Here is a 66332-nt window from a genome sequence, read left to right on the forward strand (position 1 = left end):
GTGTACACATGAATCTGAAACCAGGACACCTCACAGAAAGCAATGATGGATTGGGAGGTGTCCTTTATTTTATTCTTTTCTTGCAGCAGTACCCAAAGATTACTTGCCGGCCCCAACAAAGAGTGTTGGGGTCCTCCCTCTGGAGTTGGGACTCCCTGGTTTCAAATCCTGGGTCACTTAGAGTTATCCAAGCTTTTAATGTCTTACTAGTTTAAAAAATTGGCAAAATGGGAATAAAGCATATCTCAAAGGGTATAATAAGGATTAAATGACATCATGTATGAAATATGCTTTTTACCATACCTGGACCAAAGGAAGGACCCAATAAATATTAGCTATTATTTTTATAGCAATTTATGTTTATTCTTAGTGGTTCGACACTTTACAGATTCTCTGGCTAATTAAATATTCTGATTTATATATATAAAACATGAGAAATTACCAATTTTCATATAATCAAATGACTGTGTTTTCTAGGAGACTCAGCTCTTTGAGGGTAGGATCGTGTATTAGTCATCTTTGAATCCTCAGTGTTTAGCATAATACAGCTAATAATCTTTTTCATAGTCCTATGGAATATACAACATATTGAACATAATAAAATACACTGAAAATTAAAAGCCTAAGCATTGTTCTTGTAGTTTTAGAAGGTTAGGACATCAGTCTATAAGCAAGTTACAACATGAAATGCACGTGGCTTTTGTGTACCTTTCTTGGGAAACTCATTCAACAAATGCTTAAGTGCCTCTTCTACCGAAGGTATTGAATTACGTTCTGCGTCCCTCATCAAGGAACAGGATAGACACAGTCCTTATGCCCATGGAGTTTATGACCAACAGGAGAGACAACTGTGCATGACTTCTTACCAAATTACGAGAAGCAGCACAGGGCACTGACAGCAGAGACATGGGGCACACAACCTAGCGTAGGGGCCTCTGAGGGGTGATGTGCGGGCTGATAGGTTTGACTGCGTCTGGGGAAGGGAAATAGCAAATTGAGATCTGCAGCTGGAGAAATCAACAGGGATCAGATCGCAAAGAAATTAGAATTTTATTCTAAATGCGGGAAATGATCCCTGCAAAAAGCTAGGACTTCTGGATTTGGGTTAAATAATCTGAGAACATTGAACAAAATGGGTGGAATATATAAGGAGCAAAACTGGCCACTCATCGATCATTGTTGAAACTGAATGACGGGCACATGATACTCTCCATTTTTGTGAATATTTAAATTCTTCCGCAATTCAAGAGAAAAAAAAGAAAGAAAATCCCTCCAGCTACAATGAACAGAAAGGGAGGAGAACAAGATGTGGAGCAAGAGGAGCAAGAACAGATGTGAAGAGAACTGACTTTGCTGTAGAAAAGGTGAAAGAGAAGACAGTTGTGAACTAAAGTGGTAGTGGTACGAATTGGAGGGAGTGGAAGGATTCTAGGGATAATTGTGAACTTGAAGGGAGAGAATGTGGCGATTGATCAGATCTGAGGAAGAGGAGGAGGGAGACATTACAAGTGGGTCCTTGTTGTCTGGCTTGGACAGTTAGGTGGAGAAGCTCTCCTGAGGATGAGTGACAGACCTGCCAAGGGGGGATTCTGGTATAGTCTTACTACTTCGTCCCACGAACTCTACCATCTCCAGGTTTAATGTAATTCAGCAAACATTTGTTGAATTCTGCCCGTGTGCTAGGGATCACATTGGGAGATATGGAGTGGGCTAAAGAGAAAGAGGCAGTTATAAAAACAATACGGTACCATTAACTGAATGTCTGTGACGGAACTCACATTTTACATCCATTTATCCATAATTCTCACAGCTTCCCTGTAAAGTAGATAATGTTAGGCCTCTTTTACAGATGAAGAAATTGAGGTTCAGAGAGGTTATGTAACTTACCCAAAGTCACACAGCAGGTGTCCAAAATGGAAGTCAAGTCAACTTTTTGACTCAAAAGCCTGTGGTCTTTGCACTACATCATACTACCTCATGGGAGTTTCTGAAAAGGCAGGTGAAGGCGTTCCAAGGAAAATTCTATCCATTTCTCAAGTTGTTTTTCTTAGATTTGCACTGAGGCTAAAAACCACTGTTTCACGATCCAAAGAGATTTGAATGCTAATATGCTGCCTGAAAATTAAATGAATGAAAATTCTGAGACAGGTCAAGCCAGTTTATCACCTCCATCCTAAAGAGTCACAATTATTGCTTAATCAAGTTAAACTGTCTTTTCGCAAATGATACCCTCAGTTCTTTGAATCAAATTATTGGAATAAAGTTCTAGAGTTTTTTGTGTTTCTTCTCTGGAGGATAGACCATTATTGTCTCAAGAGGAGCATCAGTCAAGATATCCAGTACTTTCTCTTCTCTGCTGTGACCCCAGCGACTACAGAAAATGATGGTTTTGTCAAATATTTGTATGCCCGGGTGTATTTATTTTTTACATCTAGGCAATTATTTAGACAGTAAAATATATCCAAACGTTAATATATCATTTCAATGATGTAAAGTGAAATGTGAGGCCTTTTTCCCCCTTAACTTTTTTTTTTTATGGACGATTTTAAACATGCAAAAAAAAATCAGATAGTATCACCCAGCTTCAGTACTTCTTAACTCAGTCTTGCTTCATCTATCCCCACCCACTTCCTCCCACATGTTTTGTTCAGAAGTGAATCCCAGACTTTGTATCATTTCATCCATAAATATTTCAGTATGTGTATCTAAGAGATAAGGACTCTTTGGGAACTGAGTATTTTGTCAAGCATTTCTCTAGACTGGTTGGTGGGGACATATGCCAACGGCTTGCATGCTTCCCAGATAGCTGGTCCTGGCAGTGAACTCACCTCACCTTCCAGTCCAACCAATCAGGTGCCTGGCATCACATTCCTGCACAGAGAGGGAAATGCTTCATGAAACAGAGTCTATCAGTGACAACTGATGGAACCAGAGACTGGAAGGCGCCAAGGGGGTAGAGCTGTGACTGCCGGAGCCCAGCTGAAGGGTGGCTAGGATAAGAGGAACGGCATCAGGAGAGTGATGACAGGGGCAGACGCTATGGTAAAGGGGTTATGGCAGAATAGCAAGGAAGGGATGGATATTGAGCATGGGTGGATGCTGAGCATGGGTGAGGGGGACAGGGGGCAGGCTAGGGTCACAAAAGGACCACTGTGACCACTAGAAGCATTTGTGAGCTACGTAGGGACCCACTGAACAAGGAGGGGGTTTGGGGGCTGGGCTCCGTGTAATTTTGGTGATTGAGTCTGCAGCAGACCGCTTTGTTCCTCTCCATCTGCACTCTTATTATGATTTTAGCCCTGGAATGAGGAAGAGGGGTAAGGGGGTTCAAAACCAAGCATGAAGCCTTTTGTACTCAGGCTAAATTGTCATGTCAGAAGTCTAGTGTGGCTCCGAGCTTTTGGTCATTGAGGTGGTTGGTGTAGTTTTGAGAGCTAGGGTTTTTTTTAATCGGGAGGCCTGTCTGTGATCTCCCATCACTTGGGGAAGAAGGTGACTTCAAGACACCAAATCCTTCAACAACGGAGCATGTCATAGGCCAGCTTGTTTTCCACCTGGACCTCAGGGGTGGATTATGTGTTCTCAAAGGTGATTATGTGGTTTTTTTTCCCCCTAAAAGACAAGAAAGTTACTATTTCAGCGCCGCAGACCTGCTTTTTGAATCACCTGGTTCTGCAAAGCAGCAATAAAGAGTGTGGCTTCAGGCAGCACAATTTCAATCCCAGCTGCCTCCAGCATTTGCTGGCAGCAACCCTGGAGGAATCATTTTGACTTGCAAGAAACCTGTTTACTTGAGATTTGAGCTGCTATCCAAAACAGCAGTCAGTGGGCTAATGCAGGCCAACTAAACTAGGAATCCTGCAGCCAGGAGGCTCTTCAAGCATTTATCCTGTCCTCTTGGAGAAGTCTCAGAGCTGATGCTCTCAGGCCCTGTGGGTCATCCATTATTTCTTCATTAATCAGGCACTTGCCATGTGCTCAGTACTGTGCTAGATGCTTTGGGATAGACATATAATGCAAAAGAATTGGCATGAGACTTGAGACACCCAGGTTCTATCCCTCTGGCTTCCCTTTAGTCTTCCCTGCTGGTCTTTAGCTAGCAGCAGGATCTTTGTAAAGCCATTTAACCTGTCTACGCAAATGTTTCCTCATCTATAAAACTAGAGGGGCACACTCGGGACCTTTAAAATCCCCTGTAGTTCTAAAATTCAAGATTCTAAGGAATAGAAAACTTATAACTAGGTATTTTAATTGAATATCCACTAAGTGCAAGATATAGTGAAAATATAAAGATTTCCTCAATTGTTCGGTTAAAACATTAGGGAATATTGTTTTTTAGATTATAACATAAAAGGAACTTCCAAATTATATGACTTGACTAACAAAATGTTCTACCCAGAAGATACGCGACATAGGAGTTAGGTGCTGTGTCATTCTAGGACCCCTGCTGTGACAAAATGGTCCACAGCCATCTTGCCCATGTCTTGGAAGTCATATCTCATGGATGAATCAGCCTTAGATCTCTGATTCATTTATAAAAAGCAATAACCAACTCACATTGAGTTAAGCAAGAGGGTGAAATACTTTGGCACATGACATGGAAATGTCAAGGGATTGGCAGGGTTTGGCATAGTTTGATCCAGGAATTAAATGATGTCCTGGTTCTTGGCTTGTCTCCATCTCTCTTTTCCACTCTTCTCCATATTGGCTTCATTCTCAGACTCCATATGGTGGCAAGATGACTGCCAGGAGCTCCAGGCCACCAGGCTATCTGGACTGATAGCTGCCACACAGGTCCTGGAATTCACTCTGATTAAACTAAGTTGGAAATGACTTAAAATAAGGAGTGACATTTGAGCTGGAACTTAACGTGTGAGAGCTTGTGAATTGTTAATGGGATGGAGAAAATAGCCCAGGCAAAGGCAGAAAGATATACGAGAGCTTGGTGTGTTTAGGGAAATCTAAGACTCCAGCTCTTTAGAAGCCGGGGGGGCTTTGGGGGAAGTGAATACTGATGTACCCAATTTTTGTCTAGAGTTTTAGACAACATCTTAACTCAATCTTCATGATTTTGGCAAAAGACTTTCCTTCTAATCTACCTACCTCATTTGAACTCTTTCTTTTTAAGTTTATTTATTTTGAGAGAGAGAGAGAGAGAGGAGAAGAGGCAGAGAGAGAAGGAGAGAGAGAATCCCAAGCAAGCTCCACGTTGTCAGGACAGAGCTCAACGCGGGGCTCGAACTCACTAACTTTGAGATCATGACCTGAGCTGAAATCAAGACTCAGATGCTCAATTGACTGAGCCACCCAGGTACCTCTGAAATCCTTTTATAAGTTTAAAATGTCACCAAATAAGCCACAAAAGTTTGATTGACAAAGACTCCCACCCCTAGAATTGCCAAGTTATATTAAGTTCTAAGTAGCCATTGTGTTCAGATTTCCAGACCAAACCCTTGGAGCTTTCAGAAAGGATGAGTGTCACTGGGACTTTCAGTCCTGTTGGAAGAGGGTGATCACAGGACCTGGGAGTGATGTTTGCCTTGAAGCTTAGCGAGGTTGGCTTTGACTTGGGCTCTCCCGAAAGTAGGCCCTGAGACAAGGATTTGAGTGCATGTAGTTTATTGGGCAGTGATCTCAGCAAACATCAACTGGGGAATAAAAAAGTGAAATAATGAGGTGTTATGGGTTGAACTGTTTTCCCTCAAAATTTATGTTGAATTCCTAACCCCCAGCACCTCAAAATGTGACTTTATTTGGGAATAGGATATTACATATATAATTAGTTAAGTTAGGATGAGGTCATACAGACCCCTGGATTATGGGACGGGCCCTAATCCAATATTAAAAGGGGAAATTTGAACACAAACACACAGAGAGGTAGAAAACCACATGAATATGAAGGCAGAGATCAGAGCGATACTTCTGTAACCCAAGAAACATCAAAGATTGCAAACAATTAGAAACTAGTTTAAAAGAATGTAACAGATTTTTTCTCTGTTTGGATGAAACTAAGATGTCCAGCACCTTGATCTGGATTTCCAGCCTCCAGAACTGTGAGACAATAAATTTCTGTTGTCGAATCTCCCCAGTTCTGTAAAACTTTGTTCTGGCAGTCCGAGCAAACTAATACGCAAGAAAAGGCACCAATAAATGATGTGCTATCAGGCAAGTTACCATTGTGCTCTAATGGGTCTTCATCTCAAATGGACAACTTTGCAGGCAATGCGGAATGTGCACCTTAAAATTGTCCTGCCAGACTCAGCAATAAAAAGGCAACCCAATTTAAAAATGGACAAGGATAGGTATCTCTCCAAAGAAGATATGCAAATGACCAGTGAGTATGAGAAAAGATGTTTAACATTGTCTTTGTTTGAGCTGCTAAAACACAATACCATAGACTGGGTGGCTTATGCAACATTTATTTTTCACAGTTCTAGAGGCTGGAAGTCCCACATGGGTGCCAACATGATCAAGTTCTTGGAGAAGGCCCTCTTCCTGGCTTGCAGATGCCTTCTCATTGTATCCTCCTGTGGAGGAGAGAAGGCTAGCTCTCTGCCTCTTCTCATGAGGACACTAATCCCATCATGAAACTCCATCCTCATGACCTAATTACCTCCCAACATCCTACCTTCAAATACCATCATATAGGGCTTCAACATATGAATTTTGGGGAACACAAACATCCAGTCTATAGCAGCATCATAAATAATTAGGGAATAATGGTTAATAATTAAAAAGATGGATAATAACAAGTGTTAATGAGGATATAGAGAAGTGGGAACCCTTATTCTTACTGGTGAGATTTTGGTGCAGCTGCTTCAGCAAACGGTTTTCCAGTTCCTCAAAAAGTTAAACATGGAGTTATGATATGACCCAGCAATTCCACTCCAAGGTATGTACCCAAGAGAATTGAAAATACATGTCCGTCCACACCAAGACTTGTACAATGAATGCTCATAGCAGCATTATTCATAATAGCTCAAAGTGGAGACAGTGCAAATGAATCACTTGATGAATGGATAAACAAAATGTGGTATATCCATAAAATGGAATATTATTCAGCAATAAAAAAGAATGAAATACTGATACATGCTACAACATGAATAGATCTTGAAAACGTGTTAAGTGAAAGAAGCCAGTCACAAAAAGCCACATATGATATGATTCCACTTACATGAAATTCCTAGAAAGACAAATCAATAGAGACAAAAAGTGTTTTAGTGATTGCCAGGGCCTGGAGGGATGGTGGAGTGGGGAGTGACTACTAAGGGGTATAAGGGTGTCTTTTCAGTGTGATGAAAATGTTCTGGAACTAGAACATTGAATAGTGATGGTCGCACAGCTGTGTGAATATATAAAAACCACTAAATTGCACACTTTAAAGTGTGAGTTTTATGGTATGTAAATTTTTCCTCAATTAGAGAGAGAGTGGATCTTTAACAAAACTATCCTGCCTGCGGGATGAGGGAACTGGAATCCTTATCAACCAGTCCCCAACAGTCATTGGTTGAAGGCTGCTTCCGGGATGTATTAATTCTCTGGAACTTAGGGCCAGATTTATATGTGGAGTCCAGGATTCAGAGAGAGGTTTGCAAATGTTAGGACTTGGAAATTGGGGATAGATATTTTCAGGAACTCTCCATTTCAAAAATATGGAAAATTCCTCACAGCCTCATGGACAAATGATACTTGCCTCCCAGGGTTATACAGTATTGACTCCTTACTGCTCTGTGCTCATACAAGTCAGAGTAGTCCCTCAACTTGGAAGCTGAAGCATTACATAACGAGGGTTTTCCATGAACTGCTTATGACTTGACTTGTTTTGAGATGATCCACAGTTATTTTAGCTGTAAACAATGGAAATTGACCATGGCCAGGAAGGCTGTCATAAAAAAGATGGACAGTAACAAGTGTGAGGGAGGATGTGGTAAATTGGAACCCTCATTTATTGCTATGAGAACAAAATGAATTTAGAGGCAAAGTCCAAGTGGCTCACTCCCTTTATCTATCTATCTATCTATCTATCTATCTATCTATCTATCTATCTATTTTTAAGTAGGCTCCATACCTAACGTGGGGCTTGAACTTACAACCCTGAGATCAAGAGTTGTGTGCTCTACTGACTGAGCCAGCAAGGTGCTCCCCAATACAATACAAATGGTAGTATTATTAAATGCAGCCACAATCTGCAATCATATTTGTGTCTCCAACAACCAATTTCTGAAGCTGCCAGGCAATTATATTTGCCAGGCACAACTGGTCCACGGTGAGCAGGTAAATGATTTACACCCCAGAGACAATCTCCTCAAAGCTTTTGCCCTTCCTTTACTTGGTACAAACCTCCAGCTTGGGTTTTCTGGGTTCTGTTCTATCTGCCTCTCATTTCTAAAGCCTTTCCTTCATCCTTTTTCTCACCACATGGCCCTATGTGTCACCAAACCCTTTTTTTCATCATCTTTGTCAAGGGCCTTTAAATGCTAAGCTGATCTGGAACAGCAGCTCTCACATTTTTTTGGTCTCGGGATTCCTTAAATAATCTTAAAAATGATTGAGGATGCTAAAAAAGCTTCTGTTTCTGTAGATTATTCACTGCATTGAAAAATTCAAAAGCAGAAATTGAAAAAAAAATGTATTCATTGATTTTAAAACAACAGTGAAAGAGATTACATGTTAATTTAAATCCCATAAATATGTTTTTCAAAAAAACATTTGTGGGAAGAGCGGTACTATTTTTAACAAATCTCTTGAATGTCTGGCTTAATAGAAGAAAGTTAGATTCTCATATCTGCCTGTGCATTTCTCCTCTTGCCATATCACACCAGAAAACTCCATGGTACACTTTGAGAAAATGAGCATGGGAAGGCAGGACTATATTAGCATTATTATGAAAATAATTAGAACCTGCAGACCTCCTGGAAGGGACAAGCAGCAGTCCCCAGACCGTGTGTTGACAACTGTTGCTAGTTTTGGTACTCTTCAATCTTTGCGTGGATCCGTACTCCCATTGGGCGCCATTTTCCTCCAGCGTGAATAGCTTCCTTTTAACATTTCTTGCAATGTAGGTCCGTTGGTAGTAAATTCTTTCAACTTGCATGTTTGAAAAAAGTCTTCGTTTTGTTTTGGCTTTTGAAAGATATTCTCACTGGAGTGGTAGAATTCTAGATTGGCAATGTTTTATTTCAGTATTTTAATGGTGTTGCTCCACTGTCTTTTCACTTAAGCTATTTCTTTTTTTTTAATTGGGATGTAATTATAATTAACATATAACATTAAAACAGTTTGAGGTGTGGAGTATAATGATTCAATATTTGTATGTATTGTGAAAGAATCACCACAATATGTCTAGCTAACATCCATCACCATGCATAGTAACTTTTCCTTGTGATAACTTTTAAGATCTACTCGCTTAGCAACTTTACAATATATACGATATAGGTTTATTAACTATAGTCATCATACTGTACATCACATCCCTACGCTTATTTGTTTAATAACTGGAAGTTTGTACCTTTTGACCACCTTCACCTATTTCAACCACACTCCACCATCTGTCTCCTGAAAACCACCAAATCTATTCTCTGTGTCTGAGTTCAGGTTTTTATTTCATTTTTTTAGATTCTACATGTGAGATCATATAGTATTTGTCTTTCTCTGTCTGACTTATTTCATTTATCATAATGCCCTCAAAGTTCACCCATGTTTTCACAAACAGCAGGGTTTCCTTATTTTTTTTATGGCTGAATAAATTTCCATTGTATTTCTATATACCATATCTTCTTTATACATCTACCCATTGATGGACACTTAGATTGCTTCCACGTCATGGCTATTGTAAATAATTCTGCAATGAAAGTGGGGGTGCAGATAGCTTTTCAAGTGAGTATGTTTATTTCCTTCAGGTAAATACCCAGAAGTGGGATTGCTGGATCATATGGTAGTTGTATTTTTAATTTCTTGAGGAAATGCCATACTGTTTTCCATAGTGGTAGTACCAATTTATATTTCCACCAACAGTGAACAAGGTTCACATTTCTGCACATCCTAGCCAACACTTGTTATTACTTGTTGTTTTGACCTTCTGACAGGTAAGGACTGATACCTTATTGCAGTTTTGATTTGCATTTATGTGATGATAGGTGATATTGAGCATATTTTCATGTACCTTCTGGCCATCCATTTGTCTTCTCTGGAAAAATGTCTGTTCAGATCCTCTGCCCATTTTTTAATAAGATTGTTTTTTTGCTATTGAGTTGTATGAGCTTTTTACAGGTTTTGGATATTAACCCTTTATCAGACATATAATTTGCAAATATTTTCTCCCATTGAAGATGTTGCCTTTTCATCTTGTTGATAATTTCTCTTGCTGTGCAGCAGCTTTTTAGTTTGACATAGTCCCTCTTATTTTTTATTTTTATTTTTTTAACATTTATTTATTTTTGAGAAAGAGAGCAAGCACAAGGGGAGGAGGGGCAGAGAGAGAGGGTGACAGAGGATTTGAAGCAGGCTCTGCACTGACAGCAGACAGCCTGATGTGGGGCTCAAACTCACAAGCAGTGAGATCATGACTTGAGCCGAAGTAGGACGCTTAACCAACTGAGCCACCCATGTGCCCCTGTTTTTGCTTTTGTTGCCTTCACTTGTGTTGCTTCTGATGAGAAATCCACTGTCACCTCTATTTTGTTTTTCTGTATATAATGTGTTTTTTCCATTTCTGCACTTAAGATTCTCCCTTTATCCCTGGTTTTGAGCACTTTGATTATGCTGTGCCCTAGTAGAGTTTGTTTGTTTTCCCTCATGTGTCTTGTGCTTGGGGTTTGTTGGGATTTTTTTGACCTGCAGGTTTAAAGTTTTCATCAAATTTGAAGAAATTTGGTCATTATTTCTTCTGGCGTTCTTTCAGTTGCCTTCTCACATATTTCAGGGATTCCAATTACTCACATATTCAGCTACTTAAAGTTGTCCCACAGCTCACTAATGCTTGGCTCATTTTTTATAATTTATTTAAAAATAATTATAGTCTTACAGGAAGTTGCAAAAGCATACACAGAGTCCCTTGTACTCTTCTCTCAGTTTCTCGCAATGGTACAGCTGTAGTGTAGGAGCAAATCAAGAAAAATAACGTAGGTACACGTCTGTTAACTAGGCTATATAGCTTATTTAGGTTGCATCATTTTTAATATACATTTGTAATTGTGTGTATAGTTCTGTGCAATTTTATCATACATGTAAATTCATGTAATACCACCACAATCAAGATATGATTGTTTTATCACCACAAAAGGTCTCCCTTGTGCTACCCTTTTATATTCAACCACTATCCCTGTCTATCGGTAACCACTAGTCCATTCTCCATTTCTATAGTTTTGCATTTTGAGAATATTATATAAATGGAATCACAAAGTGTGTAACGTTTTTAAATCTATGAGTGAAACCATCTGAACCTGGAAATTTCTTTATGGGAAGGTTCTTAAATACAAATTTAGTATGTGCATGTATGTATGCATTTATTTATTTATTTTTAAAGTTTATTTATTTATTTTGAGACAGAGAGAGAGAGAGAGAGAGAGAGAGAGAGAGAGAGCGAGCAGGGGAAGGACAGAAAGAGAGAGGGTGAGAGAATCCCAAGCTAACAGCGCAGAACCTGATATGGGGCCTGATCTCATGAACTGTGAGATCATGACTTGAGCAGAGATCAACAGCCTGAAGCTTAACCCAATGAGCCACTCAGCACCCCACAAATTTAATTTTTAAAATGGGATATAAGAATATTCAGGTTATCTACTTCCTTTTGAGTGGGCTTTGATCATTTGTATTTTTCAAGGAATTTTATTTTATCTAATTTATCAAATCTACTGTCATAAAATTGTTCACAATATTCCTTTACGATCTCTTTAATATCTGTAGGCATCTGATATTTGTCATTTCTGTCTTCTTTCTTTTTTTCTTGATGAGTTTTGCTAGAAGTGTACCCATTTTAAACACTCTTAAATAACCAGCTTTTGTTTCCTTGATTTCACTCTACTGTTTTCATTGATATTCCTTTTTTTGCTTTATAATTCCCTTCTACTTGCTTTGGGCTTAATTTTTTTTTCTAGTTTTTTAAGGTAGAAGCTTAGACCCTTGATTTGATAATTATCTCTTTCTCTCTTTTTTTATGGATCAATTATTTAATTAGATTCCTTGTAAGTGATTTAGAATAACAATTTGTGAGGATAAACTCCATTTGTGAGAGAAAACACAGAGCAGAGGTAGCCCTGAAGTGAGGAACGGTTTGATTTTTGGCAGAATTTGCAAGTCCACAGCTTTCTAATCAAGCTTGCACTGCTCTGTAATCTCATATTTGTCTTTCTCTTTGTCAAAGACCTCACCTTCCTGATGAATGGCTTTACTCAGCTTCTTCTTTGTGAAGAAAGTATCAGTGAGATGTTTTGGGATTTTCACACTGCTGATATCAATTTTGGTGGAGGTGGCAATGACATATTTCTGGTGTGTTCTACACAGAGGAACTCGATTGAGGGCCAGAGGTCCAGTCACAAGTAGCAAGCCACTGGGCAGCTTGGGTGGCTCTGTCAGTTAAGTGTCCTACTTTGGCTCACATCATGATCTCACAGTTCATGAGTTCAAGCCCCACGTCAGGCTCTGTGCTAACAGCTCAGAGCCTGGAGCCCGCTTCAGATTCTGTGTTTTCCTCTCTCTCTGCCCCTCCCCTGCTTGCAGTCTCTCTCTCTCTCTCTCAAAAATAAATAAACATAAAATAAACAAAAACAAGCAGCAAGCCCCTGCTCAGTTGCTTCAGGAAAACTACCCTCTTGCCTCTCTGGCGCCCAGTGAAGATGATCAAAATGGCCCCAGGAGTGAGGCTAGCTCGGAGTTTTCTCACATACTGACTGAAAGGTTTTTTTTTTTGTTTTTTTTTTTGTTTTTTTTTTTTTTACCATGGTTCAACAGCTTTTGAGGTGCATCTTCAATAGGATAATCCCTAGGCATTTTGCAAAGTTTAACCACTTGGATACCACTTGTCACCACCAACTGGTTTTGTGACAGTAGTAAGAAACTTCTTTTTCTTTTCAACCTTGGATTTGGTTGCTGAATACTTCCTTTTATATAGCTTTCTGGAATACACAGCCATTCAAATATCTGCTAGTTCCCCTGTCTGACAGGGTTTTAGTCACAGTGGGGCTTCTCCTTCTTTGCGTTTTAGGCTTGAGATTACCCTTCTTAACCTTGTCACTAGCATCAGCCTTCTTGTCTTCAGATTTCTTCTCCTTAGTGTCTGGCTTCTCAGCTTTTTCACCTGTCATCTTGCAAAATGGGAAAGAGAAAAACCTTTCTATTTTTCTAATGTAAACATTTAAGTGCTATAAATTTCTCTCTAAGCACTGCTTTGGTTATATGCCCAAAATTCTGATATGTTTTGTCTTTATTTAAATTTTTTTCAAAATATTTTCTAATCATCCATTTGACCTCCTTTTAGACTCATGGGTTATTTAGAAGTATGCTGCTTAATTTCCAAACATTTGGATTTACCATATCTTTTCCATTTTAGATTTTATTTTAGATTTCTATTTTAGATTTTAGATTTCTATTTTAACTCTGTTGTAGACAGAAAGGTTAGTATGATTTCAATTCTTTTAAAAAAATGTTTATGGCCTAGAATATGATCTAACTTGGTGAATGTTACATTGGCACTTGAATTTGTATTCTGATTGGGCAGAGTGTTCTATAAGTGGAAATTAAGTCAAAGAGGCTAATGGTATAATTCTCTTCTATATGCTTTCTGATTTTTCTGTCTACTTGTCCTGAGACAATAGTGTTGAAGTCTTTAACTCTATCTGTAGGATAGTCTATTTGTCCTATCAATTCTAACAATTTTTGCTTCATGTATTTTGAAGCTTTGTTCTTAGATGCATACATATTTAGGATTGTTATATTTTCTTGATGAATAATTCCTTTATCATCATGTAATGACCCTGTTTATTATTGTCCACTTTATTTGATATTAATAAATCTACTGAAGCTTTCTTTTGATTTGCGTTTGTGTTCTTTTTCCTTTTAAGTTATCTAAGCATTAATTTTTATCTAAGCTGATCTCCTCTGCCTTTTAGTTTTATTTAAACCATTTATATTCAGTGTTGGCCTTAAATATACCATCTCTCTAGTTTCCTTCTGTTTGTCTGTTCTTAATTCATTTTCCCAACCTGGGTGAGGGGCCAGACCCATGACCCAAGCTCAGCCAGAAGGATGCTCCCACCAAGAACCTTGACTCTTGAAAGAGTGACACAAAGAGAGCAGTCAGATCATTCAAGCAGAAGTGTGGTGGCAGGATTCAATGGCATTGAAGACCTGAGTAGCCTGTTCTGGTGGTTGGGTTTCTAGGCTGCCAGATATTTCCCGGTTCCTTCCTATTTTCTAAGCATACTTTTCCAGTCTTCCTTCAATCTTGGGAGCCATTCACATCCTTCCCCAAAAATCCCATTTCCGTGTCCTCTAGCCAGAGTTGGTTTAATTCATTGTCACCAAGAGCTCTGAGAGATACAGAGATCTCAGCAGCAATGATTTCAGAAGAATGTTGGGTACAGAAACCAGCTTGCAATGGGTTAAACTGAAGTGGAGAATAAGAATTCTTAAAAAGGACAAGGAGTGAAAGGAGGAATAAAGATATTTGAGAGAGAAGTAAAGTGTAAAGAAATTGGTTGTTGGAAAAGGCAGAGGTCTGAGCACATTTGTAGGCTGAAGGGTAGAAACCAGTGGAAGAAGCCACTGGAATAAATTTCTTCTTTACCTTGACATTTAAGTTTTCCTGCAGGGGTGCCTGGCTGGCTTAGTTAGTCAAGCATGAGACTCTTGATCTCGGGGGTTATAAGTTCAAGCCCTATGTTGGGTGTAGAGATTGCTTAATTAAAATTATTTTCCTGTAGTATGATTCCCATCTTGTTTTCTAGACTCACTTCCCAATATTCCTTATAATTAAGGCAATCAGGACACTTAATATTTTCTATAAATGCCCCATAGTATGTCTTTGTTTTTTTTTTTTTTAAGATTCTTTAAAAAAATTTTTTTAATGTTTATTTATTTTTGAAAGACAAAGACAGAGCACGAGCAGGGGAGGGGCAGAGAGAGAGGGAGACACAAAATCCCAAGCAGGCTCCAGGCTCTGAGCTGTAAGCACAGAGCCTGATGTGGGGTTGGAAATCATGAGCCTGATGTGGGGTTGGAAATCATGAGCCTGAGCCAAAGTCAGATGCTTAACCGGCTCAGCCACCACAGCGTCCCTGTCTTTTTTTATTTGCTTACTTGGTTTGTTGGCTTGTTTTTACTCAGGATATAGCCTTGGCCTGGAATATTTACACAGATTATTATAGCCTGGATGGCTCAGTTTGTTGAGCGTCCAACTCTTGATTTCAGCTCAGGTCATGATTCCAGGGTTGTAGGATCAAGTGCCACCCCCCACCCCCACCAGTGTCGGGCTCCACACCGAGCATGGAGCCTGCTTAAAATTCTCTCTCTCTCTTTCTCTCTCTCTCTCTGCCCTTCTCCCCCAATCTTGCACTCTCTCCCTAAAATAAAAATAAACAAACAAAAAACCCAAATACACAGATCATTCTACTGATCCTATTAGTCCTCAAAAGCTCAGACACCATCCTAAAGGCTTCTTCAGATCCCTTGAATGAGTGTGATTTCCTCTGACATTAAAATTCCCAAAGCACCTTGTATGTCTTTTATCATTTCTAATCAGATTATGCCCTTGAAAGATAGTCATTGTGTACTTGTCTTATTATTCCTTCTTTTCAGTGTGAGCTTCATGGCTGGGATTGTTGTCCTGCTGTACTCATCTAGCACAAGGATTTGTACATAGCAGATGCTCAGCAAATACTAGTTGAATTCACAGTGGAAGGAACAGAAAAATTCTTAATAGGGATTGAGTTACAATGGTTGGGAAGTTCTCGGGAATTTAGTATTCTAGCCAGGAATCCACTCTCAGTGGATAATGGCAGCTCTGTTCATCCAAAGTTAAACTGGGAGGTGAGGAAATGGAGTTGCACTTGGAGTCCCAGTCTGAGAGAAACCTCACACTCTAGTTCTCCTCCCATCCAGGATGTGATTATCCATCTGTGCAGAGAAAATGAAGGTACTGCTGCTATATACAATATGGATCTCACAATGTTGAAAAGTTCACAGAAAACTACGTATGATAATTTTATATACACGAAGTTAAAAGGAGGCGAAACTAGGGGTGCCTGGGTGGCTCAGTAGGTTGAGTGTCCAACCTCAGCTCAGGTGATGATCTCATGTTTTGTGCTGCTGTCAGTGTAGAGCCTGCTTCAGATCCTCTGTCCCCCCCCCCCTTCTCTGCCCCCCTCCTGTTTGCGCTCTCTTAAAAATAAAACATTAAAAAAAAAAAGGCAAAACTAACCACATGGTGTCACAAGTGAGCGTGCTGGGGAAGGGAGGAGTCAGGTTCTTGGTAGGCATTAGGAGTTGTGGGTGCTTCTAGGTGCTGGTGTTCTACTACTTGGTCTGACTGATGTCACATGGTTATGTTCCCTTTGTGATGCTTCACTGAACCATGCACTTACGATGTGTATGGCTTTCTCTAGGTATGTTACACTTTTTATTGTAAAAGTTTGTTTTAGGGGTGCCTATGTGGCTCAGTCAGCTAAGCCTCTGACTGTCAATTTCGGCTCAGACCATGATCTCATGCGTGTGGTGAGTTCTAGCCCTGCGTTGAGCCCTGTGCTGATAATGCAGAGGCTGCTTGGGATTCTCTCTCTCTCCTTTCTCTGCACCTCTCTCACTTGTGTGCTTTCTTTCTCAAAAAAAAAAAAAATAAAAATAATAATAATAATAATAAAGGTTTCTTTTAAAATATTTCTTGTGCTTTTATATACATTTCTAAATTATCCAGTTAGACTGTTCTAGCAGCAGAACATTAAAAGGCAACAGGAAGTTGATCACATACAACAATTAAAGCAAACCACCTTCTCTAAATGCACACTTCTTGGTTGCCTTCATCTGCAGGGGGTTCTTAATGTTCCTCTGGGAGGTATGAAGTTTTAGAGCACAAATCTATTTGGGGAAAAAACTCCCATAATTGCATGTTGTATTAAGAAAAAAAAAAAAGCATCCAACAGGAAGGAAATGGAATTGTTTTCAGCAGCCTAGAACAATGTCTTGGGTTGCTTCCTCTTTGTAACATGGCAGGTGAGGGTAGAGTAAACAAAATGAGCATCCTTGTGGATTTTATTTTAGGTAGGGTTAACTTTAGCATAATAAGTGCAAGATACTTAGAGAGAAATGGAATACTTACTTGATATTGTCCAAATGTTAAGTCTTGGTGCTGGAAGCCTCTATCACAAAGAGGCCCAAAGTATTTTGTTCCTTTTTTCCTACCCAGACAGTAGGGGTTATTTCTCACTTGGATTTGTAAAGTCTTGGAGGCCAATATTCTCCATTTGGGAAAGCATCTGTTGATGGTAAAAAAAAAAAAAAAAAAAAAAAAAAGACAGGGAATGAGTGATGGCAGCTGTAAAATTCTTGCTGGCTGGATAAATGCTATCTCATTGGTCTTCTCTTTTTGCCTCCCCAAGCTCACCTTCCTGCTCTCTCTCTCAAAGTCCCACAGCATTTATGTTTTTGTCTCTTTGGCACATAGGGTTTGACTTTGTAGCTGCCTTATCCCCCCCCCCCAACCCCCAGGCTGGAAACTTTCCAGTGGCAGAAATTGTAGCTCATTGGGTAGAAATGGATCTCCTGCACCATATCTGTTCTTGCATGGCAGAGGCTGGTTGCTTGCCCCTTCTTCAGACTGGGAGCTGAAGGTTCTTCATGTTGTATTTCCATTGTTTGGTACACAGTAGGGGTTCAAGAAGTGCTGGTTAAATGAAGAAAAGAAGGGATGGTGGATCAGTTCTCCCAATTTCTAGATTCTTCAGAAGCTCTGCCTCCCGAGTGCTGCAGAAAACTGTGATGGCTCCCTGAAGAAGGGGTCTACATGGCATTCCTTCTTTCCCTACTGATCACCACACTCTTCTCAACCTATAGAGGGCAGAATAAAGAATGTGGGGTGGCAATGGGGCTGAAAATTTGAGCTTATTTCCCAGGGGTTGGTTCCCCTGCTATAGGGAAATTATCTGTTTATAATTGTGGCTTGGCATTGATAGAACCTTTAAAACAAACATTGCATGCTCACTTAGTAAGTCACTTTGGAAGTACTAGACATCTTCAGAGTCCTTGCACATACATTTTAAAGAAATAAAATCTGCAACCAGTCCTGTGGAAAGAGACAAAATTGTGGGTAGGATGGAAGGCGAGGTAGAAGAAAGTGCATAGGAATTTGCGCAGTGGAGAACTCTGGTGTTAAAGTTCAGGGAGAGGGGTGCCTGGGTGGTTCAGTTGGTTAAGCGTGTGACTACAGCTTAGGTCATGGTCTCACGGCTGGTGAGTTTGAGCCCCGTATTCGGCTATTTGCTGTCAGTGCGGATCCTGCTTTGAATCTTCTGTCCCCCCCACCCCCATCTACCCCTCCCCTGCTCATTCTCTCTCTCTCTCTCTCTCTCTCTCTCAATAATAAATAAACATTAAAGTTCAGTGAGAGAAGAAGTTACTAAGAATAAAAGTTTCAACTTTGTAAACCTTGCAGCCTCTATGCAGCTAAGAACTAGGGACAGAGATGCAGCCTGCTTACTTTGTGCGCCAAAGCTCTTTACAGTCGTGAAGTCTGACAGATACTGATTAGATTCTAAAAATGCAAACTCCTTTCTACATACTCACTGCTTTCCCTCAGTTTTAGACAAATTTGCTTGTTAGTGATTTTACTTTTTCTTTGCAGTGGAAAACACCATCACTGTAAGAGGTGAAGGTGTCTATTTGAAGATGTGGGAGGGGCGCCTGGGTGGCTCAGTCGGTTGGGCGTCTGACTTCGGCTCAGGTCATGATCTCGCAGTTCGTGAGTTCGAGCCCCGCGTCGGGGTCTGTGCTGACCGCTCAGAGCCTGGAGCCTGTTTCAGATTCTGTGTCTCCCTCTCTCTGACCCTCCCCCGTTCATGCTCTGTCTCTGTCTCAAAAATAAATAAATGTTAAAAAATTAAAAAAAGAATGAAGATGTGGGAAAGTTAATCATGAACTCTTCTGATTCCCTCTTACGTCGATCATCAAACACACTGCAGTGTGGAAATCTGTGTCTGTGACATGCATTTGGCATACACTTAATCTAAGGTTAACATAACATATGTTCACATTTCAAAGTCTGGATCTGATGAACAGGAATACAATTTAAAATCATAAATTGATCAATGAGTTGTTTCTGGAAAAAAATGTTCTTTTTCCAGATCATTGATTTTTGATATTTGAAGTGCAAGGTACATACAGTACAATCTCATTTGCTTAATACCTTTTCCCACCTCTGTGAACCTGCAGACACATGTGACATATGTAAAGGTTTAGAAGGATGTATATGAGTTTTAGCAGTGATCGTCCATGGAGGGTAGGTTTGGGGGTTTTCTGTTTCCGTATTTTTGCTCTTAAGTATTTCCTGAGTTTTCTGTAATAAGAAAAAACTTAAAAAAAATTTTTTTTAATTTATTTTTGAGAGAGAGAGAGAGAGAGAGAGAGTGCATGCGTGCAAGCAGGACAGAAGCAGAGAGAGAGGGAGACACAGAATCTGAAGCAGGCTCCAGGCTCTGAACTGTCAGCACAGAGACTGACACAGGGCTCAAACTCATGAACCGTGAGATCATGACCTGAGCCAAAGTCAGACACTCAACCGACTGAGCCACTCAGGCACCCCAAGAAAAAAAATTGTTATTTTGAAACAAGAGGGGAGTTGTGGGTAGAACATACAAATCTGAGAATAGTTAGAAACATTCAGAGAAAATGATGGTCACTCCAATAACTACATCGTTCTCTTTCCCTCTGGACATGCCCCTCATCAGCCCATTTCCAGTGGTCAGGGTCATCCACCATGCAAATTTGATGGTGGCACCTCCCTGCTTTGAGTCAATTCCCTCTAAACGGATGTCAGTGTCTCTTTTCGTCCTTATCATCCTATGTAAGTCAGTCACCTTTCAATTCCAAGTGACAGAAACCTCATTCAAAGTAGCTTAAGCAAAAATGAGGAATTTCTTTGTTCATGTAACCAGAGTCTGAGGTTGGCTTTAGGCAGCACTAGACTAGGAGTTCAAAGATGGCATTCATGCTTTATCTTTCCTAGTCCTGCTTTTCTCATGTTAGTTTTGTTTCTAGACAGGTTCTGTCCATGTGGAGGCAATATGCCATTGGTAACTCCAGGCCCCCATGGTCCTTCAAACTCGGATACTGAGGAAGGGAGAGGATTGGGGTTGGCTTGGGTTGGGTCATGTGCTCTTTCTTAGGGCAACTCCAGAAGAGAATGAGGAGTACAACAGAGGGAAATGGGTGTTTCCCAAAGGAAAGGATTCTAGGCAAACCATGACACCTTTATCTCTTCCCTCTCCAGACTCATCTGTCTCTCCCTCTCTCCTTCTCTCTCTCTCTTGGTTCTTCAAGGACCTTTACTGATGGTTCCTTCCAGAGGAAGGACATACACATACCCACGTGGCTGTGGTCAGGCATTGCTCCCAGCTCTTCTACCTCAGTGGAATGAACTCCAGGCACAACCCTGACTGCCCGTGGTCAGCAGGAGGCAGGAGGCTCTAGCACGGTTACTTCTCCAGGGATGCAGAATTGAGCAGCTTCTCCATCAGTTCAGCGTGAGACAGTAGCGTGCAGCACTCAGGCCCAGTGAGTCCAGGGCGCCCCCTCAGTCTCCAAGACCCGCAGCAACCCCAGCTAGGCCTCCTACTTGTTGCCCGCCATCTTGCCACAAGTGACGTAGCACATAGGTATAATCATGGCGGCAGCACGGCAGCAGACTGGTCCCACAGACTGCCTGACCAACGGTCACCACACTACAATTCTCTAGACTCATCTCTTTTCTAGCTGCACCCGAAGTATTTTTGGTTCCAGGAATATGCCAGACATACTTCCTCGTCTTTTATTTTATGCATCTCATTGCACTGGCTGCAAATAGCCTTCCTCAATTTTTTACCTACTGCCAACTCATCCTTCAAGCTTTTCCTGATCCTCACTATCTGGGCTGGGTACTCAACTATGTGATCCCATAAGCATGTAATTGATACTCTTGACATCATACTACAGTCTGCTGCAAGTTCTTGTTTGCATAAATACTGTCCTTCCCTCACTAAACTAGCTCCTTGTGTTCAGTGATTGCTTAATGAATGGCCCACAAGTGTTTATTGAATGATTGAAAGATAACCTCAGTATGGATAAGATCATACCCTGCTTCCTCCATTTGTAAAGTTCTTACAAAAAATCTTGAACTTTTGTTTAGGAGTTAAGGCATAATCTATTATTTTTTTTAGAAGATTTTTTTAAAGTAATCTCTACACCCAATGTGGAGCTCAAACCCACAGCCCAAGAGCAAGAGTTGTTTACTACCCCGGACTTCAAGCTGTATTACAAAGCTGTAATCATCAAGACAGTATGGTACTGGCATAAGAACAGACACACAGATCAATGGAACAGAACAGAGAACCCAGAGATGGACCCACAAACGTATGGCCAGCTAATCTTTGACAAAGCAGGAAAGAATATCCAATGGAATAAAGACAGTCTCTTCAGCAAGTGGTGCTGGGAAAACTGGACAGTGACATGCAGAAGAATGAACCTCGATCACTTTCTTACACCATACACAAAAATAAACTCAAAATGGATGAAAGACCTAAATGTAAGACAGGAAGCCCTCAAAATCCTTGAGGGGAAAGCAGGCAACAACCTCTTTGATCTTGGCTGCAGCAACTTCTTACTCAACACGTCTCCAGAGGTAAGGGAAACAAAAGCAAAAATGAACTACTGGGACCTCATCAAAATAAAAAGCTTCTGCACAGCGAAGGAAACAATCAGCAAAACTAAAAGGCAACTGACAGAATGGGAGAAGGTATTTGCAAACAAAGTAACAGATTAGTATCCAAAATCTATAAAGAATTTAGGGTTAGGGTTAGGATTAGGGCTAGTATCCAAAATCTATAAAGAACTTATCAAACCCAATACCCAAAAAACAAATAATCCAGTGAAGAAATGGGCAAAAGACAATAACAGACATTTTTCCAAAGAAGACATCCAGATGGCCAACCAATACATGAAAAAATGCTCAATATCACTCATCATCAGGGAAATACAAATCAAAACCACACTGAGATAACACCTCACACCTGTCAGAATGGCTAGCATTAACAACTCATGCAATAACAGACGTTGGTGAGGATGTGGAGAAAAAGGATCTCTTTTGCATTGTTGGTGGGAATGCAAACTGGTGCAGCCACTCTAGAAAACAGTATGGAAGTTCCTCAAAAAATTAAAAACAGAACTACCCTATGACCCAGCAATTGTAGCACTAGGTATTTATCCAAGGGATACAGGTATGCTGTTTCGAAGGGACAGAGGCACCCCAGTGTTTATAGCAGCACTATCAACAATAGCCGAAGTATGGAAAGATCCCAAATGCCCATCGATGGATGAATGGAAAAAGATGTGGTGTATATATATATACAATAGAGTATTACTAGGCAATCAAAAAGAATGAAATCTTGCCATTCGCAACTATGTGAATGGAACCAGAGGGTATTATGCTAAGCGAAATTAGAGAAAGACAAATATCATATGACTTCACTCAGACGAGGACTTTAAGATACAAAACAGATGAACATAAGGGAAGGGAAGCAAAAATAATAAAAAACAGGGAGGGGGACAAAAACATAAGAGACTCTTAAATATGGAGAAGAAACAGGGTTACTGGAGGGGTTGTGGGAGGGGGGATAGGCTAAATGGGTAAGGGGCATAAAGGAATTTACTCCTGAAATCATTGCTGCACTATATGCTAACTAACTTGGATGTAAATTAGAAAAATAAGTTAAATAAAAAATTTTAAAAAAAGACAACAGAAAGAAAAAAAAAGAGTTGTACACTACCAGCTGAGCCTGCCAGATGCCCCAAGATATAATGTATTATAAATAAAACCTCACACAACACATGTAATTTGCTATATATGTGTTAATGAAGTAGACATATAATATGAAAATAAAATATCAAATCATGCTAAATTAAGTATCATTGGCCTTTGAATACCATGTTATAGTTCTATTTGAAATATTGCCACCAATATCTGGTTAGCTAGGTCAGGGTTTCTTAACCCAGAGTCTGCAGACCTCTAGAGATTTGAGGGTAGAATTCAGATGATACGTGAACTTGGATGCGAATAAAAATTATTTCCTCTAAACTTTAAGCGGAATTTAGTATTTCTTTTTATTATAAATGCAACAATCCAGAGCTGTATCAGGCAGTAGCTGTGAGTTTGTCAACAATAGAAATCAGGTATTTTCATACCACAACTGTTGTAGAGATATCATACTGTTTATGCTACTTTGATATCACAGCAGTTGTTAAACTTCCTGCTAGATGTGGTTATTAAGTGAACACATATATTACTGTATTATACATTTACATTATTTTGATAACTTGTACTTCAATATAATTTTTTTACTTTAAAAAAATTATTATTTATTTTTTAATTTTTTTTTTTTTTTTTTTTTTTTTTTTTTTAGAGAGAGTACATGTGAGCAGGGGAAAGGGTAGAGAGAGAGAGAATCCCAAGCAAGCTCCATGCTCAGCTTGGAGCCTGACAACACGACTCTGGGATCATGACCCAAGCTGAAATCAAGTGTCAGAAGCTCAACCAACTGAGCCACCCAGGTGCGCCTAATTGGTTTTCTTTGTAATCCCATGCATTTCATTTTCTGCGCTTAAAAACATTATTCTGAAAAAGAATCCATGGCACAAAAATGTTGAATTGATGGTAGCATTCATTTGAAATACGACCAAAGTGTGGTGATCTAATTCCAGAGAAACTTAGCCCTCCTGCCTTTTGTACCACCAGGCAAAGGATAGAGATTATAGGCCTTTAGGACAATCCTAAAAACTATAAATCTAAGAAAGGATGTCCTTTCTCAGCCTGAAAATTTATTTGAATGGAAAAGCCATGTGAGTTATTTAAGTTTCAGAGGATCTCTGGGGTAGGTTGGAAAAGTGGAGTAAATGCATTTGGATCTACTCATAAACTCACAGCTAAACGCTGCAGACTTTGGCTTAAGACTTGTCCAAGAAGACAAATTCATTTCTTTGTGTAGTATCTGCATAGATATCTACTAGAATAGGATTTTAGTTACTAAAACTGTTAGGACATGTTCTGCAAGGTTGTGAGATCCTTTCTAATAACTGGCGACAAGGACCTCTCAGAGGTTGTAAACTCATTGGAATATTTGTCCTCTAGGAATTTCTCTTTGGTTGATTTGTCTTGGTTCCAATGGGAAGCAGATGGTCCTTAAATTAAGATACTTTGAGGGGCGCCTGGGTGGCGCAGTCGGTTAAGCGTCCGACTTCAGCCAGGTCACGATCTCGCGGTCCGTGAGTTCGAGCCCCGCGTCAGGCTCTGGGCTGATGGCTCAGAGCCTGGAGCCTGTTTCCGATTCTGTGTCTCCCTCTCTCTCTGCCCCTCCCCCGTTCATGCTCTGTCTCTCTCTGTCCCAAAAATAAATAAAAACGTTGAAAAAAAATTTAAAAAAAAAAGATACTTTGAGGAGATACTGCACAAAGGTTTGGGAGCAGGGAACCACAACAGGAAGCACAGTAACTTGAGCAACTCCAGATTAGTGGCAGCAGAGCTGATATTACCTCTTGGGCAGAAGGAAAAGCACAGGGAGTGGCAAATCCAAGGAAATTAGTGAAGGGAAGCTTGGAAAAGATGGTGACAGAGCCAAAAGAATAGGTATTCTGACCATCAGTCTATCTCTGACCAGGGCACTCCTCGGCCAAACCCACCCAGAGGCCAGGAGGCAAAGGAGCTCATTGCTGTGGTCCATTCATCAGCTTCACGGGGAAGAGGGTGGAGTAGAGATGGAGGGGATAGAGATATCCAGCACATAGGACAAATCCCTACCATATAGCACATATCACAGTATTTGATGGTCTAAGGGGGGAGGGCTGTAATATTTAACTAATCTGTAATTTTTTTTAAGTTTATTTTGAGACACACACAAAGAGAGGAGAGCGAGCGAGAGAGAGCGAGCAGGGGTAGACAGAGGGAGAATCCCAAACAGGCTCCATGCTGTCAGCACAGAGCCTGAATTGGGGCTTGATCTCACGAACTGTGAGACCATCGAAATCAAGAGTCGGATGCTTAACCACTGAGCCAGCCAGGTGCCCCTATGCTTGTAATTTTTAATTCATGGCTGTGCCTAATAAAATTCTGGCACACAGTAAGTACTCAATGTTACTGAATGATTAAACAGAGAATTGCCATGCCACTGAAACAGAGTAAAAGCAAACTATCGACTACCAATAATTAGGAACTATTTACTTTCAGACAGTGGACATTTAAAATGTTATGGAGGGGTGCCTGGCTGACTAAGTCAGTGGAGCAGAGTTGATCTCAGGGTTGTGAGTTGGAGCCCCATGCTGGGTGTAGAGATTACTTAAAAATATTTTCTAAAATGTTATGGAAATATGGGAGCATGATGATCTATTCTGTAGCTCAGGCAGATGGATGTCATAGCTTTGTAACATAGTAAGTACAATTGAGCATCCTCATTCATGGATTCCGTGTTTGCCTACTCTTTAAAACTTCCCTGGTGCTCTCGGGGTCACCTCTAGAGTGAAAATTTTGACTTGCTCAATGCATATGTTCCTACTTGGGGTTGAGCAAGGTGTTTCACCTCCCATACTGTAGATGAATATCCTTTGCTCCAGTTAGTGCCATTTTTTTTTTTGCATTTTTGTGCTTTCATTGGTGATTTCCCTGTTTAAAATGCCCCCCAGATGTAATGCTGAAGTGCTAATTTTTCCTAATAGGTGCAAGAAGGCTGTGATATGCCTCATGCAGAAAATAACATGTTAGGTGAGCTTCGGTGAAGCATGAAGTTACAGGGCTGTTGACCATGACTTCAATGTTAGTAAATCAATGTTAGTAAATCAACACAACACAAAGACACCTGAAACAAGCTTCTGTATTGACTAGTTGATAAAAATGTGACCAGAGGCTTGCAGAACAATAGGCCTGTATTTTCCCTAGGAGCAATGGCTCAGTATTCTGTATTAGTTCTGTATTAGTGGTGACTATAGAATCTAACTGCCATGAAGAACAACAATCAACTGTACTCGCAGTTTTCCAGTTCCTAATAAAGATTCAAAAAAGAAAATTCAAGTTACAAAAGACATTTTTCTATAGTTGGCAGCTAATTGGTACTTATAATGTAAAACCAAAAAGGGGAAAAACATTAAAACCCATCACCACTGCGTAATTTCGATGTGATACATTAAAATTTATTAGTTTCCGAATAGTATTTGACTAATTCCAAATTATTTCAATTAGAGTTATCTAGGCCATATAGTTGGAAAATTGAAGAAATTAGTGGGAGGGAAAACAATCTAATACATTGACTTTAAGAAGAATTACATATGCTTTATTCTTATTATCTGGACTCAGCTGGTTAATTCAGTCCTTAGGCCAATTTATACCTACTCCACAATAAATCATACATTATCCAAAAGCTTCACGCTTCTACTTACAGTAGCATAGCAAACTTGGAGGTTCCTTGTAAAAAAGAAATCACCATTCCATTGACTAATGTGGACAATTCCTCCATGCTCTGGCATAAGAATATTTAATGTTAGCCAACAAGACAGCCAGCGATGCTTTTGAGGCATAGAATAGTGGCAGCCTTTTGATTTTTAGTTGCTTTAGGTATACAACCTCGAATAGTAGAGACACTGACCTGAAATTTCTAACCCACTTTCTATCGTTAAGGATGTTATTTCCCCCAGGGACCACCAGGTATTTATAAAAATTTGTACTAACATTCTGTAAGAATCCACAAACATCAATAAGAAGCTGACTTTCTTGTCATGCTCCAAATGTCTTTAAGACTAGACATACTACATATATTATAAAGAGCTTTAGGATAAATATTGAGTGCCTGGGTCTTAACACAGTAGTAAAAGTTAGGTCATTTTTTATTTCTGAAAAACACTTTTGGTACCATTATCATACCCCAAAATAGGGATTAGTGTTACTGGTGATTAAGAAGCTCGAAGCTGTAATTATGCATATCCTTCCTGTGAAAATAAGCAGTAGCAGCGTTCTGAAAATGTGAGGGGAAAACACCCAGGCACTTAAATCAATGAACATTTGCCGGGAGGAAACTTATTAAAATGACTGTAGCCTTGACAGAGTTGCATTAACATCAACAGCTGTATTTCTGTCCACTTACAAGGAATACTATAAAGAAGCAGTCAAGCCATGTTTAATAAAATGTGTCAGTATGCAGAAAATGCCTTTTTTCACAATTAGAAAAATTTAACATCTTTAGTCAAACACTAGATGGGAAACAGCCTAAAGAAAAAAAACCTACCCACAACACCTATTTGAACTACAAAGCAAAATGCTCTGTGACTGAAGGAAAATAATATAATATTCATCATCATTTTAGAAGTGTCTAAATCCAAGGAATGATATTATGCTCATAGGTAAACACCAGATTTTTCTGAAAGATTTGTAACTAAGGTAATGCAAGGCATAAAATCAAACTGCAAAACTAGTTCAAAGCACTTAAGAGTCCAATGGTTCTCTTATGTTTTCTTTTATGTTCTTTATTTTAAATGGATTATTTTAGAACAGTAAATTATCTTTCATAGAGGTGCCTCCTGGTCTGGTAATACAGTACCTCCTTTCTGAATGTATCGATTTAAGATAAATCAAAATGAACATTAAGGCATACAAACAGCTACTTTAAGTCTGCTCTTATTTATTAAGGATCTTTTTAACTCATATTCAAATACATGGAATGTTGGCACAAAACTGAAGCTGCTGTAGAAAGAGCACAGATATGTTCTGTGGGTTATTGAAACTTCCATTTCTCTAAAAACATACCCTTACATGGTCTTAATTTTACAAATTTAAGTGTTGAGAAAAATGTCTAAATAATAAGTAACAATTAAAATAAAATGTTTATTTGTAAATTATGTACAGAATACATTTTACTTTACGACAAGGAAATGGGAAGAGCCATCATCTTCCAACCAGTGCTGTTTGCTTTCTCTGTTGGAGATGACTATCTTTCTCTGAGTCAGATGTACAAATCAGTTTGGATTTCCTAAGTTGGAAAAGGAGAATTTGTAGCTAAACTAAAAGTGTTACTGCACCATGACTAGTTGGCTTGTTTCCACAAAATGCTTTTGAACCCTGCTAACTCAGAATCCCAGAAATTCCCTGGTATACTTTTATAATCAACCAAAGCTTAACTATCAAGAACAAGGAGTTTAAGCATTTCATTTTAAAGAAACTGTGAAATGGCTACATAACTATGCATAATCTGAAATGTTGGTGTTTCTCTTTTATCCCTTTTGGTTATTTTGATTAATCTAACAGTAAAAAGCCATACAACTATCAAAAATGCCATTAATCTAAATATCATTGTGGAAAATGCATCTTTGATAACTATCAAAACAAGTAAGACCTACTTATTGTAAAATTATCAAATAGATACAACTTATAAATGGCTTTAGACTGTACCAATAATAGTATTCTATGAAATGAAGGACTGAATATAATTGCTTGGATGTCAAATACATTTCAGCAAATGGATTTAAAGAATGCTACAAATGTCATGTGTACATTAGGACGATCAGCCAACATAGAAAATCCAACCTCTTGCACTTTAGTCCCAAATTAGTCAGATTATGATTTTTCATGGGAAGATTTAGTTGTTTCTCCATCATTGTCTTCTTCTTCCTCTTCTTCACAATCCCCATCATCTGTTTGCTGCTCCAGTTCCTCTTTTGTGATCATTTCAAAATCATTCCCATTTCCACTACTGTGCTGGGATCGGTCATCTTCCCTCCTGTCACTGTCTGTGTCCGAATGCCGTTCTCCACCCGAGCCTTCTGTTCCAGGATTCCCTGGTCCTACTTTTCCCTCTTCATCTTCCTTTTTCTCACTGTCTGACTTTTCCTCACTGTCGGACTTCTGCTGCTTTTTGGTTTCAGATTTCTCATCTTTCTTTAAGTCTGCTTTTGGTCCTTTATATTCATGTGTGTACAGAGGCCTGAAGGAGTCAATGAAGCCCACGTCAGCAGTCAGATTTGGCAAGAACCAAAAGTGGTGCCTTCCTCCAGTTATGAGCCAGATGATGAGAAACAGAATGCAACGAGCTATAGGAGAAAAACGGCTCTAATTGAATAATTCAAGCATTGACTTGGATAGCAAGGAATATTAATAAAACACTGAAGAAACATTCAGTTTATTATTTGCACATTACATGTACCTTATATACAAACAATGAAATCCTAACTAATCTAGAAGCAACCACAGTATTCCAGGCACAGAACATTCTGCTCCAATCCTGAGGGCACACCTGACTACATCGTATATCAATAAGCACAGCCATCAGTTAGATCTTTCAGTATGCATGAGACTCTGATGTAAGAAAAAGGGAACAGAGTAGTAAGGGATGAAGGATATCTTAAGAAGCCTTTAAAAGGGAAAAAGCAAGGCTGCACCCTAACTTTCCTAGTAGGCACTTTTGCCTTTGTGAGGCAATTACTCTGTAGAAAAATATTAAAAATTATACTCTTTATGACCATAGTAGTATACATATAAAATAATCCTGCATAGGTTGTTATATACATGTGCATATATTACTAGTGCTGATTTTAAAAGAAATAAAAATACATTTCCAAAGGGCCCTAAATATATCATGGATCCAAGGCATGTGCATACTCTAAATGGTGAGTCTTCTAAGTAAAATTACACACTTCTGAACAATAAAAGAACATTTTTCTAGCTACAATTTTGTTAATTAACTATGTCACTTCTGCTTATTTAAGGATGATTCCTCTCCTAATATTAGGAAACAAAGCAAAGATTGCTTAACCAAATAGCACTTGAGGTTACTCTCAAAACTCAAACTCAAAACTGTGGTTAGATAATGGAAGAATTTGAGAATTTTAAAGTTTAGAGCAATAAGTTATCACAAACACAAACCCTAGTATTTCATATAGTTTTCTCTTCATCTACCAGTTATACAGAGCTATGTGATTTTCCTGTTTTGTTTTGTTACATATCAGGTCTGCAAAAAGCTCGGCCATTTGTGCCTCCTCCATTATTCTGCTTTGAGTAAATAAAAGGAAATAGTTATAGCTGCCTTGACTTTTAGGAAGCAGTGATTTCTATTTTCACAAAGAACATAAATATTCTGAAAGACTGTACACATTAATGTCTTTTGTGGTACAAACAGAAATGGCAAATATGTTTGCAATTATGATTTATTAATAAATTCCACTGATAAAAAGAAATGTCTTTTAAGGAGGCTGCACATTTTTTCTCCAAATAAAATTATGATACTACTATAGACTTTGTAGGGCTGTAAGACCAGTGGTCCATAATATGAAATTTTGGCTCAAATCCAACGAAAAGCAATATGGAAATGGCACAAATGAAACTTAAATTCTCCACATATATAAACTGGGCATAGCAGAATCCTAACAGGTTTTACAGTTCTTCCTCTATGGGGCATTAGATTACCAGGGGCAAAAGTGAAAGAATCATGGGAAAACCATTGTGATATGTACTGTCATACCATCCTTATACTAAACGGGACCCATTTAGAAAACCGCCAAAGGTCTTATACATATTCAGAGTAGCACCAAATAGAATTTTGACTAATATATAATACTTCATAGGATAATATAAAATAAATATCCAGTTTATAACTCAGCTACAGATCAAACCTATTTGAAAGTATATTTGGAACTCTAGTGCCTAAAAGAAGTAACAAAATGTTGGGTTTGTTTTCTGCTTTAATTTACAAGATTATTTAATCTATAATGCATACTTAAATCCATAGGGTATTTAAAATGAAAGATGATAGAAAACACTACTGAAAAAATGATATTTTAAAGAGCAAAAAGAAAGAGCTTCTAAATTTTCAGGGATTTGAGAGCCAGAGGTACTAATTTAAGTTTATAGCTTCTCATTCTTTTTTTTTTCTAATTTTTTAAAAACATTTATTTATTATTGAGAGACAGGACGTGAGCGGGGGAGGGACAGAGAGAGGTGGGGGGGACACAGAATCTGAAGCAGGCTCCAGGCTCCGAGCTGTTAGCAAAGAGCCTGACGCGGGGCCCGAACCCACAAACCGCAAAATCAGGACCTGAGCTGAAGTCTGACGCTTAACCAACTGAGCCACCCAGGTGCCCTAATATAGCTTCTCATTCTTGATGCAGGTAGTATACTACCACTAGTTAGCTGCTTCACAATCTTAGATATAATTTCTTGGTCCACAAATGCACTGTGTTACATGCAGAACCATCAGGGTATTTTCTGAAGGTGACTAAGCTAGAAGAGGAAAAATATGAAAGGTGGGTGAAGAAAGCTTCACACAGTCAGAGATCACAGAGAAAAAAGAGAAGCCCATAAACATGATAAACTGAATGAGAATACTACATAAGCTACAGGGTGCAGTTAGCGGCACTAACTCAGGACACCCTGATGTCCAGGGTGAAGGGTCACGCAGAGGCAAATTGCTAGGACTATAGGAGTAATGCTTTATAACACAGCAATCTATTATGTATCACAGACCTCAGAATAACATTTGCTCAGTTCAGATAATCTTGGTCAAAGTATGTCCTCTAACAACAGATATTAGGTCAATAATGTGATTTTTTAAATTTTGTATAGGAAGTACTCTCTTATGCCTTGGTGGAAAGGTGGATTTGTCAGTTAGGGAAAATAATCAGAACTTAGTACCATATACCAATATAAAATCTAGGTGGATCAAGGAATAATATACTGTAGGTAAGTTTAAATATCAATACACAGCTTTAGATAAGCTGAGAAAAACTTCCACTTCTTTCTCAAAGTAAAAAAGTTAAATTAAATCTGCCTACCCTTTATGGAAATATCTTCAAAGACTAGGATTTTAAGTAAAATAATGTTTTCTTTTTCCCATGGTAAGTAATATACTCATTGTAAAAAATACAGACAAGTATAAAGAACAACATTAAAATTATTCACAACTACTACCACTCTTCATATTTAAGTGCATTTCCTTTCAGTCAGATCTTCCCCGGCACTGAGTGATTCCATTTCTTTTCTTTTTTTTTTTAAGTTTATCTATTTATTTTCAGAGAGGAGAGGAAGAATCCCAAGCAGGATCTGTGCTGTCAGTATGGAGCCTGACGCAGGGCTTGATCTCCAGAACCATGAGATCATGACCTGAGCCGAAATCAAGAGTTGGACACTTAACTGACCCATCCAGGAGCCCTGAGTATCTCCATTCCAAAAAAACAAACAAACAAACAAAAAAAACCTTGCTAATTAAACAGGCAAAAAACTATTCCATTATTTTAATTTTACTGTTTGACTACTAGTGATAAGAATTTTTCAGCTATTTGTTAATCATTTGTTTTCAATTTCCTCATTTGAAGTAGATTATTTTTATATTGTTTTGTCTTTAGCTATAAAGACCCCATTCATCCAGGTGTGTAAAAAAACCATTACTTATGTCTCCTTGTTTGATTTTTAAAAACCATTTATAACATGTTAATGCATCTAGAATTTATTTTGGTACACAGGTGCAAAATTTTTCCCCAAGATGGCATTTACTGAATTGAATATATATTTATTAAGCTTATACAATTTAAGTATTTAATACAAGTTTCATTTGCCTTAAGTCAAAATACAAAAATGTCTTACTAAAAGGATTATGTCTCATAAATCATCAACCATCGTAAAAATATTAGTCTCTGTGATAGCTAAACTTTAAGCCATATCTACATGCAGATGAAGACACATTAAATACTTTCTTCACAACAGACCAAATCTAATCAGGTACATATTCTACCTCAAGCCTGAGTCAGTTTTGGGATATGACCCAAAAAGTAGGTCCATATACTCCTTGATTTGCCTACATTAGTGTTGCAATTAAGCTTTACCTGAAGCTCCAGATTATAGCCCAAATTGCTTGGTATATTCCTTACTGAGGTCAAATTTACTAATGCTACTTACCAACAGCAAGAAGAAGAATGCTGGCTACAAAGCAGCCTGCCCCCACACTGAGGTAATAAACACCTACTCTCATTTCTGCTGGCCAAAGCGGGAAGAGGGTGGCTGCTATCACTGCAATTACTAGAACAAGAAATGACAAAGTTACATAGAGAACTTTTAGATTAAAACTTAAATGGCTTGGTTACAATAACAGGCATCATATTCCTAAACTGAATATTCCTAAATACTCCTAAATATTCCATCCATATTCCTAAACTGAAATATAAACATATTAAGACATATAAAATTGCCATTTTTATAGATAAAAAATGGTAAATTTTATCAGCCATTTCACATAGCTCAACCTAACATTTTAACTATTACTCTTGAAGGCTAGAATTTTTCTAGTATAAATTACATGTAGTTAGAAAAAAGTGTTGTTTAAAAATGTGACATTGTCAGCTCCTTAAATGATCAACTGCTGCTGCTTTCAAGCAATGTCTTATTGTCTGACTGTATCTGTCTACTAACTAGAGGAGCCGAAAGAAACGACCTCCGAACAACACTAAACCAAAAAATGATTCCACTCTGAAGATTCTGAGTCTGGGGTGAAGCTCTGGCACCTACAGACTGAAAAGCTCAGCAGGTATTCTGATGGTTTTTCGGTAGTTAGGGAAACTGGATACAAGCATCTCCAGTTTTTTTCCTAAGTACAATGGGACCACATGGAATAATCAGAAGAAATCAGAAGTCTGGTTCTAGGTCTTCAGAAAGCAAGAAAGATCAGGATTCAAATTCTACCTCTATCATTTATAAGCTAAGTAACTCTAGGCAAGTTATTTAACCCCTTCAAGGCTAAGTCACCTTATTGCTGATTATTGATCACTGTATTTCTTTACCCGTGGACCACCTTTACCATTTTTCTACCAGGTTGTTAATCTCATTTTTGCTTTAATGTCTTGTAAATATTTTTCTCAGCTTGTCATTAACCTTCTGACCTTATTTCAAGTACACCTCTTTTAAAATAACTATTTTATGTTAAATATTTTTCTCTATGGCTTTTGCATTTTTATTTTCCTTTCTAAATTTTAGAGATTGTACTTACCAAGAATTAATCCCATGACAAATGTTTTAAAGTGAACCGGGTCATATATCCACACAAATACCTAGAAGAATCAAGAAACCCCAGTGCTTAAGGTTACATTAGAAAGTTAAGCTTAATTCTGTATCGTCTATAACAGTCACTTCCAACTTCTTCACATATAAGAACTAAGTTTCTAAGAAAACAAATTCCAAAGACCCTTCTTTCAGGAATAGTGTTTCTTTGGGTATTTATTCAGTTAGAAAAAAAAATGTTTTAAACTATAAATTCCTTAAGGCACTTACGTAAATTTCCACGTACTTGCATGCATTTAACAATTTGTTCATGTGTGCAAACCATTGCTTATTTTCACCCAAAGAGCAGCAACTGTGTAACTTTTTGTTCCTAATGTAATGGTGCACACTGGTATAAGGAGAAGCAGTCTGGGCTAAGAGCACAGTTAAATTCAGCCAGGCCCTATTACAGATCCAGCAGCAATCAACTCTACCTTATTCCCTCTCACTGTGAAACACAAAGAATCATTAATGAAGATCCATGCTTAGTGAACATAAAGATTCCATGACTAACTGCAATAATTTCATTGCCTCCTCCCTTGTGGAGAGTCTGTAGCCCATAAGCTGAGAACCACTGCTTTAAAGCTTGATTTGCTTTACACAAGAGAAGTTTACTTCATTCAGAACAATCAGAACTCTGCTCCAATCACCATCTAAAATTCCTACTTTTATCTCTTAGTTTCTATAAATATTACTACTCTTCCATTTCCTGATTCTATTTTGACCAGAACTCTATTGTCTTTGATTTCATTCTATTTCTAACACTGGGGGTTCCATTTCTCTTTTTTAAAAAATTAATTTTTTTTTTAATTTTAGAGAGAGAGAGAGAGCATACACGTGAACAGGGGAGAGGGGCAGAGGAAAGAAAGAGAATCACAAGCAGGCTCCACATAAAGCGAGGAGCTCGTTCTCATGACTGCAAGATCACATGACCCAAGCCACACAGAATCTGAAGCAGGCTCCAGGCTCTGAGCTGTCAGCACAGAGCCCAAGGTAGGGCTTGAACTTATGAAGCACTAGATCATGACCTGAGCCGAAGTTGAATGCTTAGTCAACTGAGCCATCCAGGCGCCCACCATTCTTCTTTTTTAACTGCACATTTCCCCTAGAAATCAGACCCATAGACATCACACCTGCCAGTTAGTGTTCTAAAAATCCAGTTTTTAAAGACATTTCCCACTTTTAAAATTTGAAAGCATGTTGCCTTCTATAGAACAAAATATAGTATTTTCAGGAATGCAAGCACTCCTGCTTTTGCTCAGGCTGTGTCCTTCACCTAATAGATCTGTACATTCCTTCAGTGTACCTGGTAATCTGCCAATCATCCTTCAAAACTTAGTTCAAGTGTTCAAGGTCTCCAGACCCTCCTTATCCTGTCTTAAATTTACTATTCTTTTTCTATTAAAAAAAAAAAATTTTTTTTTTTAACTTTTATTTATTTTTGAGACAGAGAGACAGAGCATGAACGGGGGAGGGTCAGAGAGAGAGGGAGACACAGAATCCGAAACGGGCTCCAGGCTCTGAGCTGTCAGCACAGAGCCCGACGTGGGGCTCGAACTCACGGACCGCGAGATCGTGACCTGAGCCAAAGTCGGACGCTTAACCGACTGAGCCACCCAGGCGCCCCTTAAATTTACTATTCTTAACTGATGTTCTCTTATCCTAACAGTCACCAACCTATGATACAGTAATATGTTTAAAAGCTTGTATCTTTGCTAGACTACAAGCACTTCCAAGAAGAGAATTTACCTTATTTATCATGCTTTTCCAAGCACCTATAATGTCCTTGCATATAGCTAATGTTTGATGTTTAACTGAAGGTGTTTGAACTTTCACATTAGGGCAGAACTGTGATCTTCTCTTCTAGTAGTTCTTAACCAAGGGTTCACATCAGAATTGTCCTGGGACACGTCAGACAAATTACACACACGTGCCACCCTTATATTCCATACTACAGATTCTCATGCAAGTATGTCTAGAATGAGCCAAGAGCACATATTTTCTGAAAAGCTTTCCCAGAATTTCAAACTCATAGCTCCAGGAACCACTACTTTATATATACTACTTTTGTATTAGATACAACAAAAAGAAATATGCCTTGAAATTCACAAGAATTCAATGGCCAGTATATAACTAATGTTTTTGTATTGGTTAAATGACTACATTAAGTAGTCTTCATGGAAGGCTACCATCACACAAATCTTCCATTACAAAAGAAATAAATACAATTTCCTTGAGTAAAGCACTAAGTAACATTGAAAATCTTAGGCCTCTAAAGTAGTGTATACTGTGTATAGTCTGAATATAAAAGACAGAAAACTAGTGGTGCCCTCCATTAACCATTCTACTCTTTTTTCTTTGATAGTAAGGAAATCCTGCATTTTAGCTAGGCAAATGACCACCAGTACAAAAAGCACATTTTTAACACTTTACTGCAGGTAGGCATGACCATGTGACCAGGTTCTGGCCATGGTAATCCAGGCAGAAATGCAACTGCTAGCCTCCTGGAAGATGTCCTTAGAGAGGAGGCATGTTCCTCATTCTCCTTTCTTCCTTTGGATGCAGATATAAGGCTAGCTGTCATTTTGGACCATAAGGTAACCTTTACTAATTGCCCCACACAGCTGCACCATAGAGCTGCCATAGCTGTACTACTAAATTTCAGATTTAACTGATGAGAAACAAGCATCTATTCTGTTTTCAGCCACTGTTATTTTAGGTTTCCTATTACTCACAGACAGCTGAACCTAATTCTGGCTAATATTCTATACATTTTTCGTAACTCTAATTCAGAGAAATTATTGATTTTTTTAAAAAGTAGTGTCTATGTGGTTAGATTTACCAAAATTACTTGTTTTCTTAGTAAAGTCATCACAGATAACTCTAAAAACTCCTATGGAAAACTGGATTTCTATTTATAAAGTAGATATGCTCACCTCATTTCCATCCAAAAAAACTTGATCATCATGTGGCTCAAGTTTGAATTTTTTCTTAGTTTCCTTCTTTTTAGGAGTTCCTGGAGTTTCTTCCTATTAAAGCACAAGTTAAGCAGAACGAAAAAAAAAAAACCACAAAAAGCAAAAACAATAAGACATTCATTCATAGTCAAAAAAAGTTTCACTATTTGAGACACAGAAATAAAAATTCTCAACCATGGTATTCGTAAGAACCCTAATGTATTTATCTTAAATGGTTGCTGCACAGCATTTCAAAAATGCTCATATGCCAGTGATCATGTGCAAATAATAATTTTTATTTTTACTTAAATTTAGCTAAAATCACCTTTTTGGATTCTTCCTTTTCACCATCTTTTTTTTTTTCTTTTTCCTTTTTTGTCTTTTCATCCTTTAGATTTTCTTTCCTGCTCTTTTTATCTTCTTCTTTTCCACTTTCGGCTTTTCCTTTCTCTTTTTCTTTTTTTATGTCTTTATCATACTTCATTTTCATTACTTTTAGTGCCCGGTGAAAAAACTGCTTCTTTAAAAGCCTATGGGAAAAATGGCATGAAATTACACTCCTTATCAATTATATAGATATAGACTGAAAAGAAAAAACACTAACCCCTCTGCCCCCACCCCCCCAAAATGAGCAAATATACACCGGCAACTCATGAAAGAAATTACAACTAGTAAATCCATGGAAAAATAGTCAACCCACCTCTAATCAAAACATGCAGTGCCAATTTGATTACATAAGTTTTTCACCTAATTTTTATTTTTCAACCATATAATTTAGATACAACAGATTACAAGTTTGGAATTATCCTTATGAAACTTTTCTCTGAATTAAGAGTAAATCAAGATGCTTCTTTATTTAATGTTAAATTTCAAATTCAAGAGCAGATAGAAGGGGAAAATAAATAAAACAGTTTAAGAAATGTTAGCAGATTAAAAATGTGCCCATGATTTGAATGATCTAAATCGTGTTTGCAGCAGTCTTCCTTGATGTTATTTTTTTCTCTCACGATTCAGCCTGCCACTATCATGAAATATCTTCAATTAAGTAATGAATAACTAAATATGCTAAGGTGATATTCCTGGACTCTGAAAACAACCACAGCAGTAACAAACTGAAAATTGTACAATATACTGGCAAAACACCAAGTATTCCTTGTTTCACTAATTTCTCTCAGTGCATTGTTCTTTACTCAGTAATTATTTTTTTTAAACATTCCTACCCGAGGGCTTTTGCTCTGTATGCCTTTCTTTGCCTGGAATGCTCTTCCCTCAAACAAGAATGTTCTTTTGGTTCACTCCCTCACTTCCTTCAAATGTTACCTTCTCAACTAGCCCTATCCTGTTTAAAATTATAAACCCATCCCCCATCCTCTCTCCTGTTTCCTGTTATCCTAGCCATTGCATTCATCTTCTAACTTAATATATAATTTATGTCTGTTTGCTCCCTTTACTAGTATAAACTACCTAAGATATCTTTGCTTTATTCATTTCTTCATCTGATGAGCTTAGAAGACCCTAAATTAAGTCAATCTAAGTGGTAGTTCTTTTCTAGCCTCACAATCCTACTCAAGAAACTGAGTTGCCCTTACTTTTGTTACCTAAAAGCCATCCTTTCAAATCTTATGTTCCAGTTTCAGAGTTCCTGATTTGCTTCTTCATTCCTTCCTTGATAATGTACAACTACCAAACACAACATACAAACTAAGTCTCAAATCCACCATCTGTGCCTGTTGACTGCTCACCTTTCTACCTCCACTACCTCCACTAATGCCTGCTCCAGCACATCATACACTTCTTAACTAAGTGCTTTCTTCCTGTCCAGTGACCACTTATTGCTGGTCATTATGTTGTGCCCTCTGAGGCCTCTGTTTTGAACTGCCTGGCTGGCCTTTATTCTGCTGCCCAACTGGGGTCCACTCCATGAACATTTCCACAAAACTAATTTCTAGGTCTTCTCATTTGGCCTTCTACTTGTTCAGATCTGCATAGCATAAAACTCTGCAACTGTCTGAAATGTCCCACAGACTGTACCATTAGTATCTGCCACCCATGTGCAGTTGATCCTTGAACAACACAGGTTTGAACTACGCAGGTCCATTTATACATGGATTATTTTTTAATAAATACAGTATGCCCTATAAGTGTATTTTCTCTTCCCTATGATTTCCTTAATAACATTTTCTTTTCTTTAGTTTACTTTATAATACAGCATATAACACATATACAACATACGTGTTAATCAACTGTTTATGTTCTCGGTAAGACTACCAGTCAACGAAAGCTGTTAGTAGTTAAGTTTGGAGGGGAGTTAAAAACATGGATTTTTGACTGTGTGGGGTTGACACCCCTTAACCCTCAGGTTGTTCAAGGGTCAAATGCAGACTATTAAACAATAAAACTGGTGTCGAACAAGTCATATTCAGGTACATGAGCTCAAATACCACCTCCACCACTTAACTACGTGGGTTTGGGTGCATTATTTAATTTTAGTAAAATTTCTATCTCACAATCACATGTAGATTGTTTATAGCATGGTGCCTGGAATATATGTACTCAAAGTAAGCAAACTTTGCTATAGCAAAACCTTGAATTTCATTTAATAGTTACAGAATATACATACACATACTTTGGTTTCATATTATTACATTATAGCATCAATCTATTCACTAGTAAGTAAAATTATTAACATATTCGTTGACAGGTCTTTAGAGAATGCCTACTTCAACTCACTCTATGACTGGAAAAGTGAGATGACATTTACTATTGTAACAAAACCAGTGCCTTCATTTATTTAACATATATAGTACAAATCACTCACACAAAGCTCTCTTACATTTCCACAGAACTACTTCCTTCTTCCAGTATGTTCTGCTCCCTTTGCCAGGATTGACTGTCCTTTCTCCCATTGTTTGCTGGGTAATCACCTATTTATGTTTCAAATTTTGATTAAACCTTTTCTCTGTGAAGCCACTCTTGACGTTTTCTCATCCCTGTCCTCCTTACAGAACACAATGCATTGTAATTAGTCATGAGTCTTCTCTAAAAGGCTAGAATATGTACTTTGGAGGTGGGGACCAAGTCACAGTCATCTTTGTATTCTTGGGGCCTGGAATACAACAGATATTTTATAACTGCTGAATACACAAATGGGATTGTTAAAAGCAGCTTATGCAAAGTCATTAAATTGTATTTTTTCCTCACCTCTTACTTTTTTTTCAGGTTTAACAAACATTTATTGAAGCCAGACATGTTTAAGACTTTCACCCATGTAACAATGGTAACGTTTTATTAAATGCCCACACTGTGCTAATTGCTATGGAGTTACACTAAAGCAGAAAATAGTCCTATAACTGCCTTCAGATATGGCTGGCAGGAAATTTTAAAAACTGATTCATATGCAACAATTCTAAAATAGCTAAGGGGTATAATGTATGAACTAACTTTATAAATGCTATAGAACCTTAGATACAAAGATTAATGTGGGCTGGAGGACCTGTGGAATAGCACATGGCAGAGATAGAACAGGAAGGATATTTATATTGAGAGGCAGGCAGGATTGACAAAAAACCATTTGGGGAAAATGGCAGGTTATGATCAATGAAAGACCAGAAAAAAATGAGTGTGGTATATGAATGAGAGTGAGAAAGACATTACTGGAGTAGTGGGTTGGAGATGCAAAGTCACATGTAGAGTTAGATTCATACTCAAAGCAGGCCATTATGAGGCACAGAGCACATTAGAAAAGGTTGCTCTGTGTATCATCCTACATCTTCCTGTTTTGTTTTTCTTCAGACTCCCTCAAGTCTACTGATCAACTTCATAAAATGAGACCAGACAAATATCTCTGTGGTTTTATTTGTAGTCAGGATGGAACCCACGAGGGCTGGCCATGGCTTATCAGAAGTGGCTCTGAAACATTTAGGTAGTTATGCTTCTCTATTTCCATGTAGAAAGGACACAAACAACCTGGCATGAATGGGAATAACATCTACAACGAAAAGTGAGTATATCTCTAGGTCTTTAAGGCTCTTCATATAACAAGGGATCAAGGCTCCTAAAAGGACAAGAGATATGGATTAATACTTGCTGCTCTCTCTGGGCTCACAGATTGAATATTCAAATAGTATTGACAGATGAACCCTTCATCTTAATTTGCTTCATTAAATGCATCATCATTTTGTTGGAGGAGGTAGTATATCATGGTGGTTAGGAGCATGGACTATGGAGCCAGAGTGTTGGATTTAGAATTACGGCTCTACTACTTTTGAGTAAATTACCTAGCTTCTCTGTTTTTTCATGTATAGTATCTTAATTTTCACACCATATGTAAAACAAAAATCTATTTTTGAGGCAGGCAGAGAAATTTGCACTTTGGAGCTCTACAGAAATGGCTGTAAAGAAAAATACCAGGTACATCACTGTTAGCTCATTCCTGTCCCAACAGTGAAATTTTCATTGTTTCTGAAAGGTCCAACAGTGACTCTACTTTTTGGCAACTAAGAATTTTAAGAAATATTTGATAGTTCTTTAACATCACAGTTTTATTTTTTGTTACTTCGTTTTGTTTTAGAGAGAAGGAGAGAGAGAGAGAGTCAGTGAGCTGGGGAAAGGAGCAGAGGTAGAGAGGTTGATACTCAGTGTGGAGCCCAATGTGAGGCTCAATCCCATGACCCTGGGATCATGACCTGAGCTGAAATCAAGAATCGGATACTCAACTGACTGAGCCACGCAGGCACCCCTAACTTCAGTTTTAAAACCAGGTTGGGAAACAGTGGTTTTTAGAGGGGTGTCATGTGACTGATACTTGAAATTCCATTAAACAACATATTAGCAAATACTATGTGTATCTCCCTACCAAACATAAAATAATCTAAAATGTAAGATTCCTACCAACTATAAACTTCAGTGATAAAAACAAAATTTGGTTTATTAACATCTTAATAAATATGCCTAATTATTTTAGTAAGTAAGCCAAGAGAAAAAACTGAAAGAAAAATCAATATATTTATTTTCAGAGGAAAGTGGTTTTTGTATACCACTCACCATCAGAAGTTTTTCCCAAAGGAGAAGTACCTATTATGAAAAACATGGATATGTTACTGAACTATCTATGCTTCACCATGGAATCAAGAAAAGGCAGATGCTGTCGTTGCCTTGATTTTACAAGGAATACATTAGCAATCACCAACAAAATAAGGAAGGGTACCTGACTGACTAACCCCATACAGGCACAAAAACAAACAACCCAGATATAGCAGGTCTATTAGGAATCCCTGCCAAAGTTTTGGGAAAGACTCCCTAGCCATTTGCGTAGAAAAGAAAGACTTTTTTTGGTGACTTTTAACACTGGTATAGGATTTGTATTGCTGACCTTTCAGCTCGGTCAGCCTGGCAAATGTATAATTGTAATATAATACAAATTAAAATTATGAAAATATCATAGTCTAATACCAAATAAATGCATTTCCAAAGGTACTGAAAAAAATCCAGGTTGCATGAAAAAGCTCTGTTTGAGCTATGTTCTAGTATCACTACATTTAATGATAAAAATGGGGAAGGAGCTTTAGGACTATGGCAAGTATTTTGAAATCACTACTTATGTTATCCATCACTAAGAAATAAACACTACCTGTTGCAGTAGTCAACCACAGACTCCCTTGTTGTAAATAAAGCTTCCTCTCCTTTCTTGGCCTTTGCCCACTTTGAATCCAAAAGGCAATCCACTGCTTTTGAAGCTAAAGAAAAAATTTATCATTTTAAATTATGTATACATGGGAATTTATGTCTAAGTAATAATTTATAAGATATTCTGGCATCAGAAAATAAAACCAAATTCAAAGGAAATTAATTCAGACATGATCATGATAGATAAACAATTCCTCAAAACTTAAATTTGTGAAACACAGCAATAAGGATCTTTTTAAAGTAATGTTGGGAAATAACTGACATTCAAAAATATGAACTAAGACCAGATATATTATGTGGAAATGTTCTAGACAAAAACATTTAAAATTAATATAAGTATCATTCTTATCACATAATCACAATTAAATGTAGAATAAACAAACCAAAAATCTTCCCCTGACAGTAAGAGAAATTCTGTTATCAAGTTTACTGTGACCCACTGAGAAATAAGCTCTGTGAACAATCTACTGCTATCACAAGAAGAAACTAAATATAGTAGGTCTGATGAGACTAGCATTTATTTTACTTTCATATTATTTTTTTTCAACCACTATTTATAAGCTACAGGGCCATATTATAGATGACATTAGCTTATAATGAGGTCCTTTGGATTATGTGAAGAACCAAAGCTCCTACATTGATTGGTTCCATCAAACTTGTTTCCCATTGAATTCTATTCCAGAGTTTTACAAAAAGATTATCTTCAAGTACTTTTACTATCGGAACAAACTGTAGTATTATCACTGAAAATAAATCCCATTAAAAAAAATTGCAACTAGTGTTGCAACAAAGCACTTTCTTTTGTCTTTTTACTACTGACATTTGCAATCAAAAAAGGCAAGAACAGGATAATCAACTGCCATATGTCCATTACCCAGCTGCATCTTTGTATAATACTTGGAAAGCACTTTTAAAATGTCTACATATCTCAAATTTAGGTATCTTCATAAAATATGTACACTAATAGAATTTTACTGATATAATCCTACCAATAAAATAATCAACTCGGTGCCCCATCATATTGGTGGACTTTGTTGGACAGTTGAATCGAAGATACTTGGCTACAGCCTTCTCTTCTTTAGATGGTTCACCAACTTCCTGCAAAATAAGAATATTTAGTGTAATCATTTACTTCACAAATTCATGTGTTGAATTTACATATGTGTTCTACAAATCTTTTAAAGTGGAGTATAAGCCTTTCTTTCAAGTCTTCTCTGGAGGAGACCTGATAATATACACAAAAGACAGAATAGAGATTTAAAAAATTACATGTTTTTCAAATACTTGTTGATAGGGCCAAAACCTGCCTCTTCACCTCAGCTAAGGCATTTCTTTTGAGTTGTTTTTCCAGTATGGTAACTACTTTGTACTAGCTCACCTCACTCTTGCCCGGTCTTTTTTTATAAGCCACAAAGCAGTAATTTCAAAGATTAAGAGGTTGCCAGTAGTGAGTGCCCAAATGTCAAAGTAAGTAGAAACAGGTGTCATAAGTAAATGTTAAATTTAACAAAGCTATGTACCCTGAACAATGGACAACAAACTACAGGAGGAATTCCCAAATTAACCAGAGAGATCTGTCCCAGTGTGGGAGCCATAAGAATACTATTTCAGATACTAAAGAGGTGTATTCTCTTCCCTTTCAATTACTCCTGTGTACGTATTCTCCCCAACTAAATACTGAAGAAAATGAAGGCAATCTACGTTTGTATACATCTGATACACTTTTAGAAGTTGTTGTAGTGCTATAAGCTACAAAAACAAAAGTACTGTCTTTAATTACATATGTAAGCATGATACAGAGAGCACTCAAGCAATATTCTCAGCAATGTATAATCTAAATGTGAGTAATTTCGGGAAGGTCTGTTTCTTAAATGAAGTGCCAAATATTCGTAAAGAACTATCTGCCAAGAATCTAGATGCTGAAAACAATTAATGCTAAAGACAGTTATGTTTTAGATAAGACATTCTAATAACACAAAATAGAAAAAATAATCCAAGTTATCAGTCTTTATGTCAGTTTTCCCACAAATTTCAGTTAAGTCTGAATTCAGTTATGTTTGATGAAAATGAGGAACAATGAACAAACCAAAGTACCAGCTTCAATTTTATCCTGAAAAGGAGTAACTTGTTGGATGAAGTGAAAGCCTGTACTTTGGTTGTTAAATCACCTGGCAGCTACTTCTCATATTTCTTACTCTGCATTTTCCAAATCCTCTTCTCCCAGTTGCCCAATTAACAGTGTATGATTCTTATACTTTACTAGTACCCCATCTGTGGGTTATGTGTGGCAATAAAAATTAAGAGTTCAAACTATTCAATCCAAATGAAGACTACAGTGAAAGCCAAATATTTGCGTGAATAAAAACCTTTAGTTTTATATAGAAAAATATGTATCATACAAAAGTAGAATCTTGAAAACATTGCATTTCAAAATTAACACTATTAACAAAAATTAATTCACAAAAGTTAACACTCCCAGTTCACTAAAACCACAAGGTTCATAATGATTTGAACCACAAAGTATACTTTCTGACACACTAAAAGGAGAAAAAAATCTACATTTCAATTTGTGTGTGTGTTTAATATTTATTTTGAGATCGTGCACAAGCAGGGAAAGGTCAGAGAGAGAGGGAGAGAGATAATTCCAAGCAGGTTTGGTGCTATCAATGCAAAGCCCTACACTGGGCTCCATCTCATGAACTGTAAGATCATGACTTGAGCTAAAATCAAGAGTTGGACGCTTAACCAACTAAGCCACCCAGGCACCCCTATATTTCAATGTTTGAAATCACACTAACATATATTAACATGTTAGTATCATGTTAAATGATAGTATTAAATTGTGGTTGAATAATACAATGCATTTCTAAGAGGCTCATCTATTAGTAAATAATATCCTATATATTTGTGTATTCCAAAAAGTAATATTACAAATAGTTGAAAATAATGAGCTACTACTAATTGGCTTATGGAAACCAATTCTATTTTATTATCACACCCACCTATGCTCAATTTTTTTCTCATTTGATACATCTGTTGTCAATGTAAAGTTTTATGTAATTAACTGATAAGTTATTACTCTATATGCTTGATTAAAAAAAAACCATGGGAAATAAGTCTAGATAAACATAAATTGTTCAAATACATACTTACTGAGTGTATACCCTAGAATACCTTTAGGTGCTTCAGTTAATACCAAAATTTGTAAAGCATGATACCTATCTTTTGTTATAATTATACAAAATAGCAATTGTTATTTTCCAAAATCATATCATACATATTTCTCAAGCACATCGACTTTAGGCGTGACAAGTCTATACTCATACTAGCACCCAATCAAACCATTTACTAAACACAGGTATAAATGTACTCATCTACTGATTGTTGACAGAGGCATCACATGTAAAATCTGATATGAGGATACACAAGAAATGGAAAAGTCTATTTATTCTATTATTATACAGTAGGGAATCTGATACTACATGAATCCATAACACTTTTAAACCTCACTTTAACAACTAACTTCAAAGTTCACCAAACTCTTCTAACAACATCAAGACAGACTCAAGTAATTAATCTACTTTTATTCCTTTTCCCTCCTTGGTAAATTAAAGATACTACTAAGCAACAATGAACAGAAGAGACCCAGGAAATATGGACTTGGATAATCTTTCCCACGTAGATACAGTTACTTGTCCAGTTACTTTTTTATTAAAAAGTATCAATAACTTCCCTTGAAGTAATTCCCTAGAAATGTAGTGAATTCTATCAAGATATTGGTGTAACACAACTTATAACCTTCCTTGCTCCTTCTTCAAGTTCAAATCTTAATAGGTTTCCAATTTGTTTTGTGAAATATTATGAAATGTTCATTATACCACATATAAGTTATCATATTGTAGAATGCCTTTAAGAGAAAAGTATAGAATTTGTTCCATCTGCTGGGGCTTTGAAGCCAGATAGAAAGATTCTGGCTTTGAAGCCTGAAGAAGCCAGAAAGAAGACTACCAAGAGAACATGACCATGGGAAGCTGGTTAGAGAGATCCTGCCATGGAGTCTTCACTCTCACTGCTGCCCTGCTAAAGCGTATAAAACAGTCTTATTCTCTTCCTGTTTACGCATTAGACTATAATACTTCCCCTCTTTGTTCTCTTTTGATGTGAACAAATCTTCAGAATATTTTCATAACTTTTCTAGAAACCTTCTAACAAAAAGGTGAAGGCCTTTTGGGAATAGCATCAACCACTAATAAAGAGAAGCCAGGGGTGCCTGGGTGGCTCAGTCAGTTAAGTGTCCGATTCTTGGTTTCGGCTCAGGTCATGATCTCACGGTTTGTGGGACTGAGCTCCCCACTGACAGCATGGAGCCTGCTTGGGAGTCTCTCTCTCTCCCTCTCTCTCTCTCAAAATAAATAAAAAAACATTTAAAAAGTCTTGAGAGAGAGAGAGAAGCCAGCTCATCAACCCTTAAATGAAGAGAACTTTATAGCTCAATGAATGAGCTCAAATGTCTTAGAAAGCAAAGAGCCAATAAGGTTTTTGAGGCTAGACTGCCATCTTTGCACCCAAATACCAAGATGCTGGCTGCTGCAACTCACAACCCAAAATTATGTAAGTTGGTTAGAACACTCTTTTTAAATTACTTAAATACTATTTTTACTTTAGAATAGATCAACATGCAAATACTGTAATGAAATAGGGGTTATCATTTTTAGCTATATTTTATTTTAGCCAGTAGTTACAAGAATTTTTTTGAGAAAAAACATTAGATCAAGAGTCAGTAAGCCAGTCTTTGGGGTGCCTGGGTGGCTCAGTCAGTTAAGCATCTAACTCTTGGTTTCAGCTCAGGTCATGATCTCATAGTTTTGTGGGTTTGAGCCCTGTGTTGGGCTCTGCACTAACAGCGAGGAGCCTGCTTAGGATTCTCTCTCTCCTGCCCCCCTCTCTTTGCCCCTCCCCTGCTCGTGCTGTCCCTCTCTCAAAAATAAATAAACTTAAAAAACAAAAAAAAAAGCCAGTCTTCTATCTTACAGAATTTAAAAAATTTTTTTAACGTTTATTTAGAGACAGAGAGAGACACAGCATGAAAGGGGGAGGGGCAGAGAGAGAGGGAAACAGAATCGGAAGCAGGCTCCGAGCCATCAGCCCAGAGCCTGACGCGGGGCTCGAACTCGCATACCTCTAGATCGTGACCTGAGCTGAAGTCGGACGCTTAACCGACTGAGCCACCCAGGCGCCCCTGTTACAGAATTTTTTTAATTGCTACATTCAGAAGAAATAAGTTTGGTTGATCTGTCAAGTGAAGTAAGGAAAAAAGAAAAAGGTTAGTTAACAAATTATAAATGCGTATCTTCATGCAAGCAGTGTAAAATATTTGTGAAATGCAAATAGATTAACAGAGTAAAACCTGAAAGCTGGAGGGGGACTTAGGTAAATTATTTGCTTAAAGTCACACAGCATGTTACTAATAAAGCTTCACAAGAGTCTCTGTATCTTGACTATGACAGTGCCCTTCTGTGTTTGACTCCTATTGCAAGCAAGCCCTCCAGAAAGCCTCTGGGTGAGTTTTCGGACTCAGGACTGGCTTCATGGGTTCTGTCTTATTTTCTTCAGAAGGTCTCAGAGAGTCAGATTATATAGTCACAAACTTTCTCTTTCCTTCCCTTTTCTGAAATTAAGCATACAGGCCCATGACATGTCAGGGTTTTACTGCTAGGAAGACAGATGGGTACAATAAAATTAACTGAGATGCAGATCACCAAAGTTCTAAGAATTAGTAAGCCATTTAAATGTCCCCACACTCAACCGAATACACATCAACAGAATACTAAATGGGAGGTTTCTCTCTTTAGCAGGGACAAGTCATGTTAAATCTTTATGTTATATTATTTAATATAAGGACTTCAGGGTTAAAGTATTTCCGAATTTTTTTTTTTTTTTTAAACCACTGGGGAGGTATAAAGAACACTCAACTGGGAACTAGAAGACTTGGTCTAAATCTGGTTTTACTACCTTGATGACTGACTCTGGGTCAAGTCACATAACCTCACTGAACCTTAGTTTATCCATAAAATGATGGTGATATATTAGATCAGTAAGTTTTATACTAGTAATACTTTTAGATGTAGGTCCCAAAAATAGTTTAAGGACGATGAGTATGGGATAATGGTAGGGGGTACCAGGTTATAGGGCTTTACCTCTTGCTTTTCCCATAAGAACGGCATTTGTGCAAAAGGATTCCAAACAAATTCTATGTGAAAATCCTTCTCAACTCTAAACTTTCATGATACCAGGATTCCAAACCAGTAAGCACTTTGCTAACCAATATGCCCATACTGTATATTTTTTTAAAACTTGCATAATTCATTTCTTAAATCTTAAAATTATTTACTTTCAAATGGTTCATTAATTTGGATTGAGATCACTCTCATTTGAGAATCTCAATCATTAAAATCTCCTAACATTAATAAACATGTAGCTCACTTCCAGTTTTCAGTGATCAGTAAAGTGAATCCAAGAAGAAAGTGTGACAAAATAGTCCCCTTCTTTCCAACTTTGATGGGATATCAGAATCTGAAATTATGTAACACTAGAAAAAGCAAATGAATTAGCTACTTTTCCAAACTCTGATATTATACCAATCATTTCCTCCAATGTAAAATTACAATTCAAGGTCACTTGAATTTATTAAACATAAGAATCTTTTCTAAATATGAAACATCAAGTAACAAACAGGAAACTCAGTTAATATTAGACTTTTTTGCCCAAAAGTCTTATAAAAGAATCTTTTCTGTAACTTAAACTCTGAACTTTGACATTACACTTGATCTTTTTGTCCAAAGTGAGGCCAATATTACAGTTTCTGATTTGGGGGGTGGGGGGGACCCAAGGACATTGTAAGATATTGTACACTTGTATTAGTTTGTTAACACTGCACAGCAGTACTTCAAATAGCACTCCCAAGATCTCTACAACATTCTAGTACAGCTACGTGTAAACCTCCAGGATGGGAATAATAAATGTTAATATGCTTTTATTTAGGAATATGCCAAACTGATGTTTAACAATCGGATCCTCACATATATATCTAATCCCCAAATTCACAGCAGTGGATAAATAGCTATACTTTACGGAATTCACAAGGTGATGGTTTATTCACTGAATGGACAGCTGTTAATCTTTCTTCAGTCCGTCAGAGTGCTTCACAGAAACCAAAACAGCCAACCCAAACCTTTCATCCTTTTGGAGAAGGGGAAAGGAAGGAGTTACATGCCAAACACTCCTAATAACGTCTATAATCTTCAATAGCAAATCACTGACTCACCTATTTTTGCAACAACCCTACAACCTCTCCTTTTTTTGAGGTACATATCCTTTCTTACAATTTGTAAGTCGAGGTGAAAAGTTAAGTAACTTGCCCAAAGTTACACAACCAGTAACCAGTGAAACGAGGGTGCAAACAGAACACTCTGGCTCCAGCTTTAGGTCCCTGACACAACCACCACCATGCAGCTTCTCCATCTACCTTACTCTTTAAGACAGGATCGAGACGGGGAAAAAAAGCCGCTGTTCAAAAGTGAGTAAGGTTCACCTTCACAACGTTAAAGCTGAAACTGGGCAAATATGTGTGTTAAAGGGCATAAAATGCACTCTGTGTGTGAGTTTACGTACGGTGAGTACACATTTGACTGGCAACTTCAATACAAACTCTAATGCAAGTACGATAACACCAAATCCTGCCACTGGGAGTAGGGTCATTAGAAACTTCTTCCATAATCCCCTTAAACCCTGCTTTGATGACCTGTTGGAACCTGGGGGAACTTGTCTCTTTCTGATTCTCTCCTGCGCTCTGCTCGGAAGACTTTCTTACTTCTGCCCAATCCCACAATTCCAAATTTACTGACGGCTGGCATCTTCCCCCCCCCCCCCCCCCCCAGCGCTTCCTAGTCTTCAGGAGAATTTTAACGTGCATGGCTCAAATCACCTCTGGTGTAGTCCAATTAAGTGATACATTTTTTTTTTTAATGGAGGAACAAAACATTACACAGAAAAAAGTCATTCTAGGCAATGAAATACCAAGACACAGAAGGTCAACGATGAGTGTCACAATTTGTGATTGGCATCGTAACAACTCACAACATTTTATCCATTTATGATGCCGTCGGAAGGTTTCCAGGCAGATAAGCTTAGGAGGCAACGACTAACAGAAATGATCCTGAGTCTAAGACGTTCCATGTGTTTAATCCTCTCGGCAAAAAGCTAGAACAACAGGGGGAAAACGGCAGGGAAGATGGGCACAGATGACAGGCATGTGGAATGAGGGAGGCATGTTATGTAGGTTATGGGGCCGGCACACTGGCATGTGAGAGGTTTCTGGGCGCGACCAGGTCGTCGCAGTACCAACGACGCTGTGTTTATTTACACCGTGTCGCCTGGAAGAAAGCCGGAAAGCTTCAACTGGCCTGTTCCTAACACTGAGAAAGGAGGATATACGCAACTGAACATCTGGATTGCCAGACCGTCGCCCGGGCCCCCGGGGCAGCTGACCAAACTGAGGTTACTCCCTCACCTACGTTCCTCCCATTTGCGCACAAAGAACCGAATGCTTTAGGTCAGCCCTCAGCCTCCTCCCACCCTAATTACCATGGCCTTAATTTCGGGATAACTAAGGCGAGAGGATGAGGTAGAAAAAAGGGAGGGGAGGAGCCCGGGGAGGTCGGTGTCTGAGCTCGCGAGGAGGCCTGGGCCGGAGCAGTCACAGGAATCCGAGGCTGGCGGACGCGCCTCCGCCGCCGATTCCGAGCGCGGCGCCTCTTACCTTCCGCCGCTGCCCCACCACCTCCGCCTCGGTCTTTGCCGTCGCCAACACCGCCCCCCCTCAGGCCCCTCACAACGACGCAGCCCGCGCCCGGAGGCCTCGCGGAGGAACCCCCACCCCGTCTTGCCCTCGGTTTCGCTCGCCTTTCCGGGGGCTTCCCTCGCTTCTTCTACTCCCGAGCGCCCTGAAGCCCCCCTACCCCGGGGCTCGCCTTTACTACCTGGATCCGCTTCTTGTGTCGCCTGCGTTCCGCCATGTTGGCTGCTCCGCCCGGTTCCCTCTGACGTGGAGCGAGGAGGGGCGGGGGGGGGGGGGGCGGGTTGGAAACCTCGCGAGAGCGGGCCGTGGGCCCGTTATGTAATGTGGCGGCTGGCGGCTAGCGTCCGGCGCCGGGCGCCCTGGGAGGGAGAGGGCCCGGGAGAGGCTGGGACCCGGGCCGGCCGGGCTTTGTTGACGCCTTCTCGCTCCTCCTCACTCGCTCCTTTTGTTGCGGGAGCTGGAAATCTCTGGGAGCAGAAGGAAATGGAGAAGTGGTTCAGAGAACAGAAGGGCTGGAAAGAGTCCTTGGTTCTCAATCCTGACTGAGCATCTGAATCACCTGGGAACTACTAAAATACAGATTCCCGGGCCCCACCCCACGTTTGGGGTGGAGTCTTTCTCAGAGAGATAGTATCACTAAGATCCACGGAATTCAGACGTCTCTGTGGCTATTCCTGTGTTTTCAACGAGTCCTGACCCACCCACTCCCCATGTGTAAATTCTTCTAACCCCATTTAAAAGATGGGAAAACAAAGAACTGCGGGGCAGAGATAGGAAGATTTATCTACGTCTCCACAGTTGGTAGACCGCAGAATTGAGACCTAACCTAACTTTCTTTTACCATATGAAGTGCGAGGTAGTACCGCTCGCCTAAAACAAAGTTTGGATCCTCCACTCCATTTTCTACCTTGCTTCTCAAAACTGACCTTCAGAATCCAAGAGTTGGAACCTAGGGAAGTACAAGCAGCTAGTAAGATAAATGGGAGAGAGAACCTAAGAAGTTGGGAGTGAATTACTCTTAAAACTATTATTATTCTAGGGATTCTTAGTCATGCTGACAATTTCAAAATATACTATCTGTCTCCTGGATTTCTCCACTGAATGTCCCGATTAAAAATCCCCATTTCATGTGGCATGTGGCTGGCCCAGTCTGTAAAGCACGCGACTCTTGATCTTGGGGTTGTGAGTTCAAGCCCCACCTTGGGTGTGGAGCTTACTGAAGGAAAATAAGTAAACATTAAGAATAAAAATAAAAAGCACCACTCTCCCCACAAAACCTGCCCCCTTTGCTGTATTTTAAAATTCTGATAACTTCATCACTGGTCACTCACTCATATTAGAAACTTTGGAGGCATCCCAACCATGCTTCTCTGTCCATCAGTCACCACTCCAATTGATTCTACAACTGAAATGTTTGGAATTCTTCCCTTCCTCACCATTCCTACCGCCATTGCTTTTGATCAGGTCTTTAGCATTACCTACCTGAACTATTATTGCAAGAGCCTCCTAATCATTCTCCCCAACTCTACCTTCTCTATGCCCCAGGCCATCTTCCACTCCCCAACCCCATGGCTCACCAATTGTGTACAGCATTCATGATGGCTAATGTTCACACAAGCCAAATGTCAGATGTCTTTTATTTAATATTTATATAAAAACAGCTCAAACGTTCTTTCCAGCATTCTATTTATATATTTGATGGTTGATGCAGGTAGCAGGGAGTTTATCCTAGCCACTTCTTGCTCCGATTTCCCTTTGAATTTAAAGTCTCACTCTTGTCATTGGACTGTTCTTTCTTTCCCCAATGGGAAGCATTGCTCCTCCTGCTGTCTTTTGCCCAAGCAAAACTTTTCTTTGCCCCTGAGCTCTGTTACTTCTCCCTAGGGCTCTTTCTGAAAGAGAAATGGAGGTCTTCACTCTTTACTGGATTCCTTTGGGCTTATAGACTCATTACCATGTTTTACTAAACAAAGGGTTCTCCACTGTGGATTGCCTCTCTGGAGGACTGTTGAATAGGTGGGGATTTGAAAAATTCAATTTCTTGGGTTCTACCATCCCAGTGATTGGAAGGAAATAGTATATAGAAATATATTCCAGGGGCTCTGGGTAACTCAGGCCGTTAAGCTACTGACTCTTGATTTCAGTTCAGGTTGTGATCTTGCCATTCTCAAGATCAAGCCCCCGAGTCGGGCTCTGCTTGAGATTCTCTCTTTCCCTTTCTTTTTGCCCCTCCCCTGCTCTCGGTCTCTCTTTCTCACTCAAAGTAAATAAACTTAAAAAAAAAAGAAAAATGTATTTGCATTGATCAGACTTAAGTAAACTAGAAACTGGTACATTCATATTTTGTTTTAAATAACACTGTCTTTGGGTCCATTGTATATGTTAAACATATATATGTGTGACTAAATCAAAAAGAAAGAAATTACAGGGAAGTATAGCAAATGAAAGCCAGGCCTTTTTTGGACATGGTTTTTATAAGAGCATTTAAAAATACGTAGCTAGGGTGCCTGGGTGGCTCAGTCAGTTGAGTGTCTGACTCTTGATTTCTGCTCAGGACATTATCTCACAGTTGTGAGATCAAGCCCCAAGTCTGGCTCTGCACTGAGCATGGAGCCTGCTTGGGATTCCCTATCTGTCCCTCCCTCCCTCCCTCCCTCTCTCTCAAAATAAATAAACTTTAAAAAATAAAATAAAAAATTAAAAAAACGTAGTTAATGACTTAAAGTTGTTATCACAAAGAAAAATAAATTTAAGATAAATATATTTAATATAAAATAAAAGCCCCATTTTATTTGAAAGTTGATTAATATTTTAAAATTAGTTGATTCTTTAGACTTCTAGTATAAATAAGAAATGGCATGAACAAGATATTGACTATGTATCATTGGAAAACAAGCATTTTTTGTTTTGAAAAAGTACTATATATTTAACATGATAACATTTTAAAAAATATTATTTTTATGATTAATATTAAAAAATCACTTTGTCTTTTTAACTGAAATATTAATTATTTTGTCTCATCAAACACAAATCTTAGCAATATCATTCTCATTCAGATACCAGGATACTCTCATTCAGACACTGGATTTCCTTATTTTCACTTTATCAGTCAGAGTTCAGTGCATAAAAGAGAAACTAATCTAGGTATTTTAATAAGAATGGACTTCCAGGGCCCCTGTGTGGCTCAGTTGGTTAAGCGTCCAACTCTTGATCTTGGCTTAGGGCACGATCTCATGGTTTGTGGGATGGAGCTCTGTGTCAGGTTCTGCACTGATAGTCCAGAGCCTGCTTGAAATTCTCTTTCTACCCCTCTCCCACTCACACTGTCTCAAAATAAATAAACATTTAAAAAAAAAGAAGAAAGGAACTTAATTAGGGGAATTTGATGTTTCCCAAATCCTTGAAAGGCTTGGGACTCTCTGAATGACTGCTGGAACCCTGCAGCATAGATCAGTTAGGGAGATCTCTATCTTTGGGGGGGTGGAGTCAGGAATCCACTATAAGAAATACTGAGTCCAAGAAATTACTAGGATAACTGTTCTGTTAGGAAGCCAGCATCAGAGGTTGTTGCCAGCACTGCTACAACTGCCTCTTAATTCCCACAATCAAGACTGGACACTGCAGTGAAGCTATAGAAAGACCCTGTAACTCCATGACCTTGCCTGCTAGCAGAGAAAAGGCCAGCAGCAGCAGGAAGAGGGTGTCATTACTTGTGTCCTGATAACCTGCCACTGCATTGAATTAGAACCAGAACTCTAATTGTAAGGTAATCGGGAGATGCAGATTTTAGCTTTCCATCTTCTGCTGGGTGCTAGCTGACCATATCCAACAACTGTCTTCTTCCTTAGAATCACCTAGCTCACGCCTACCTTTCCTCCTTCATCTTTGACACCGTGGGACATCTTTGACACAAAGTCCATCTTTGACACAGGGTTGTCGAGCACAATGGCCAAGAAAGAATTCTTGAGATGTTTTCTGGAGCAACTTAGTAAGGTTATTTAAGCAGCACGAGGACAGGACCCTTGGGCAGAGAGAGCCGTACTTTTGCTGTATGAAGCTGGTGGTTATATGCTTAGTGCTCAAGGTAGAGGGGATGTATAGGGAGTATTAGATCATGTTTCCTTTGAATTTCTATCCATAAATTTCTACTCATAAATCTACTTTAGTAAGATTTCTGTGGTCCTTATCATTCGGCTCAATATTAACTATTGGCAAGATATACAGGCAGTCATGAGACCCTTTCAGAATGTAGCAACCAATGCGTGTTTGATCCTTATCGAAACTATGTAGGCTATTAGGTCAGCCTTCTAGGCTAAAGGCAAACATTCTTCTGTTTCTATACCTCATCCATACCACAGTTCTCCTCCTATTCCCTCATCCCTCCATGTGCACTTTCACACTTACACGTCTACTATTTTTTCCTCTTTCCACTTGCCATATCCTTCAAGGGTCAGGTAACAGGTCACCTCCACAGCGAAACCTGCCCTGAATTTTCTCTTCAGCAGACTCGGTTGTTTCTTTCTCTGCCTCTTATAACATTTTATGCACTCACTGTTAGTATATAAGTTCACATTATAATTTGTTGTGTCCTTTCTACCAGACCATGAACCATTCAGAGTCAATGTCTAGTCCAGTGCCTACTTCATGTAATGTCTAAATAGGGTGTCTGTCTGACCGGATAAGGGACCCAGATGTAGAGCGACCATTGAGTGGAAGCCAGTGGCATGGGTAGTGGAAGAATTCACCTGACACAGAACAAAGAAGATAGAAGATTACTGAATACACCACAAGGGAGCAGTGGAAAGGGCAGCAGAGAGGCTGTCTGCAACAAGGCAATGGGTGGGGGCTGTTTCTAAAGGGGGAAGAGGAGGAAGTATGACAACATATGGAATTCTCCCTTTTTTGGTAACTGTGCCTGACTGTAAGCCACCCATTGGCCAGTTAGGGCCTATGGGTATTTTGAGGTGGAGCACCTGATTGTCCTGTCTGTATTCAGCCAGGTGGTCACCTGTGGCCCTTTCTACATTCCATTGCTCAAGCCTGTTTGCCTACAAGCAGCCTCTACATTCCACGCCCCCACCCCCACCCCCAACAGATCGACAATGACAAATCTTTGGCATTTGGGCGGAAGTCTCATCTTCAGTAGCTTCTTCCTACTGAATGAGGAGCCTATAGACAACATGATCTAAACTTGTTGCTTCATCAGGGGTTCTGTGAAGTTATGGAGGGGACCCTCTGATGGTATGGGCTGGACTCCCTGTTGAACCATCATTCATATATGGAATTGTTGGATTCTAGAAGAGACAATATTAACAAAGAGATTAAAGATAGGGGGACCAATAATTAAGAGCATGACTATTGAAGCCAGGGGTCTTAAGAAGGAAAGGAGTCAGGATAGCCATGAACAGGTTCCTTTTCAGGAAAACCATCCTTGTGTTGCATCCCAGAAGAGGGAAGCTAAAAGAAGGTTACAATGAAAAAGACAAAGCTTAGCCCCAAAAGGGGTTGTGATTGTATTGTAAGAGCAGAACAGCAAGGGGAAACAGTTCCAGGTAAGTTATGATTTCTGACTGAGTAAATCTGGAGGGGTCATCCTGAAGGGAAAGGTTGAGAATGAAGTCTTGGAATTGGGAAGGAGAAATCGTGAATTTCAGAAGGAAAGAATTGAGAAAGTTTTTCTAAGACAATGTCATAGAATGATTAAATGCAAGAGAGTGGGGATTGGCAAGGGGCCGGATTCATGGGTGTCTAGGTCTCCGGGTGTGTATCATCTGAGTCTTGTTTGAGTAACAGGCATAGATCTCCAACTGGCTCACAACTGTACTTGGCAGAGGGCTCCACATCTGGGGCTGGAATGCTCTTGATTCTGGAAAGATGAATCCACAGGGAGAAGCCATGAAGTTTCACCACTGTTGGGAGTGGTCAAGAGAACCTGATAGGGCCTGATCCAATCAGGTTTGAGTGGCTTTTTGTCCTGTGAAAGAGTCTTAAGGTATACCCAATCCCTGGATGTAAGTTTTGGATGTATGTTACCTAAGAAAGAGGGGTCACGTTTTGGACTGCACTGGTTTGGTGGTCAGTTTGTCCTAGGGATATAACATATGGTGTAATTAGAATAACAAAAATTAAAAGAAGCCCAACTAAGACAGCTGACAAATCTTCCTCTAGTCCAGGGAGTTTAACCAATCATTAAAGTAAGAAGAGGGATCATTTAAAGCACCAATTTGAGTATTCATGTTAGTTAGAAACCCAGAAATATTTTCGTGGTAATCTGGACTATATACAGAACCCTCTGTTTTAATGAAGCTTAGGTTCCTCTTTGAGCTGCAGTCAGGATATCAAGGGCCATTCAGTTTTGGAGGGCTACCTTTTGGATTTGTGAGTGACACCCTATTGAGCTTAATTAAAGGTGGCTGCTGTATGCTTGGCTAAAGCCTCTACTTGCAATTTTATATCACTAGAGGCAGTTCCTGGGACAAATATGCCTAACGGATAAAACCATCAAGAAGCCCTCTTTGTTTGATGTCTAGCCTTAACAATATCCTAATTACGAGGAATCACTGACAAGTGGGAAAAGACTTGTCTGGGGATATGGGTATCCCCAAGTGCATCATCCAATCCAATCTTAAGGAAAGTGGGGCCATTTGTTGTTTCCTTGAGTCCATAGTTAACCCCACGGAGTGGGGAATGCTCTGGATTTTAAGGAACTATTTTGTCATCCCAGACACAGCATTGGTCAAGGTGATAGTTGAGTTATACAGTTGACAGGGAATCCATTCCATTTTCCAGATGTTCAAATAATCGTATGTCCATGGGATCCTCTTATTATCCCCATAGAATAACAAGCATGAAGACTGTCTATACATAAGCTATGGTGGTGATTTCTCTGAAGTTTACCTCAAGTTGTCTAGCTTAGGCAGACAATAAACATTTCAGGATAATCAGAACTAGAATTTAACATTTGCAAAGGTGTGTTACTGAAAACCAATTTTTCTTTAAAATCCCCCTTATTTACAGAGATAGCCAAATCAAGACTTATTTGTTTGAAAAACAAGTCCAATTTTAACAAACTTGGCCAATTTTTTTCATACTCAGCAAGAATAGTGATTGATCATACAGATTTCTAAAATCTGTTTTGCTGGAACTTTTCGTAAGGAATCTAGATTGAACTTTTAGTAGCCTCTCTAGGCTACAAGCGCACCCAAATACTTGTCAGACATGCCTGCAATACCTGTAGATTTGGGTGAATTTCTCTTCTTGAGGTTTCCAAATATCCTGAGATCCCTGCACCTGCCAGGAAGTGACATTCTTTACTCACCTGGTAAGGCTGCTGGGAACTCTGTAAGCAAAGTATCAGGCCAACATTTCCAAGGGGCTTTATGGCTCCATGTTTCATAAAGTCAACCTTAGTTCCTTAAAGCTGTTTGGTCATATCAGAGTCTATGAATGTCACTCTCAAATATGACATTCCAGTCAAAGCCTTGGTAAAATAACCACTGTTTCCAATGGTACCCTGTTGCAAGGAGAAGAGATTCTTATTGAACTTCTGCAAATAACTATGATTGTCAAGGAAGAGAGAATACTCAGAGTTTCTGAATTCAGAGGTTTCAGGTCGAGAGAAAAGTTAAATGCTTCAATTGGTTCAGAAATGAATACTTTATCACATTTCTGTAAGTCACAGATATCCTAAGAGAAAGTTTCCTTAATCTGGAAGAGCAAACATTAGAGAGCCAGCAATGTTTTAAATAAGAGTCACAAAAACTGTAATTCTTATTCAGTTTGAACGCAGCTTTAGTTTTACTTTCCAAAATTCTTACTCATTTTAATGCTTTAATAATCAGAATATTGAGTGATGACCTTATACCAGAACATAACCTGCCAAATAAACAAGCCTAATTAGTCAAAGAGACTTTGTTTACAATTTAAATCTCAGGGAAGTTTGTTAAAAAAATCTCAGGGAAGTGTGTTAAAAAAAGCACAAGATTAAGTAGGATTATAGCTAATCAAAGACCTGATAAAGACAAAACATAGAAACTGGTTTTTCTGGGCAGATTAAAAAAGACAAAAAACAAAAACACAAAACTTTGCTTACATTTGCTTATCAAGAACAGACCAACAATCCAAAAACACTTTTATTAACAGAGAGAAAGCAGCATTTCAACCTTATACCAGTGTACTTTTAAAATCCATTCATTTCTCAAAGCACCTACATGGCTCATTCAGTTAAGCAGCTGACTTCGGCTCAGGTCATGATCTCACGGTTCTTGTGTTCAAGCCCCACATCGAGCTCTGTGCTGACAGCTCAGAGCCTGGAGCCTGTTTGGATTCTGTGTCCCCCTCTCTCTTTGCCCTCGCCCCTCTTGCACTCTGTCTCCCTCTCTCAAAAATTAATAAACAGTAATAAATAAATAAATAAATAAATAAATAAATAAATAAATAGAATCCATTCTTTTCCATCTTAGTCTATTCTGACCATGCATAAAATTCCTTTCCAAAGACTTCCCTTCATAAACCTTCTACAGTTCTCCTTTACATTCAGATTTGTGTCACACGCCATTTCTCTGCAAACAATCAGTCTCATTTTAGGACAAAATTACTTTCTTTTACCGTCAACAAAAATGTGTTCCCGTGCCTTATATCTTTCTTACACATCTCCTACTTTCCTACATACAGAATTATTTCCCTTATTTCCATGAGTCTAATTATTTAGCAGAATTTTAACTCTTAGAAATCTTAGTCTCCAGTGAAAACTAGTAGCCAATTGTGAACTATTATATCAGAATTCTGTGGGTGGCAAATTTATGAATCAATTAAACACAAAGCATGTTTCCCAACAGACTCAAATATCCTTGGTTTTTTTGCAATAAGATGTCAAAAGCAGATAAACCTTATGTTTAATAATCAATGCTTCAGCATTTCATCCTCTTTGGAAAAGACCTAGATAATCCAATGAATTCATCCAATTTATCATTCAAGCAAATTTTCAAGTTTCAGGTTACCAAACACTTTGAAATCTGTCTTAACAATTACTGATGAAAACTTTGAGACATCTTTTGCTAACAAATTGCAACAGAGATCACGAGCTTATTTAACCTTCAGCAAACTTTGGTAGAATAAAAGTTTCAATTAGCTTAAATAGCGAATTATGGGGGCGCCTGGGTGGCTCGGTCGGTTAAGCGGCCGACTTCAGCTCAGGTCATGATCTCACGGTCTGTGAGTTCGAGCCCCGCGTCGGGCTCTGTGCTGACAGCTCAGAGCCTGGAGCCTGTTTCAGATTCTGTGTCTCCCTCTCTCTGCCCCTCCCCCATTCATGCTCTGTCTCAAAAATAAATAAACGTTAAAAAAAAATTTTTTTTAATAAAAATAAAATAAAAAAATAAATAGCGAATTATGTTTACTTGGGTCTACTTAAAAGTCAGTCAGTTTGTTCCCCATTGCCAATTTTTACCTAGGGCACCTATGAAGAAATCTGAAGTGGGTGGTGTAAGTCCAAGGGGGTGCTCTTTGCTTGTAGACAGCAAGGGGAGGAAAGGAGTCAATGGTGCTGGAGGCACCAAAGGTGGTGTAAGAGCCAGATTTGCAGGCCACACCCAAGGTGGTGCAGAAACAGGAGGAGGGGTGGGGAGAGGCAGAGGTGAGGTGCTGCCTGAGGGCTGAGAAAAAGAACTCCCAGTTCTAAAGCATGTAAGCTTGGACAGAAGAGCAGAAACCATGTTTTTTGTTTGTTTGTTTTTTCTCATCCACAAGTGGAAATGGGTAGTCCATGCTGGGCCAGAGAAGATAGAGAACCTCCCCAAAACAAAAGTGGCAGCTGCTTGGGAATATTCCTTAAAGTCCCCTTCCTGAGGTAGACTAACCACAGATGACTCCAGATATCATAGCCATTAACATGGGAAATGAATGAGGGGGAAGCTGCCAGATATAGCAAGAGTAACCTAGGTCTATTAGGAGGAGGAACAACGAGAGAGTCAGTAGCTAATATGTCAGGAGGTGTTTTGTTAGCAGCCAAACACATTCTGCAAGAGGCTCCTAGGTCGAGGTCCTGATTCAGGGCCATGAAACCAAGCAAGACACATTTGAGACTTCTGACCATTTGGAGGAGTTCTAGCAAAGGAGGTCAAGCTGGAAAATAGTATCTAAGAAAGAGTTCATGGGAGGGTCATACCTCTTGACCTGGGAGTTTGTAGTGAGGCCTGGAAACATCCATAGGCCTTGGGGTCAAGTTTGATCTAGCTTTTCTTTTCTTTTCTTTTTTTTTTTTTAACTTAATTAATTTTTAAAATGTACATCCAAGTTAGTTAGCATATAGTGTAACAATGATTTCAGGAGTAGGCTCCTTAATGCCCTTTAGCCATTTAGCCCATCCGCTTTCCCACAACCCCTCCAGCAACCCTGTTTGTTCTCCATATTTAAGAGTCTCTTATGTTTTGTCCCCCTCCCTGTTTTTATATTCTTTTTGCTTCCCTTCCCTTATGTTCATCTGTTTTGTATCTTAAAGTCCTCCTATGAGTGAAGTCCTATGATATTTGTCTTTCTCTGACTAATTTCACTTAGCATAATACCCTCTAGTTCCATCCATGTAGTTGCGAATGGCAAGATTTCATTCTTTTTGATTGACGAGTAATACTCCATTGTATATATATATACCACAAGTTTGATCTAGCTTTTAAGAACATAACCCAAAGGTGAATGGAAAGGAAGAGAGGGGGTTTGTCCCATAGTGGGAAAGACCGGCTGCCGATTTCCAAAGGGGCATCCCTCCAAAGGGAAAGGAGCTCCGACTCGTGGTCATGATTTCAGCCAGGGTGTCCTGCTGACCTAAAAAAGGACCAGACCTAATACAAAGTGACCGACTCTTCTGGTGGTGTCCCACCACGGGGAGGAGTTGCGGCTAATATGGGACGACTGACTCTTTTTGTGGTGGCTGCACATACAAGGTGACTGACTCCTTTGGGGCATCCCACCAAGTTGGGTGGTCCCACCAAGAAAAGGATCCCTGCAAATTGCCTGGCACCTCTTGTTGGGGTGTCCCCTAGCAACAGGGAGAGCCGGCCACTGGTTAGGCCAGACCGTCAGGCAAAGGAGTAGGACACCACCACTCAGAGGGGTAGGAACACGTTCGTCTGGAGATCAAGATGGCAGCTGGCTCCACAGGAACAAAGGGAAAGGCTGCTAAGAGGTAGCCAGCGTCAGGAAAGGGCCCAACCAAGTCTGCAAGTTCTGTGGATTCACCCTGGGCGGGCTGCCAGTCGTGCCGGACTTTGGGAGCTGACCTCAGGGGTCAGAGTGAGAAAGCAGAGGAAAAGGGCCCTTGGCCCTCTCAGGCGCAGAGGGTCCAACCTGCTCGCCCTCAGACCTTTAGACCCCACCCAGGAGCCGCCCCGGCTGGAGGACTTAAAAGTTGTCTGGGAAGTTCTAGGGTTAGGGCGCCGGAGGGCCAAAAAGAGAAAAGAGAGGGAGGGAAGGATCCCTGCAAAGGACAAAAGGGGAAATCCCTCACCCTTTTAGGCAAGGGTGGTCAGGCTGGTTCCCCTTTGGGGCTTTGGATCCTCACCGAGGAAGTAACCTTGGCAGGAAGTCGTCAGTTCCCCATCGAGAGAAAGTCCAGAGAAATTCCTGGAGAGTCTGGGGAGAGTCCCAGACTGGCAAAGGCTCTCTCCTTGTCCTTGGGCAGTGTTCCCCCAAATCGGGGGGGGGGGAGGGGGCGGGGGGGGTGCTGGGGGAGCATAAAGTCGTTAAGCCTCAGACCTTGATTTCAGCTCTAGTCCTGACCTCAGGGTTCATGAGATGTAGCTGCACAGCGAGCTACAGCGAAGGATTCTCTCTCCTGTCTCTGCCCCCCACTCCTCCCGCCAACGTTTGCGCCTGCGCACTCGCACTGTCTCAAGATAAACATTACAAAAAAGTACTAAATTCCTTTCCTAAGCTATACTTTGTAAAGAAACGGATTTAGGGGGGGAGAACTTTCCTCTTCCATCCACCTTCTACCCAGGAATTGCTGATCCGAAGGTCAGTGTAGTTAGTACTCTTATTGTCATAATAAAACAATGGCAAGCAGAGATCTATTCATATTGTTACAAGGACAGACCTGAATTACCTAAGAATTTTCACATACAATTGCCATTCTGACATTCAAGTTTTGGTAATAAAATAAATGCTGAAAGCTTAAAGTGTGCTTTTAAGAAATGCCTGAATAATTCTACACATGACTAATCAAAAGGAGAAATTTGCTTGTCTAGTCTTAAATTCCAGACTGAAGTTACTTCTTTCAATTAACATGTATGCTTTTATTATGTCCACAAACCAATAGTGTAATAAATGAATTTTGTTCAGTCATGGTTTTTAAAATTTATTTTTAACTTTTTTTCAACTATCCATCTTGAAAAACTTTTCAGACTTATGAAAAAGTTGCAAAAAAGAATGTGAAGAATTATCATCTACTCTTTATCCACCTTACAGATGTTAACGTTTTATATAACCACAGTACCATTTTCAAAGCAGGAAACTAATTTGACAGAATACTACCTAGTAATCTGTAGTCCTTATTCAAATTTTGTCATGTCCTACTAATGTTTTTTGTTTTTCCTGCTCAGGATCCAATCCTGCATTGCATTTAGCTTTCACGATTCATGAGTCTTTAATCTTTAAAAAAAAAAAAATCCTCAATTTTTCTTTGTCTTTCATGACTTTGACTCTTTGGAGGGCACTGGCCAGTTAGAATGTTGCTCAATTTGGGTTTGTCTGATATTTCCTCTTGATTACGTTCAGATGACACATTTTGGGCAAGAGTATCACAGAAGTGACATTGTGCCTGTCAATGCATCCTATCGGCAGGAACATGTTTGATGTGTCCCATCACTGGTGATGCTAATTTTGATCACGTAAGGTAGCACCTGGCAGATTGCATTGCTGGAAAGTTACTGTCTTCCCTTTGAAATTAATAAGCATCTAATGAGGTGACAGTCTGAAACTATGTAAACATTTTGCTTTTCATGATACTTTGGCCCACTCATTTTAGGGTCCATTAACCCTAAAATAGTTATTACAGTTGTGTTTGCCAAATGGTAATTTTCTGTTTCCAGCATTCCTTCTACACTTATTAGTTGGGATACTACTGTAGGGAACAGTTTATTTATTTATTTATTTATTTAGTCCTCAGTTTGGCTCGACTCTCTGGAAACCATCACTTAGGAATGGCTTGGGAATGGGAGACAACACAGTGATCTTTGGGTACTATGCTCTCTGTTCCACCCCACAAGAACTCCCTTTTGTGCTATTTGTGCAGTTGTATTGTTGGGGGAGAGGGTCTGGAAAAGAGCTCATGTGGTTTTGTGAAAGGACCTAGGGAACATCTCTCATTAAGAATCTGTTTATATCCACTTCTCTATATCCGGGCTGAACATCTTTGCGAGAAAAAGACTTCGAGCTCTGTGATGGCATATCCAACATGTGTGATGGACTGGCAGGGTGTTCACCGGAGGAGTGATGTGGGGCATGAGAGCAATAGGAGTACCTTATAAGAGAAGAAAGAGCCTGGTGGGGAAGTCAGACCCAGAAACAGAACTTCAAAGGGGGTAGGGACTGTACTACTTACCTAAGCACAGACCTCTGCCAAGGTGTGACCCTTGGCAATGGTTGTTTAGTGTATTAATTAAGATAACTGTGAAACTAAATGCACTAATGCTTTGGATTCAAGCAACCTTGCCGTGGGAACCTGTACTGCGTCTCCTGAGCATCACCCAGAGGGAGCAATCTCCTCCTCACCTTCTAAGATCAACATTTGGACCTCTAACCTCAAGGACAACATTTTACTTCCAACTCCACCAGACTCTAGCTCAGTGACCCTAGATGTAGTTCCAGGCATTATTGAGTTTCGAATCCACCAGGACGCAATGCACAGCTCTGGGCACAGGAGCAGTTTAGTTCTGTGTGTCACTTCTATGGAACCATCAGCCGCTGAAGTTGGAAACCTAGCCGAACTTGCCAGAATGGCAAATAATGGGCATTACCGACTCCTGGACACATGTAAGATCCTGAGGATTCTAGCAAATTTCCAGAAATAAGGACACTGTTAGAGGTTGGGCCTCTTACAGATAGTTGAGCAAGTGGGACTGAGGTACTATTAAGATTTAGATACTAATATCAGTAGGGTTTCGTTTGTACCTGTTGTCTTAAGGTAATGAGACAACAGGATCTAGAGTTGAAACAATAGTTTTCCCTAGCCTACTTAGTCTTCAGAACACACACATTAGCTATTTCCAACCCATGAAACAAGCAGATCATCATGAAACATCCTCCTGTTGCAAATGAATAATACTAATTGTGTCATCCTTATTTAGTTCTTTTTCTTCGATGCGACTTTAATTGTACTAATCCAGGATTCAGGTGATGAGCTTTAAAAAATTTATAAGAAGTAACCCAGAGGCAATTATGGCTACTATGCAGCTGAGTGCCCACCTACCAGCAAAATCTAACATGGGGTAATGCATAGACAGTCCTGACTGAAAACTTTTGTCTTTCAGTAAGCTTGGAAAATTGAAGAGACAAA

The 66332-nt window shown here is 39.1% G+C and overlaps 2 protein-coding genes and 1 pseudogene across 2 annotated transcripts; all 3 read right to left on the reverse strand.

Annotated features, from left to right (window-relative positions):
* Nucleotides 1–7462: 7462 nt before the first annotated feature.
* On the reverse strand, nucleotides 7463–15198 carry LOC106965312 (60S ribosomal protein L6-like; annotated as a pseudogene).
* Nucleotides 15199–16970: 1772 nt separating this feature from the next.
* On the reverse strand, nucleotides 16971–22449 carry LOC106965311 (RNA polymerase II subunit L). The gene is given in 5 exon segments (XM_053220393.1): nucleotides 16971–17465; nucleotides 17594–17872; nucleotides 20568–20749; nucleotides 20752–20772; nucleotides 20775–22449. Coding segments are annotated over 3 exon segments (186 nt in total). The 5' UTR covers nucleotides 20869–22449; the 3' UTR covers nucleotides 16971–17465; nucleotides 17594–17872; nucleotides 20568–20678.
* A 4924-nt stretch (nucleotides 22450–27373) lies between these two features.
* Nucleotides 27374–52126, reverse strand: SEC62 (SEC62 homolog, preprotein translocation factor). Its single transcript, XM_027061464.2, has 8 exons — nucleotides 51966–52126; nucleotides 43917–44025; nucleotides 42872–42977; nucleotides 37568–37772; nucleotides 37222–37314; nucleotides 34236–34296; nucleotides 33152–33271; nucleotides 27374–29295 (listed from the first exon to the last, which is right to left on the reverse strand). The coding sequence occupies exons 1-8, from the start codon at nucleotides 51999–52001 to the stop codon at nucleotides 28823–28825; spliced, it is 1203 nt and encodes a 400-aa protein (XP_026917265.1). The 5' UTR covers nucleotides 52002–52126; the 3' UTR covers nucleotides 27374–28822.
* Between the last annotated feature and the right edge of the window lie 14206 nt (nucleotides 52127–66332).

Source organism: Acinonyx jubatus, chromosome C2 (genome assembly GCF_027475565.1).
Source record: "Acinonyx jubatus isolate Ajub_Pintada_27869175 chromosome C2, VMU_Ajub_asm_v1.0, whole genome shotgun sequence".
In the NCBI taxonomy this organism is placed as follows: domain Eukaryota; kingdom Metazoa; phylum Chordata; class Mammalia; order Carnivora; family Felidae; genus Acinonyx; species Acinonyx jubatus.

Coding starts and splice junctions, on each gene's coding strand:
- SEC62 (XM_027061464.2), bottom strand. CDS start 52,001: ATGGCGGAACGCAGGCGACACAAGAAGCGGATCCAG. Junction 42,978..43,916: donor CCGAGTTGATTATTTTATTG/GTAGGATTATAT, acceptor TTTTTTCTTTAG/CTTCAAAAGCAGTGGATTGC. Junction 37,773..42,871: donor GTGGTTGACTACTGCAACAG/GTAGTGTTTATT, acceptor TTTTTCCCATAG/GCTTTTAAAGAAGCAGTTTT.